We start from the raw sequence: 72,089 nt of genomic DNA, 5'->3' as shown, positions 1-72,089 counted from the left end.
TGAGTTTGCAAATGTTTCTCTGTGATTTGGTCATCATGTGAGGCTCCTGCCTTCTCACAGAGACTGGGAGGTAAGGGTGCTATCTACCTTGATGACTACATTTTAGATTTTATTTATTTATTCATGAGAGACAGAGATAGAGGCAGAGACATAGGCAGAGGGAGAAGCAGGCTCCTCACAGGGAGCCCGATGCAGAACATGATCCCAGAACCCCAGGATCATGCCCTGGGCCAAAGGCAGATGCTTAACCACTGAGCCACCCAGGTGTCTGGATGATTATATTTAAAGCAAAGGCTCCCAGGTCCTTGAGAAAGACATCCCTGGGCTATAAAACTGGCAAGAAGCTTTAAAAAAGATTATATAGACCTCAAAGTGACAGAGAATATACAATTACAAGTATTCTAAACAAAATGCTCTAAGGAAAGGGAGCCTAAGGTCAGGAATAAACCTGTCTAAAGTTTAGTCAAGTTGAGGCAAACATTAAGGCCATCTTGGTTACTCTGAACCAAGTGACCAGATGGTTTCCTCTTGGGAATTTAATGTGATTGTAATGTTTTTTATATTGTTCACTCTACTCCTTCCTGGGGCACTTACGTGGCTCAGTGGTTGAGTGTCTGCCTTTGGCTCAGGTCATGATTCCAGGTCCTGGGATCAAGTCCTGCATTAGGCTCCCCACAAGGACCCTGCTTCTCCCTCTACCTATATCTCTGCTTCTCTATGTGTCTCTCATGAATAAATAAATAAAACTTAAAAAAAATAGTCCTTCCTGAAGTGAAATACAATTTACTGTAGAATAGCAACATGACAATGTAACTACTATTCCTATGTTATTTTTGGGGTCATAATTTGGGAACAGTAATCATAGAAGAACTTGGAGAGTATAGGTCCTGTCTGTGTTTTCCCAATCCTGCTGCCATTACCAGCCATAGATGTGTTGAATCAGACACTTTAAGATAAAATATGCCATATACATGCTGATTTATTTACTGCAAAGGAAAGTCTGTTCTATGGGCTATTTATTCTTGTGTATCCCCCACAACTCCATCTTTCCCCCCTACCATCATGCTTTGCTAATAATTATTAGTAGGACTTCATTGCCATAACTCTCCAACATTAGCAAAATTAAATAGAAAACTTTCATGGGAGTTCAGACACACTGGAAACAGATATAGGCATCTAAAGTAGTATGGATTTGGGGCTTAAAAGAAGAACCCAGTGCTGGAAACAAGGAGAAAATGATAAAGAATGCAAAGATAAATTGGAAATTTGAGCTAATAGTATTGGTTGAGCCAAGAAGACACCAGTACATTTTCACTTAGATGATGTCAAGTGTGGGCAGCTGATAGAAATGTCATGAGCTGCCAGAAAAGGTTGGGTACTCTGAGGTTCAGAAATATCTATTTGTAGGTTTTTGTTTTATCTGTTTGGAGCTGCTGTTTAATATAAGCTAGGGCTGTTTCCAGGACCTTATCCTACCTTTAAATGATCCCATGTTATAAACTGCCCCCTGGCCGTGCTATACGATATGCACAACACATAATCTGTCAGGGCTCAGGGACTTGTAGAGCCATGAATCTTGGGTGAAGAAGAAGAACACATACCAGGGGCCAGTGGTAAATAAGTGCCAGAAGCCCAACTCCCCCATTGAATAGTCACATTTGATGATTTGCATTGATTTTATACATTTTGGATTAAGTGCCTTCTGGGTTGTGCTCACTGTTTATTGAAATAGCAATGGTTATTAAGTTTAACAGTGCCAGTTTCTCAGATCCTAAAGATATTGAGCAAAAAGCCCTCCTCTTTTATTTATTAAAGGCTATATCCACCATGTTTTTCCCCCCACCAGAAGCTAAATACAGATGGTTTCCAAGATCTGTATTTTGGCATACTTCATCATTAGATCTGAAGAGAATGTCTAAGTGTTTCTGGTTGAGTTGAACCCCCTTTTAATCATATTAAAAGGTAGAGATTAGCAACAGGACCAAACCCTTCTCCTAAACCAGTGCTTTTATCCTATAGATAGTTGATTTATTTCAGGAGGATGGTTTAACTCATAGTATTTGTATACTGATGGTGCTATGGGTCAAGTTAAAATAGAGTAATAGCTTTCTTCACCATTCTACAGAGTTTCTATATTTGGTTCTGTTAATGTGTCTGGCATATGCTCTGTTAAGGCCTGAATTGTGTTCCTCCAAATTCGTGTTGGAGCTCTCACCTTCAATGTGACTGTATTTGGAGACAGGCTCTTTGAAGAGTTAACTAGATTTAAATGAGAGTATTGGTGAATTTTATGTGAACTTGACTGGGTTAAAGGATTCCCAGATAGTTGGTAAAACATTATTTCTGTGTTTGAGAGTGTTTTTGGAAGAGATTAACGTTCGAATTAGCGAACTGTCTAAGGCAGGTGGCCCTCTCCATTGTGAGTGGGCATCATCCAATCTGTTGAGGCCCCAAGTAGAACAAAAGGGCAGACGAGGGTGACTTTTCCTTCTGCTGGAGCTGATACATCCATCTCCAGCCCTTGAACATTGATGATGGTCCTGGTTCTCAGGCTTTTAGACTCAGTTTGGTATTTAGATCATCAGCCTCTGTTTCTCAGGCCTTTGACCTTGAACTGTATTTATCACTGGCTTTCCTGGTTCTCTAGCTTGCAGACAGCAAACTGTGGGACTTCCTGCCCTCCAAAACCACATGAACCAATTCCTATGGAAGTTTCCTTCTCTGGAGAATTCTAACTAATACAGTGGAGCCCTGAGGCTGGGGCCCTACTTCAAGAGTACTGGTTTCCTTATAAGAAGAGGTAAAGACACCAGAGATGTGTGCACACAGAAGAAAGGCCATGGGAGGACTCATTGAGAAGATCCATATGCAAGCCAAGGAGAGAGCTCTCTGGAGAAACCAGACCAGCTGACACCTTGATCTTAGAACTCCAGCCTCCAGGATGGTGAGAAGTAATGTCTGCTGTTGATGCTCGTTGGCCTGTGATATGTCGTCCTGGTAGTCCTAGTAGACTAACAGATCCTCTAAGGAAGTAAGTATTGGGCCAGAGTTTAAAATCCAAAGACTCAGGAAATACCCAACAGATCAAAACCACAATGGAAATATTTAATCTCTATCACATTGAAAATATCATTCCCCTTTGGTAAATTGCATCTGAATAATCCAGAAAATGCCAGAAATGGAATTACCAAAGTGACTATATGCAAAAGCTGAGAAGTATAAGGAAGTTTTTCTTCCTTAGGTGGGTGAATGAACCCTGGCACTATCTGCCACCTAGGCTCTCCTGGGGGCCATCCAGTTAATGATGAGTTACACTGATTTGATAGAGCAAAGGTTATATAAATGACTGACAAAGATATTCCTAACATATATGAAGAAAATATGAAAAAGCACAAGGAGATTTTTTTTTTTTGGTTTGTTTTTAAAAGAAGATGAGATACCTGGTTGGCTCAGTTGGTTAAGCATCTGACTCTTGACTTTGGCTCAGGTCATGATCTCAGGGTTGTGAGATGGAGCCTCACGTTGGGCTCTGTGCGGGATGTGGAGTCTGCTTAAGATTCTCTCTCTCTCCCGCTGCCCCTCCTCCACCTTAACAAATAAAAATAAAAAGAGGAAACACAAATGATAAATTATTATGGAGAAATATTGCTAAGTAAATAAAAGGTCTTAACATAGAAAGAGATGAGCATGTCTGTACCTATTGTGATAGAATAGTCAGGACACAGTCATGCGACATGAGCATGTTTTACAGAAACCTGAAGTTGAATGTGCTGAGCCACCTTGCGGATCCTCTGTTCAGTGCTTTAGGAGCACTCACTAATTAGCCTCACAACACTGTGGTGAGGTAGGTGAGCATCTCTGCCCTCATTTTCCTTACTGTACCACTTTCCATTGGTTGGAGCTGAGGAAATTGCCCTGTGTTGAACTCCCATTATAGCTACTCCACAACTGTGGCATCCAGCTAGATTTTTTCCCCCTGAAGCGTCTGTTGGATCCTGCCAATCCCAGAGCCTGTCCATTTACCTGTGGCTCTGTGCAGATCTGTTCCTATTCCCAAAACAACGTCACTTGATATTTAAGAAGCAACCGGAATTCTTAGTTATTTTTACTTGCAATTTCAAGGTTGTTTTTTTTTTTTTCTTTCCTTTCCCCAAATCTCCTTGGGCTATAAATTAATCTTAGTCAAAACATGCTTTTAAGAGAACGGGACTCAAAGTAGGACAACGACTTGTTCTTTTTGAAATTGCATATAATTTAACATAGTATAACCTTTGAAGGGGAAATGTGATCTGTTCAGAGCATCGCAGTGGTATTTAAGGAGGCTCTATGTCTGAAAGCCCCATCTCAGAGAAAGCAGGTATTTGGTTTCAAATGATCAAAACAGCCTTGTACTCTTCTTGGAGTTATTTTGACATCTAAATAATAGTTCTGGCATTTCTTTCAGAGTGTAAATCAATAACATTGACTTAGTGCATTCTTTCCTCTTATTTTCTTTCCTTACTCTTTTATAACCTTAGATCAAGTATTAATAATTATTTTAAGCCTTTGCTTAGGTTTGGTACTTTGCCACTTAGTGATGTAGGAGGTACTCCCCCCTCCTCCCCCTTTACCAGTTGCCTAGTTTTTCCTGAATATTCTTTTTCTGAGACAAAGACAACTTCCTCTAATGTAGATAAGTAGATTCAGTGGTCACCTTTGACACATTTCTTTTTCCTCTTTTCCAGTACACACAATGTTGGAGCACATACATCTCTCTCCTATTGTTTTTTTTTTAAGATTTATTTATTTATTTGTGTGTGTGTGTGTGTGTGTGTGTGTGAGAGAGAGAGAGAGAGAGAGAGAGAGAGAGCATGAGCAGGGGGAGGGGCAGACGGAGAGGGAGAGAGAGAATCCCAAACAGACTCCCTGCTAAGTGGAAGCCTGACATGGGGCTTGATCTCATGACCTGAGTGCATGACCTGGGCCAAAACCAAGAGTTCAATACTTAACTCGCTGAGCCACCCAGGCACCCCTCTCCTACTCTTTTCACATCCTGTTATTATTAATTGCCTTGGTTTCTCCCCAGTGTTTCTGAATGCTTGTCTGTCAGTGGCCTACCTCAGAATCACTGATGCTTGTTGGAGCTGCCATTCTTGGGCTTTACCCCACACCAAAACCCCCCGAATCTCTGTGGATGAGAACTTAGAAGCTGTAATTAAAAAAATTATTTTTAAAAAATTTTTAGTAGACTCCACACCCAGTGTGGGGCTTGAACTCATGACCTTGAGATAAAGAGACACATGCTTCAGAGGCTGAGCCAGCCAGGCACCCCTAGAAGTGTGCTTCTAACAAGCACCCAGAGATGCTTTCAGCATCAATACCCAAGGAGCATGACCTTATACCTCGTTGGTTTTCCAATTCTCTTCTCTCCATTCCAGTTAGACTCTCAGTAGGTATTGAATTCTTATATACTAGATTCTAATTATGGCTCTTATAGTTTCAAAATGCACCAGCTCCGATCCTAATGATTTGGCTTTAAAACTGCGGAACATGGGAGACAGTATGGTGTGGGAGGGGACTGAGTAGGGGTGAGGGAGCAGAGAGACATGGAAGGGGTGGGAGAGGTTTTGAGGTCCTTCAAACCTGGGTTTGATTTCCATTTCTGATGTGGAACTAGATGAATGACTTTGGTTGATTTGATTTTGTGAAACCCAGATTTCTTAGCTCTTACTGGGGGATGATAATTTGTCAAGCAGGGCTGTTGAGGAGGATAAAATGAAACCACAGATGTAGCACTGGGAGGCAAGACTGTATGATAGCTTTTGTTGATCATTACTTTATTCCTTTTATCTTCTGCATTCTTATCCTTCAGTCTTTGGTTGTCTTAGCTCCTTATCATTGTCCTTATTATCCCCTTGGATATGATGGTTACCTTCCTAAATTCTCTTCTGCACCTTCTTTTTCAGATACTCCTCTCTAAAATGATTTCCGCTTATTCACACCTTTATTCTTTTTAATTTTTTTTTTATTTTTTAAATTTTTTTTTAGGTAGGCTCCATACTGGGGCTTGAACTTATGACCCTGAGATCAAGACCTGAGCTGAAATCAAGAGTCAGATACATTTAACCAACTGAGCTACTCAGGTACCCCAAAACCTTTTTATTCTTGATTGTTTTGAGGTAAGAGTTTACAAATTTCTTGGGCTGAGCAAGTGTGGTAGATCCCTGCTCAGGACCCCTCCTTCCAGTATCATCACTTCTCTTCACCTTTAGGGTCCTGCCATTCCTCCCCCATCATGGATGGTTAAGAGAGGCTGGCTGGATAGGTGCCTGACTTGGGTATGCCACTCATGGCACCATAGCCTTCCTACTGTAGTGATTGGTCCCAGGAGTTGTCATGTCACACAAGCAGGGTCATTCAGTGTTATTTTCTGTAGTTTTCTGCATTGGACTTACAGGGAAGGCTTGCTTTGCTTTTGGAGCCCCCAAGTCCCCTGGAGCTTTGAGATTCCTTTAGGCTGCTAACACTTGCTTGAGGATAGGGAGTAGGAATGGGAGAAGAAGGCAGTGTCTGTTGCCTCCTGAGGCTTTACCCCTACTCTTGCTTGTAGGGAAATACTTTTCTAATTTCTTTTGGAAGGGGATCCTCTGTGGAGATGCTGGGTGCTGGCTCCTATAGGGCTTACAACTTTTTAAATTGTCTGTATTCCACACCTCTTCTCTTTCCCAACTTATGTACACACTGCCAATGTGGTCAAGTTTGGGAAAGCATCTAGGTGGAGGCATTTGTCATACCTGGAATCACCGTTTCTCCCATCCCTTAGGTTCCGTTGGTGAGATTGACTCATCAGATCCAACTCTTTTATATCATACAGTACGCTCTTTCCCAGGGACCCCCACAATCTCCCTATTCCTACCTTATATTGATTCCTCTCACTTGGCTCTGTTCTACCTGCCTCCCAGGCTCAACAGATGTTCAAGTAATTCCTGGGAGGCTTCTGGCTACCATGATACTTAGTGGATACCATGTGTGTGTGGCAGGCCTCATCCATACCCTAGCCAGGACTTTTGTTACACATATCCTTAGAACCATGCAGAAATATGTACACATGTCATTGAAGTATGGGAATAGTTAATAATACAGGAGTCAGTAGTGGATGCAAGTTCAATAATTTAATTCTATTTAATTGGTGAAAACTTCAGTGGGGTGTGGTGGAAATAGGAGGCAGGAATCAAGGTATATATATATATACCATATATATATATATGGTATATATATATATGTAAGGTATACACACACACACACACACACACACACACACACACACCTTGAATATATGTGAAGTTTGGACTAGTCAGGAAGACCCTTCCTTCGGGCTCCCCACAGGGAGCCTGCTTCTCCCTCTGCCTGTGTCTCTGCCTTTCTCTATCTCTCATGAATAAATAAATAAAATCTTTAAAAAAAAGGAAGACCCTTCCTCTCACAGTTATCTCATTAGCAAAACAAAGGATTTGGTTTACATAAACCTCCCAACTCTGAATTATGGATGACTCTGACACAGGACTTAAGTGGAAATTGTAGTGTCACATGGCATTAGATTTTGAGTTGTATGCCCAAGGCCCATAGTGTGGAAGAGGAGGGGTCTAGGGTCTATAGGGGTTGACTCAGAGGATAGGAGAAAGTCAAGTGTATGAACCTCTGAATCTCCATCCTCTGGCCATAAGAAGATCAGCTCTGATCTCATCAATTTTATATATTGAAGAACTATATACAATTTTATTCATTTAAATTACTCTACTGCTGAAGAAATGCTGGAACCCTCCATCCCTTCCCATTTATTCAAACAAGTAACACCGTTCTTACCTTGGTCTAGCTTGGTATAACCAAACTTACCTTTCAGTACTCTCCAAATGAACTCTTCACATCAATCAGGCAGATAATCTCATAGTCTTTTCAATATTTCATACCCATCCTTGTTTACTGGGTTCTGTTAGCAATGATCTAGCCTTAGAAAATGTGAAGTTGACAGGTGTAAGAATATTTTAGTTTCTGAAGTTACTAAAATTAGTCTCACTTAGCAAGATAGTATATAGTTGGGCTAACGACTCAAGTGAGGCCACACTGCTGGCTGGAGGGCCATAGGAGTAAAGTAACTGACAGCTTTTGATGTAACACCTTTAGGGACAGGGGCATCAAGTTATGAGCTTCACTTCTAATGACATGATCAGGAGAAAGGCATAAGCCTGTCCTGAGCTGTGGCCATAGGGGTGCTGTGTGATACACCTGGCTGATTCATAAGATTTGGTCACATGAAATAATTTCTTGGAATAGTCACCTGGAGAAGGGGAGCAGCAAGATCATTAGGAGTCACAGACATGCTCACTGTTCACTCTTCTTAGGATTCTCTCCTGGGACACATGGACTAGAGGCTTATCATCTACTCTCTGGGTCTTTGGAGCCAGGACAGTGGGTACAGGACAGGCTTTATTCCTCACATTCATGTACAACACCACCCTGCAAGTGTGTGGATTTATCAGAAATTAATGGAGGGATTGGGATTTAATTAAGATAAATTACAACATAAAAGGGGAAGGATGATAAAAAAAATTTCTTTCTTTTTTTTTTGATAAAAAACTTTCTTTTTTTTTTTTAAATTTTTAATTTATTTATGATAGTCACACAGAGAGAGAGGAAAGGCAGAGACATAGGCAGAGGGAGAAGCAGGCTCCATGCACCGGGAGCCCAACGTGGGATTCGATCCTGGGTCTCCAGGATCACGCCCCGGGCCAAAGGCAGGCGCTAAACCGCTGCGCCACCCAGGGATCCCGATAAAAAACTTTCTATGTAAAATATAGCCTTTTTTTTTTTTTTTTTAAGTTGAAAGGCAAAGTCACCATGAAGTTCAACATGCCCCAGTTCCCAGTATAGCTTTCTCTTGCCTAAGGTTTCTTTTCTCATCTCATTCTGTTTTGACATCAAGATTATATTAGCATAAAAAGTAAGTTGTACTGTTTTCTCTTTTCCTAATTTCTGAAAAAATTTATGAGGTATTAGAATCCTTCTTCCCTGAATGTTTGATAAAACTTACCTGCAAAAACATTTTTACATGAGAAGTTATTATTTTTGCTTTTGCATATACTTAAAATTTTTCATAATAAAAAATGGATAGTATAATAAACTCACATACTTACTCAGCTGAGAAAAATTTTAGAGATTAAATTTTGTAAATGGTGTAGGACCACTCAGGTTTTCTATATCTTCTATAGTCATTTTTGAGAATTAATATTTTTCTAGGTAATTACCTATTTCAATTAAGTTCTCAGATTATTGGCAAGAGTTGTTCATAATTTTCTTTTTAATTTGTGCATCCATATTTCTTTTTTTTTTTTTTAATTTATTATTTATGATAGTCACAAAGAGAGAGAGAGAGAGGCAGAGACACAGGCAGAGGGAGAAGCAGGCTCCATGCACCGGGAGCCTGACGTGGGATTCGATCCCGGGTCTCCAGGATCGCGCCCTGGGCCAAAGGCAGGCGCTAAACTGCTGCGCCACCCAGGGATCCCTGTGCATCCATATTTCTATTTGTTTTTCATTCTCAATCCTTTTTATTTGTGCCTTCTCTCTTTTCTTCATTCAGACTTACAGAGGTTTACCAATATTTGTTTCAGACTCTGAAATAAATTGAGTCTGAAATAAATTGAGTCTGCTTTTGTCTTGCTATTCCTTTGCTTCAGTGTCTAGACTGAACTGCATCCCAGGGCTGGAACTGAGGATGGGAGAGGAGAGATTTTCAAGATCAAGCTAAAGAAGGTCATTTTCAGGAAGATAGTACATATTAAAACCCATGCCACTGAGAGAAAGACAACAACTATAATAATTCTAATACTAACATAGGTATAATTATTGTGTGCTGAGGACTAGGTTAGATATTTCACACACATTGATTTATTTAATCTTCATATCAATCTTCATATCAGATTTCTGTTATTAATCTCTCATTTTCAGATGAGGAACCAGGCTCTGTGTGATTAAATAATTTTCTCAAAATCATATAGCTTATTGATGGTATTTGACTTTAAATATGTTTTTCCTGTTACCTCATTAGCTATGAACAGAGGGAAAACTGGGTGGGTTTCTGGAGATCTTGAAAGCATGGGACATGAGACATAAAGGGCCAAAGGAATAAATACAGGTTGAGCTTGTCATCTACTTCCTTGGCCATTCTGGCTGATATGATGAGTTCCATTTTAAATGACTTGATTTTTATTTTATTCTGGGAACTCCAGGGACAAAAAAATTATCTGATAAAAAGATACAAATGGAAATAAATGCCTTTTTTCAATATAAGGGAAAGGTAGTCCTTCAGAAATGAATTTTTGGTATGAAAAATTTAGGCAAATACTATCAAAAATTAAAGTATAGTGTTAATGTTTGCCAAAAACCTGAGCTGACCTATAAGCTTGCTTTCTTTCTTTCTTTCTTTCTTTCTTTCTTTCTTTCTTTCTTTCTTTCTTTTTTTTTAATTTTTCACAGAGAAAATATAAAGATGACAATTTGACTTTTATTATTGTTTTGCTTCAGTACCTTTCAAAGAATACCAATATTTAGTATCTCTGAGAAAACATGTAGGGAGAAAATTGGTAACAAAAGCAACTTAATAGAATATCTCTAAAATAAAGACTATTATAGAAACATTACATAAACTATAAAAAATGACTATACTTCCTTTCCAAAGAAAGTATATATATTCAGAAATTTAAGCATAAACAATCTCAGCTTTTAAAGTTTACTATATGTTGGCAAATTAAATTTAAATTAAAAAAAGGAAAAAATATATAAAAAAAAGTATATTGGAAACAATTCATCTGCTAACACTTTAATCTCCTTATAAAATATTTGCTTTTTTTTTTTGAGCAATATAACAAGGAAGAAGGTCTAAAGAGAGTGAACAATTATGTAGTTGGATAAAGGGAAGCAGAAATGTGAGGCAGAAAGAATTGGTAGAAGTCCTCAATGAAGCCTCAGTATCCTCAGGCTCCATGAAGTATTCTGGACTCCATCTGACATATTTCCTTTTCTCATTAAGGTAGCACAGATTGATTTCTGTTATTGTTATGCAAAGAGCCTTTACTAAAACAATGTCTATTGCTCCAGAACAAAGTTGGTACGGTCTTGGAACAAAAGCTTCTGCTAAGAAAATTCCTGAAAACAAAGAAACAAAGAAACAAACAAACAAACCCCTAATCTATGATGAGCATTTATGGAAAGAAGGTAGCCAGTAAATATATATGTTTTAAAAGTGGGAAGTGGGATGTTTTTCTGTTCCATTTTAGAAAGATCAAACCTTGTTCCACTAGAAATCAGAAGAATAGATCACCAAAATGAGCATGGGGCCACCAACCAAGCTTTTGTTGAAAGAGTTGCTCTCAGTTTATTTATGAAAGTCACAAAAATAATTACCCATGGTAATAATAATTACCCATGGTGCATATACAATTACTACCTTTTATGGAACAACGTTGGTATATGCAGTCCTAGAATCTCATATCGAGTCATCTACGTGTTCATTGTGTTTGAGTACATCTTCAGGAAGCATTAAGATAGGTACATGGTTGATGCTTAGGTTTCTGATTCTTTTTTTTTTTTTAGATAAGAACTCTTTTATTTCTTTTTAAACTCCCTTTCCTCTTCCTTTGTTAGTGTTTAGTCCTGTTTTGTCTAATAGAACATTCTGCTAAGATGAAGTATTCTGTATCTGTGCTGTTCAATATGGTGGCCACTAACCACATGTGGCAACTGAGCCCTTGAAATGTGTGGTTAGTGTGACTGAAGAGCTGAATTTTAAATTTTATTTCATTTTAATTAGTTGAAAATTAAATTTAAATAGCTACATGTCACTAGTGATACTGAATTGGATAGTGTAGTGTTTAGTCTGTGAATCCATGCTAAAGTTTTTGTTTCTGGTTCTAAGATATCATTTGTGATTTTATAGTGGTTTGAATCACTCCTCTGATTTCCCTAACTTTCACTCCCACTTCAAAATGATCAGTGGCTGAAAAAGGCAGACTCCATCACCTACAATCAAATTTGATTCTGTTCAGATGGGTTCCTCTGCCCCAGTTCTGGTGTATTCTAGATGAGAGTTCTGTGGTTGAGTGTGAGTGAATTGTGGCTTTCTACTGTATTGTTGGCATTCGTGAAACACACTGGATACCAAGGGCAGTCAAATGTAAGCTGGAAGGAAAGGTATTTGCTTATCTTTCAGATTGTTTGAAGACCAAACCACAGTCATGTTGGGAGAAAGTAGCTTGGTGAGATAGAACCAGCAAACTCCAGGGAGACTTCATCTCAGCTCACCACAAAGCCTTGATGCTGATATGCCTTTCTTTTCTTTATGAACCTTAGTGACAGATTTTACTAGTCTCAGTTGCTGTGAAGAGGTTGTTTGAACTGAGGAGTAGTATATTTACTACATTTAATTATTTCCACAGTTGCTCTAGTGTTTTATTTTTTATTTTTTTTATTTATTTATTTTTGAAATCTTTTTTTTTTAATTTTTTTTATTTATTTATGTTAGTCACAGAGAGAGAGAGAGGCAGAGACACAGGCAGAGGGAGACGCAGGCTCCATGCACCGGGAGCCCGACGTGGGATTCGATCCCGGGTCTCCAGGATCACGCCCCGGGCCAAAGGCAGGCGCTAAACCGCTGCACCACCCAGGGATCCCTCTAGTGTTTTAAATAAACTGAGAGTGACCCTTTCTACATGAGATGAGTCAACAACTTTGTGTTCCTTATAGATTATCTCTTGGTTCTTGGTAGGATGGGTTCTAGTCTTCCTTTATCAAGCTCAAGTACACTGGATCCAGAGTGGGGCTCTTTTGAGATATAACTGAATGCACTAGTTCAAATGACAAAAACTGCAGACTGGTTGCAGAAAAGGGTCCATCTACCAGAGACAAATGAGAACACCTTTTTTGCTGTTTCTGACCAGGTTTCTTTTTTTTTTTTTCTTTTTTATATAAATTTATTTTTTATTGGTGTTCAATTTGCCAACATATAGAATAACACCCAGTGCTCATCCCATCAAGTGCCCCCCTCAGTGCCCATCACCCAGTCACCCTTACCCCCCGCCCACCTCCCCTTCCACCACCCCTAGTTCATTTCCCAGAGTTAGGAGTCTCTCATGTTCTGTCTCCCTTTCTAATATTTCCCACTCATTTTTTCTCCTTTCCCCTTTATTCCCTTTCACTATTTTTTATATTCCCCAAATGAATGAGACCATATAATGTTTTTGTCGTTTCTAATGGCTGAGGAATATTCCATTGTATACATAGACCACAGCTTCTCTATCCAGTCATCTTTCGATGGACACCGAGGCTCCTTCCACAGTTTGGCTATTGTGCATTGCTCTTATAAACATCGGGGTGCAGGTGTCCCGACGTTTTACTGCATCTGTATCTTTGAGGTAAATCCCCAGCAGTGCAATTGCTGGGCATAGGTCAGATCTATTTTTAACTCTTTGAGCAACCTCCACACAGTTTTCCAGAGTGGCTGCACCAGTTCACATTCCCACCAACAGTGCAAGAGGGTTCCTCTTTCTCCACATCCTCTCCAACATTTGTTGTTTCCTGTCTTGTTAATTTTCCCCATTCTCACTGGTGTGAGGTGGTATCTCATTGTGGTTTTGATTTGTATTTCCATGATGGCAAGTGATGCAGAGCATTTTCTCATGTGCTTGTTGGCCATGTCTATGTGTTCCTCTGTGAGATTTCTGTTCGTGTCTTTTGTCTGGCCAGGTTTCTTCATCATCAACTTGATTGGTACTTGAGTTCCTCAATGCCCTGATAAGAAGCAGCTCTGATCTCAGAAGCTGGGTCATTTTGTTTTGTGTCCAAATCTTGTCCAAATCTGTGGCTGTACCTATTCATAGGCTTTGTAAAATCAGTCAATACACAGTCAATACATGTATGTTGTCAGTAGAAAATTTTTTTTTCCTTAGTCTTCCTGAAAAGGTATGGGAAAGCATTCTTTTTCCCACTTTGACCATCTGATTCTTGAACTGCCTGAGTAGGAAGTGGTTACCTACTGGCACAGTGAGTGGTGAATTCACCTGGCGGGATGGCTAGAGCTCAGAAACAGGAAAGCAGGAAGGTTGACCTTTGCAGCAACTTTCTGTTATTGATCCAGCAGGTATCCCATTGTCAAGAGAATCCAGAAAGACTGGACTGCCCTTCCTGGTTAATGAGCATCTGTGCAATTCTCATTACTTTTGTCCTTTTAAAGTTGTCCTTACTTTTGGCCACAGCTTAGAGGAATGCTGGGTAAGCTCCGTGAACCAGGCCAGTGCACCCAGAGTCCTCTGCCTGTGAATTTCACTTCAGCCCAACCTCTTATGACGAGCCAGGAGCAAACAGCTACTGGGCTCGATTCCAGGTTTCCCTGAAGCTCCCTCTGCTAAGCAGCCTTTTTATCCTTACTGATTTAAGGTGAAGATGGGTACTAAAGGGGCACCCATTCTCTCTCTTCACTTCCCATTGACTTTAAATTTTCCTTCACTTACTCATTTTATAGTTACTGGTCAGGCACCAACAATATACCTGCAGTCTTTACTGGGGATACAGCCATGAATGAGACTTGCACAGCCTGTTTCCACCTAATCCACAGAACAGTTTCCAAACGCATTTCCTTCCCTAAAAGCTCTTTCCATAGGCTTTCTGTACCATCTATGCCCCAGAGACAGCAGGAAAATCTTAGGATATTTCAAATGTGTTTTTCTACTTTAGTCCTCCTTTTGGATGCAAAGTGAATAATAATGTGATAAAAATAGGACCAAAGAGGCTGGAGTTAGTACGTAAAAACCTTTATTATTTATTTATTTTTTTTAGAGATGGAGAGGGGGAAGGAGCAGAAAGAAATTCCTAAGCAGGCTCTATGCTCAGCCCTCGATCCCACAACCTTGAGATCATAAGCTGAGCTAAAGGCAAGAGTCAGATGCTTAACTGACTGAGCCACTTAGGTGCCCCCACCTTCTTTTATTCCACAAAAACCTTTATACCTTTATAGTGCAGGATGATTTACAGGAATTTTTGTTTTTTCCTGCTTCCATTGTCCAAAGTGAGAGTAGGGCTTTGTGTCCTTGAGAACTGGAGCTGCCCTTGCTCACATGGTAGAGGCAGCAGAGGTGGGAGGCATTTTGCTTTCAAAAGTATATGGCCCATTAAGAGAGGGTGGGAGACAGAAATGGAAATGCTGGGGCTCTCTGAATGATGTCCTGAGGCTGAGAAGTAGCTGCAGTTTTTTTTTTTTTTTTTTTTTTTTTTTTTTTTTTTTTTTTTTTTTTTTTTTTTATTTTTTTGCAGTTTTTGTGTGTATGCTGGAGGCCATTCCATGAAGTCCCTAGAGAAAAGGGGTTTTGACGGGTCTAGGGTATGTGAAGTCTGGGCTGTGTGAGGGCTGGGGTGTGTGATGGTTAAGGTGTATAATGGCTGGGGTGTGAGGATTGGGGTGTGAGCATTAGGGTGTATGAGTTGTGGGGTGTGTGAGGGCTGGGGTATGTGAGGGCTGGGGTGTGTGAAGGCTGGGATGTGTGGAGGTTGGGGTGTATGAGGGTTCGGGTGTGGGGCTGGGGTATGTGAAGGCTGGGGTGTGGGAGGGCTGGTGTGGGAGGGCTGGGAGTGTGTGAGGGTTGGGGTGTGAGGGCTGCGGTGTGTGAGAGTGGGGTTTTGTGATCACTTAGGCCTTATGGTGGGGGTCCAGGATCATGTGTGGGGTGCACTGAACAGGAATGGGAGCAGTGAGAAGCACTTAAGTGATGGAAGCTTGGTGGGATCTCCCTGGGACCTGGCTGGTGGATTGGGTCTTGCTCCAGTCCCTTCTCTTCAGCCTCATGATTTATTTCAGGTCCTAACACTTGGGGAGCACACACTCTGTTCTGCTCAGCGTCTGCCCAGGATGAGATAGATGCTCCTGGATCCTCTAATGGGAGGAAAAATGCAGCCACGCGGGTGCAGCACTGGGGAAGCCTCAACCTGCTTCAGCACAATTGAACGGAGCAGGGTGCCCACCTCTGGAATGGCCTGTAGAGACACCGCATGGCTGCAGGTGGCTCCACCAAATGAAGCAAAGGGTTTCTTCCTCAAAGAATCCCAAATGCAACAGTAGGTTGAGTTTCACCACAAACTCATTTCCCCCAGGGGTCAGGCACTAGGCTTTTACCTTTATATATTCACAGAGTGCTGGTGAGGGTTGGATTGGCACAGCAGCAAGGCCAAGCACTTCTCTTCCCAGCGGCGACGGGAAAGGATGCTCTTGGAGGGCGGAGCGCTGGTCAGCACCATTCACTCCCCTCCTCACTGCTCTGCCTCCAAGGCCACCTGTGGAAATCAGGTGAGTGTGTGTCTGTCTTCAAAATGCAGGGACTCTGTGAAGCCTTTGGGAGAGCCTCTGGCAGCACCAGAGGGGGTGGCTTTGCTTGGCCTGCCTTGTCACAGAGTCAGAAGCAGTCAGGAGTTTGAGTCGTGGACCTGACCTCTTGCTGCCACAGTGGGCCTGGCCTCTCAGATCCAGTGTCTCCATCTGCCGCTGGGGTCATATTGCACAGTGACTTCAAGGTGAGCTGCTCGCCTTTGATATTTGGCTTAAGCTGCTGTCCCGTTTGAGGCACCGACAGATTCAATTAACAGCTGGAGCCCTTTGTTTACAGCTCTCTCATCTCACGTTTCTGAGTGGATTTCTTTTTAGAGATAATGTTCTACGAATCACCTTTGAAATGAGAATTTATTAGCTTACGGACTGTTCTCTTTGAATTGTCAGAATAAGAATAAAAGTTAACTCCCTGAAGTGCAGTTTCCTAGGCCCACCACAAAGATGGACAGGAATCCTCACATCCCTGGGACTGTGCTTTCTTTTTATTTTTTTACTTTTTATTTAAAAAAATTTTCATTTGAGTGTTGACACACAATGTTGCATTAGTTTCAAGTGTAGAATACAGTAATTTGATAAGTTGATATAGACACTACAAGTGTAATTACTGACTGTCACCATGCAACATTGTTAGGATACCATTGCTTATATTCCCTATGCCGTGCCTTTTATCCCTGTGACTTATCATCCTATAACTGGGAGCCTGTACCTCTGACTCCCCTTCACCCACTTCTCCCATCCTCCCATCCCCTTCCCTCTGGCAGCCATCAGTTTGTTTTCAGTATTTGTAGGTCTGATTCTGCCTTTTGCTTGTTTATTCATTTTTTTTAGATTCTACATATGAGTAAAATAATATGCTACTTGTCTTTCTCAGTCTGATTTATTTCATTCAGCATAATACCCTGTAGGACCACCCATGTTGTCACAAATGACAAGATCCCATCCTTTTTTATGGCTGTGCAATATTCCATCAAGTGTGTGTGTTTGTGTATGTGTATACGCACCACATCTTCCTTATTTGTATGTTTATTGTTGGATACCTAGTTGCTTCCATATTTTGGCTATCATAAATAATGCTGCAATAAACACAGGGGTGCATATATCATTTTGAATTTGTGTTTTTGCTTTCTTTGGGTAGATACCTAGTAGTAGATTGTTGGATCATATGATATTTCCATTTTTAATATTTTGAGGAACCTCCATACTGTTTCCCACAATGGTTGTACTAATTTACATTCCCACCAACAGGGCACCAGGATTCCTTTTTCTCCATATCCTGATCAATACTTATTATTTCTTGTCTTTGTTTTTAGCCATTCTGAAATGTATGAAGTGATATCTCATTGTGGCTTTGATTTGCATTTCCCCAATGACTAGTGATTTTGAACATCTCTTTATGTATCTCTTGGCTATCTATGTCTTTCTTTGAAAAATGTCTATTCAGTTTATCTGCCTATTTTATAATCAGATTGTTTGTTTGGTGTTGAATTTTATAAACTCCTTATATATTTTGGAAATTAACTCCTTATTGTACATATAATTTGTAAATATCTTCTCCTATTCAGTAAGTTGCCTTTTTGTTATGTTGTTATGTTTGTTATGGTTTCCTTTGCTATACATCAAAATTAATACTCAGAAATTGGTAGCTTTTCTATGCACTAATAATGAAGTAGCAGAAAGAGAAATTTTAAAAACAATTCCACTTATGATTGTATCAAAAAGAATAAAATACCTAGGAATAAACTTAACCAAGGAGGTAGAAGACCTGTACTCAGAAGACTATGAAACACTGATGAAAGAAACTGAAGATGACACAAACAAATGGAAAAATATTCCTTGCTCACAGATTGGGAGAATCAATATTGTTAAAATGTCCATACTATCCAATGCAATCTACAGATTCAATACAATCCCTATCAAAATGCCAACAGCAATTTTCCAGAACTTAGAACAATTAACACTAAAATTTCTATGTGCCGCAAAAAATCCCAAATAACCAAAATGATCTTGAGAATGAAGAACAAACCTGGAGGTGTCACAATTCCAGATTTCAGGATATACTACAAATATGTAGTAACCAAAACAGTACCATTACTGCACAAAAATAGACACATAGATCAATGGAATCAATCAAAGAGCCCAGAAATAAACCCATGTTGATATGGTCAACTAATCTTTGGCAAAGGAGGGAAGAATATACGATGAGGGAAAGATAGTCTCTTCAAAAAACAATTCAAGAAAAACTAGACAGCAATATGCAAAAGAATGAAAATGGACCACTTTCTTGCACTATACACAAAAATAAAATTCAGAAGGGATTAAAGACATGAAACCACAAAAATCCTAGAAGAGTGCACAAGGCAATATTTTCTCTGACATTGGCTGTGGCAACATTCTTCTAGATATGTCTCCTAAGGCAAGGGAAGCAAAAGCAAAAATAAACTGTGGGGATTATGCTTTGTTCCTTTTCCTCAAAGAACAATATAGCGGTTCTCCCCTGCTTCTTCCATGTGTCTGTTGAGCATGTACTCCTGTCTCTGCCACTTCCAGTTGACTATCTTTCTATGAGTCTTAGTTTTGTCATCTGTGAAGTAGGTATAATCGTTCAGGGTTGCTGTCACTTTGAGTTTCCATATGCAAAAGTACCTTATTGACTCATAAATGCTATACAAAGGGCCATTACTTTTCTGCTAAAAAGTGTGTGGGAGAATGGGCCATTTGGCTCTCTCTGGACTCACTGCCTGGCAGTGGGAAAATAAGTCTTGATCATGTTGCTATATTAAAACATTTTAAATGAAGACCATTTCTCTTTTCTTGGCTCTCTCCCTCCCTGACACTTTTGTCCAGGAGGTAATGAAGATTAGTTTTCATTTCTTTTTCTCTTTCCTGGTAGCCCAGCTTCACTGTTTAGAGAGGCTCTCAGAGTTGTTTCCCTTTGAATTTCTGCTTTTTACCCTCATGTTTACAAAAGAGTACACTGCAGGTAATGCTGGGAGCCAGTGAAAGTATCAGGAAGCCAGACAGCTCTTGTGTTCTGACTTACAGAGACGGATGTCAATGTTAAAGTGGGGATTTTTTTTCCCCTGGAGGAGGTCATCAACTAGAAGGACAAAGAACCATAGGAGTGGGCTGAGTGTGGGGATGGTATGGGCCGCTGGTAAACTCACTTTCTGAGAACACTCTGCAATCCTGATTCCACTCTGCTCCTACTGACTGAATCTTTCTTTATGTCCAGCAGGGCTGGGCTGTATTCCCAGGCCTACAGGGAAGTTAATATCTGTTCAGTGGTTTGTTTAAAAGTTTGAATCTGATTGTGTGATTCAAGCCAGTAGTGTCAAACCTCAGCCAGTGGTGGCTTTTGGGGGGGAGAGGTGGAAGTTATCCAAATATTGTGACATGGGCAGCCTTTCTGTCGATTTTAATGTACTTTGTGCAGTTTTCTGAGGCTCTTGGCAGCCCGGTGCTGGCCTGATTCTTTGTGTAATATGAGGCTGCCACAGATGTGGTTACACAGTACTTTGGAGTGTGGTTCATCGACTGTGAACCTGGAGACGCATATTCTGGATTTTATTGCCAACCAACCATCTTGAGGGAATGATTGGCTCATCAACGTAACATCTATCCCTGACCCTTGGTATTCCAGCTAGTTCTTGCTGAAAATTACTGCCATGTGACAACTCATGGTGGTGTCCCTGTGAAGAAGACAGAGGGATACATTGTATGAAGATTGCCTTCATACTTGGCATTTTAGCTGGCTGTCTCAGGAGGGTCACTGTTGTACAAAGTGATCTGCTCTATCAAGGGTGGAAGGGAAAAAAGGATGAGCTTCTGACCTATGATACAGGAAGTCAGATTGTTAGAAGTAGAGCTGGTAAAAGACAGAGAAGACACTGGGGAAGTCCAGCAAGCCAAGAGCATCATGTGGTGTGTGGACATGAGGGAAAATGGAAGTCTCACTGTTTAGGTGAAATCGAAGACTTTGAATAATCATAGATTCATAGGAAGTTGCAAAAAAAAATATACAGGGAAGTCCCATATATACCTGTCACCTCTGTACCATCTCGATAACTATAGCATGGTGACAAAACTAGGACCTGAAGCCTAGTGTTTTTGAAACAGGTGATACATTGAAATAATGAAATCATGGCACTATTGCAAAGATAGTGTTGACATTTTTTTTGAGCTATGTGCCAGTCAATACACAGGGCAGCTGGAATGCAGACAAATCAGTCTTGGGTCCTTCCCTGAGAGAGTTACAGAATAACCAGGAAGAATGACGTTAAATTAGAAATTATGCAGATGATTCATTAATGACAGCTGTGATAAGTGCTATGAAAAGAAAATAGAGCCAAATGAAAAAAAAAAGTTGATTTCATGAGAGAAATCTTAACAATTTCCATGATGTTTAGAAATCTTATACTAAGATTTGCCTATGATTCTGGAGTAGCTACAGCTTTAAAGTTTGCTCCTATATATATTTATAATTGTGTCCTTTTCTGGGCTTATTTTTGTTAAATTTCTTGCTCCCCCCCCCCCCCTCCGCGGTCTGTGGAAGCCAAGTATGTCCTGGGATGAATGGACACTGACAGCTGTGCCCACAAATGGCAGTTTATGAGGGTGTTTTTAATGGAAGTCAGCAATTTGGCTGCAGAATGGGAATTAGAACTCAGAGACCTGCCCGTTGGTATTGTCAGCAAGTAGGAGTGAGCACGCAGAAACGGACGCCTGCCAAGGGGAAGAATTCTGGAGTGTTGGCTGTGTTTGACAAGACCCAAGAACATCTTGATTGTAAAACTTGCTGCCTCTGACTTCTGAGGGCCACTTTGGCAAGCCACATAGAGAGTTCAAATGTACAAGGTTCATTCATGTGGTTCACAGACAATGACCTACTTTGGGATCCTTATGGTATAAGTGAAGACGGGGACAATTAGATTTATATTCTCTGTTAAATCCAAGAAGTGGTAGCTGGGCAACTCAAGCTGAACTCACACAAGAGAGTGACCCTCCGCACCTACTTGGTAAACTTGGTACAGGTGGCAGAAATAATACCTGGATAAACACCACTGGTCACTTAGGACATTTTCTTTATATCAACATTTGCTGTAGGAGGTTCTCATGTCTCCTGGCTTTTGCCAAGCAAACAGTGTGGCTTAGACAGGAATTGGGAAACAAAGATTTGCCAGAAAGGGCCAGGAGTAATGGGTCTTAGCAGTGGGGTTTACAATGGAGTTTTTCCTCTGATGTCAACTCTGGTTTTTGTTAGATGCAGTCTCGAGTTAGGATATCAAGAGGCACATGATATACAGACTTTCCATCTGGTCAAGTGGAGTGTCCTTTGTAAGTTTTTATCCCTCATTCTATGTTCTGCATCACTGAGCCGTTCAAAATACACTCTAGAGAAGCAAGATCTCCCCTTCAATCTCTGTATTTGGCCACCTGAAAATTCCAGTAACTGGCCTCCATCATTGAATAAGTGGGGGGAGGGTAAGGCCCCATGAAATCTATTGTCCCAACTTAACAATCCTCCAACTCTATGGGGAAGTCACAGGATCTGTTGATGATCCTTGTGATGTTAGTCTTTTTGTTGAATTTCACTTTATAATTTTTAAGTTTGGGGGAATTCGTTATGGTTCACAAATGCTGGTGGGTGGATGGGTGGGTGTGTTCTTGGGCCTGGCAGCATTACAGGTAGATGCTGCTCCAGTTCCTGGAGGCAGGGCCAAGTCTCCCTATACCTCCCAGGGCCTGGCATTGTGCCCCACACATATCAGCTTGTGCTGCATGCTGCCTGCTTTGCTGTTGAAAACTTGTAGCCAGATGGTATGGGGCTTAAGGGCTGGGATTTGGAGAAGATATATGATTTTGAATCCTGCTCCTGCCTCTTTTTCTCTGAGTCTTTGGGTAAATCGCTCCACCTTTCTGAGGCCCGTTTCCTCATGTGTGAGATAGGGATAATAAGACCCACTACACAGAGCTATGAAAATGAAATGAGAAGGTGCCTCACACTTGGTATGGAGCCTGTGGATTGCCTGTTCCCCCATTAGAGTGTAAGCCCCCTGGGGGAAAGGACATAGCTGTTCCCTGTTATATCCCCATGCCTGGCATATAGTAGGTTCTCAATAAAAGATTTATCAGATTAATGAAAATGCATTATAGATTTTCCTGTGATATTACTGCAAAGAGAAAGAGAACAGTTTAAAGATTTGAGAAATGGTGGTATGAGATAATATTGGAAACAAATGAGTTATCAATGTCCCTGTATGTTTATATATATACATATATATTTTTTTAAAGTTTTTTTTTTTTTATTTTAGAGAGAGAGGGAGAGGGAGCATGAGTGGGAGGGAGAGAACATCTCAAGCAGACTCCATGCTGAGTGTAGAGCCTGATGAGGGGCTTGATCCCACGATCCTAAGATTTCAACCCAAGTGAAAACCAAGAATTGGATGCTTAAATGACTGTGTCCCCCAGAACCCCCTCCGTATATATTTTAATAGAATTATGGTTTTTGGTTCCTCTGGAATATAGATAAGATTTCCTCTCTCTTCCATTCTTTCTCTTACCCTCTTTCTTCCTTGCTGTCTCTCTCTGCCTCCAAGATGAAACACAACAGTGCATTTAAAATATTTCTGAGCATTAAGAATGTAGGGAATAATCTTCATGGACCAAATCCATTGGAGTGGACCAAATTTATGTAAAGATGTGAGGTGCTTGAGTTTGTTATCTTCTCAGGGAAACTTAAATCAAGTTGAAACAGTGTTTTTCTTTAGGAGTTACTCAGCTTTGTAATTCCATAGGTATTTAGTAATTTTTATGTTCTCCAAATTTCCAAAATCTGATATTGACCAGCAGTCAGTTTGGCGCATCACTATGTGTCTGACTCAGTTAGGAGTGAGGTGGGCACTCATTCAGAGCATTCATGGCAAGTACTGGGTGACTTTAACAATTCTTTAACTCACCACCAGATGGAGAAGGTACTCCACTGAAGTAGAGTCATGTTGGCCTTGACTTGAAACAAGTTTTGGCACTTTTCTCCTTTCTGGATTGGATGGTTAGCATTTTTTTGGATGCAGAAAAGAGAGCAACATATGAGGGCCTGTATTTTAGCATTTTATGTAGGAATGAAAGTACATGTTATTACAGATTTTGGCACTTATGCGCCCACTTAAAATATCTAAAGAGTTATGTATTTTTAACCCTTAAGAGACTGGTATTGACATGTGAGTTTGATTTTTTTTTTTTCTGAAGATAGATTTTTGATTTCTTATTTCATGACTTCCAGGCATGACAGGCTGACACCTCCTTTCTTTGTGGGATCATAACACAAGGTTAATAATTAGGAGCAAGAGTGTTGGAGATTCATAGCTCTGTATTCAAGTCTAAACTATTCCACTTCGGTGAGCCACTTACTCACTCCGTCCCCCAGTTTCTTATAATGTGAAATGCTTATTTCACCGCATTGCTGGAGGGTATAAATGAGGTGATCTACCTGATGGGCCCTGCATGGCACCTATGCCACAGGTGCTTACAACAGCTATGTTTACTGTTAGCTATGAAAAGACAGTTAAGTACAATATTTCCTCCCCAGTTTTATGAGATATAATAGACTATGCAATATTTTATATCTTTCCCAAATGAGTTAAAATTTCAGACTAATGCTAAATTATCATTTAATTATGGCCCTTTTCCTGGCTCTTCCAACTGTCACCAGCATCCTAGGGATAGGCCACTCCAGTGGTTCTTGGAGGTAGTGATACTGCCTTCCCAGGGAACAGTTGGCAATATCTGGAGATACTGTTGGTTGCCACAATTGGAATGTGGGTGTTAAGTGGCATCAACTGCGTAGGGGCTAGGGATGTTGCTAAACATCCTCTAATGCACAGGACAGTACCCCACAACAAAGAATAATCTAGCCCCAATGTCAGTAGCACCAAGGTTGAGAAACACTGGGCTATAGGATTCTCAGTAGAGGAAAAGTTCCTTGTCTTTGGTTTAGTCAATTCAACTTGATTAAATTCCAAACATCTACTAATCAGGACCTGTGCTATACTCTGGAGTTTCAATGGATGAAAAGACACAGACTCTGTCCGGGAGGGTCTGGGGTTGTGCTCTACTTACAAGCTAGTACTTGCCTGTTACTGTTTTATGGATGCCAGCAAAAGGCACAAGGCTCCTGGGTCAGAGACAAAGGACTTTTTATTTATGGTATAGCAAGTGGAATGAGCATCCTGTTGGCATGGATTTCCTTTATCCCCTAAGCCTTGCCGGGCAACATGAAGGTGCCTAGGTGGATATTAAGCATGCAGTGGGTTTGCATCACAGCTGAAGAACACAGAACTCAGGTATTCCAATGCTCTTAACAATAGTGGTAAGCAAATCTCTTCTTTGGGGGGAAGACATTACCTCATCCCTCAAGGGTATAAAGAATTATGTATAAGACACAGAGGATGTAGAGTAAGGTATTTCAGATTGGTAGTGTTTGAGAAGACTTCATGGAGGAGGAGATATATGAACTGGGTTTTGAAGGGTGAATAGGGCTTCAGCCTGCAGACAATGGGAGAAAAGTTTTCTCTTTTCTTCCTTACAATAAATTAACTTCTCTCCTGTACATATCTCAGCACAGGTTGTGTGAGGACAGGGGACATTCTAGAAAAGTCCTGGCTGAATTTGATCAACTAGTGAGCATATGTGGACTGTTGCCAATTATGTTACAATATTGTAAATTTACATTTAACCTTAATTTGCTGTGAGACAGTGAACTACATTTTTGTTATATTATTTTTTCCCATGCTGCAGCTGTGGGCTTATACTGACCCATAGGAACAAGTCTCTCTACTCCCAGTAGACTCTTCTTCAGCACTAGAAGAGTATGTTAGGCCAAAGTTGATGGACTAGGAAACCCTGCTGGATCATCTCCAGAAGGCACTGCAGAGGTGATAAGAACAAGGAATGACTAGTCTAATGGGTAAGCATGAAAGCCATTTGGGTAAGCACCAGAACAGCGTCTTGTTGCTCATGGTAGTATAATCTGGGTAGACTGGCTGTATTCAAAGCACCAAAGGCTGGGCAGGCAGGGTATAAATGGAGCCTAATTGTGGGGAATCCTATGTTATACTATCCTGGAGTAGAATATTATACCATAGTGAAAATTGTGGGACTGTGCTCCCTGCATGAACATGGATAAATCCCCGTCTTATATTTAGAAAACCAGAAACCATTCTTTATATTTTTAGCAGGAACGGTTGAATGCAGGAAATCAGGTTCTACAAAAATATTGAAATGAATGAGGAAGAGGCAAAACCCAAGAGTGGGGGTGCTTCTTGCAGATCAAGAAGTGGCAGGCAGTCCTATTGCTACTGCAGAGCCCATGTGATTCTGATACCATCACTGTCTGAGGATGATGAACTTTGCCTTTGTCCTTCCATCCACCTCTCATTGATTATAGAATAGAAACCTTGTTGGCAAGGGATTCTGTGAGTTGTTCTCAGGCCTTGACATCCTGTGTCAGAGCTGAGAACAAAGAAGGGGTAGAATGATGCTGGGGGTCAAAGACAAGAATAACAGGATATCTGATAAGACAGCTTCCTGAAGATCCCATATAGCATGATCTCATTTGTATACAATGATGTGTTAGACCTGGCTTGACCTGGCTTGTGAGATCCAATAATTAAATTTTCAGAAACTTTGCAAGCCAGTCGTTAAGCATAGCCAACATTAAAAATTAAATTATATAAATTTACAATGAAATGAATTATACTAAAGACAATGTTAATGAATATGCTAAACTCATCACCTAGTTATTTTACTGAATTTTACTATTATTTATGTTTTTGAGGTTATTTATATCTATTATATCTGTATGGTGAAAATCCTATATACTGTCAATATTACTACTATGATCTCTTTCAAACTCTGTGTTTGGTGGCATCACCTTGGAAGCTTGAAATAGGCCATAATGGGTAAGTTTATAACTTAAATGAAAGAGATTGGCTAATGCTACAAACTAGGGCTTGATCATTTTATATCAACATACACATGTGGGCATAAAAAGATGTTAATAATGATCAACAGATTAAACTTAAAACGTTGGTCATGTCTGTGGCTATTACATTGTGAATAGCGTAGGAATTGAGGAAATAGTCTTCCAGTATTTGAAAACTATTGTCTGATTCAACAAAGAGGTTGCTCACGTGATTGATGAGAAAGTAACTCTTTACCATATACTTTTGTCATTTTACTTTCTTCTTGCATGTTAATGTAAACAAAAGTATTTACCAACATTAATCCTGGAACTTCACTGAAACCATGGGTTGGCTACAATTATGAAAGTGTGACAAAATTCAACAAAAAAGTTCTGTATGAATCAATTAACTGCACAGATTTACAATAAAGGATATTATGTATTTTATCATTGTTTGTAAATTGTGTGCTAGATGTCCTTTGTATCGAAAAATGTCGGGATCCCTGGGTGGCGCAGCGGTTTGGCGCCTGCCTTTGGCCCAGGGCGCGATCCCGGAGACCCGGGATCGAATCCCACGTCGGGCTCCCAGTGCATGGAGCCTGCTTCTCCCTCTGCCTGTGTCTCTGCCTCTCTCTCTCTCTCTCTCTCTCTCTCTCTCTCTGTGTGACTATCATAAATAATTAAAGAAAAAAATTTAAAAAAAAAGAAAAATGTCTAACAAATTTTATATAGGGATATACATGTGGTCCCACACAGATATTTGATTTTGGGAGAGTGGCTGTTAAGCATTTACCATCACATCTCTGCATATATGACAAAGCAAGGGGATGATGAGCAACATTCCAGATAGCAGTTACCTTTGGGGGAAGATCTAACCATGGATACACATCCATGCCCCTTCTGCTTGGTCTTCCTCACCTCATTTGCCATTTACCTGGTCATCCACGCTCATCGCTGGGGAGTCACTGAGGAATCCTTCCCCCAATTCACATCTCATCACCAGCTGTTGTTGACTTGTCGTCCTGGACGTGTCATGGTGTTCATGATTCCATGTGCTTGGAACCCAATGAGAAACACCTCTTGTCAGGGGTTCCTTGCCTGTGACACGCAGGGAGCACCCTGTGGCAGAGAATGTGCTTGCCACAGAGTGTGGAGGACAGAGACTAGAGCCAGGGAGTTCTATGTTTCCCCTGGGTTCTTCAGTAAAGTGGCTGTGAGCATTTATCAATTTAGGAAGAGCCACGCTTTGCAAAACAAAACAAAACAAAACAAAACAAAACAAAACAAAACCATTGACGGAGGTATGTAATCAATATATAGAGGGAACTTGGGGCAGTTCATAAGACGACACCGAGTGAGGTCCCTGAAAAAAAGAAAGTGACATCTTAGTAGGATGTAGGCCCTGCAGAAACAAGAACACAGAAAAGGATGGGCAGAGACCATGGGGAGAGATCCAGTCCAGAGTGCTGGGGCTGCTGTCAGGGTGGAGCAAGTGAAAACTGGCACGCAAGGCTTGCCCTCGCCCCAGGGCAGAGAAAGGCCACCAGCCTGTATCTGGAGATGGGACTCGGGCCCTAGGAGCTACAACACCTCTCCGCAACACAGCTGCCTCTCAGTGGAAGCTCCCAGAGGAAGATAAAGTTGGGAAAGAGGGCAGAGTATGGAGAGGAGCTGGGAAGTGGGTTCTGTGAGGCCGGAGCCCACAGTCCCACCCATGAGAGCAGGAGCTCATTCTGGAGGCTGCCTTCATCATCAGTGTGCATAGGACAGTCATCACCCATGCTCCAGGCAGACACCCTCTCTGCTTGGATGCACTTTTCTGTACCAGTAGCTCAGCTTCCACCTGCCTTCTTTTCTTCCTCCCCATGTCTCTCCAGAACACTGCTCGAGCTTAGGCTGAGCCTTTCCTGTCTTCAAAGGAGAGAGAGGAGGAGCACATAGTTCTATCAGTAGTACCCTGGGCCTTACCCTGTTAACATTAACATCTTGTTGATGACAGTTCTTAGACGTGGACATACTAATGCCCACATCAACTCTGAGGCCAATGAACATACATATAATTTAGTTTTCAGTTCACAGGCAGGGTCTAATAGCTTTTTCACCCAAGTTTGCATTGGAAAGCCTGGACAATGTTCAATGTAGAGACCCAGACCAGGTGGAGCCAACTTTCCTAATGTGGTCCAGTTCCGTAGCCTGCGCTCGGCACAACCTGGGGCAGTGTGCTCTTTCAGGATGTGGCTCAGCCTCCACCGAGTGTTTCTAGGTTGTATGAAGACAGATCGCAAAGAAATGAAAGTGTGTTTGTGTCTGGTAATTTGGAAATTCACAATGTAAGGACGCTATCCAGTCAAGGCAACCACAAAGTCTGAGGATACAAAAGGGCTTGACTCCACTTAATGAGGATACACAGATTGAAGATGTGGCTTCATACTTCTTCCAACAGAGCAAAAGCTGGGTGGTCCTGTGCCCAAGGAGTTCATTCGGCCTACCCTGGAGGATGACTGTGTCTCGGGTCAGTCATTAAAGACCCTCCTCCTGTTTGTCGCTTCCATCAGCTGCCATGTCCCCTGGTGCATTAGCTGGAGATACAGTTCCCAGCTCCAGCCAGCCTCAAGAGACCTCTCTCTTTGCAAGAGGCCCTGACTAGCCCTGTCTTCAAAGGAGAGAGACTTTCCCCTTTCTCCTGTTCCCCTAGAACAGGAGTGGGCTGCTATGCTTCTTACACATGTCCCTACCTCTCCCTGCTAGAACATTCCTTAAGGGGAGATTGCCACCTGTTTTTTTTTTTTAACAGTCTGCAGTCTTATAGAAGTCATTAATTCATGGTTTCGTCATTCATTTTTCCCACCCCATCTCATTCTGCCTCAAACAATTCTGTAGGTGGGGTGTGGGGTCTGTGCCCTGTTAACTTCTGGGAACTGTCCTTTGGAGTAGAGAAGAGCATACTTTCTTGGATGCCAACTTCTGTGTTTCATGTGTTTAGAATTGCTCACTTCCCCAGCAGCCCTTAGACATGGACACGGAAGGCCTTATCCCTCTGTGGAGACAGGCACAAGGAGAAGGGGCAGGGCGGGAAGGGGAGGCTGCAGAGCAATGAGGTCTACAGGGAAGCCTTTCAGTGTGGCTCACTGCCAGGCCACCAGCTGTCTTATTATTTCCTGCTTGCACCGGTGCTGCTCGGGCTCCAGTCTGTTCTAGTCCTGGAAGGGAAACACTGGCCGATGCTCCAGTCCATTAATCATTTTCAGGCTTTGCGACTAACCACAAAGTTGGATGGAAGGTTCTCTTAAGAAATGGAAGCGCCCTACGGTTAGATCAAAAAGAGCCCCTTTGCAGCTCTTTGTAATTTGGCTGCTGTGTTGAGAGGCTTCTTGGCCTTGGCTGTGGGTGTGGTTGTTCTCATCACATTGCACCGAAATTCTCTGCACTGTTTGCCCAGCTGGTGTCTGTTTAGAGAGCTATTTAGATTCTTCTATAGAAAGGAAAGCTGTCCATTCTCCGAGAAACCACGGTGATTAAGTACATAGAAGAGAAAAGCATTATGATGACTAATCAGAGCAAAATCAATGATTCCCTTTTTGCATTATACATGATGAAGTGTATATAGTCCACCGCTTTTAGCAAGAGTGTGGGTGTGACTTTGGGGTCAAGGAGGAGTGGGGGAAAGCCACCCAGGTGCCACTGAGCAGGGGACTTGCTGGTGGAGAGAAGGACTGGAAACATTATTGATGTGATTAGGTGCCCATTCAGAATATGACCCGGGAAATTTTTAACCTTTGTAATAGGAGAAAATATCTGAGGAGCAAGAATTTCTGGTTACCTTATATGCAGTCATTTGAGGCCACCCAACCTAACCTCTGTGTCCTGTGGGACGTTTTCCACAAAACCTGACATAAAGCCCAGAGAACCTCATGTCCCCTCTAAAGTTCTACACAGCCAAGAAAAGTGGAAAGTCACCATTGTGTGAATATATCAGTGACAGGATGCTCTCCACATCATGGGACTGTTCCAGTTTTTGAAAAGCTTTAATCGTTTGAAAGTTCTCCCTCACATTTGGTTAAAAATTCCATCTCCATCACTTTTCTCTATTGGTCTCGGCACTGCTTTTGGGACTATGTGGTAAAATCTAGCTGTCTTTGCGCTGGTTCTTGCAACATTTAAAGATGACACAGTGTTTCTGCTGTTTGATTGTCTCCTGTCTGAATGTCCTCACTGATTCAAAGAATACTGGTTACCACTCTGGCACCTCCTGCAGGCGTCCCCCAGTTCTGATCAAGAGAGGAGACATATGTTCTTCATATTTGGGGATCTGTTGACTCCTTTGTTCATGACACTATACTTCTATTCATCCATCCATCCTAAGATCTTGTTCATTTTTTTGGCAGCTGTGTCACACTATTGGCTCACGTTTACCTTAAAGTCTGAAGAGCAATCAACCACCTATTCATTTACATTTCCATGTACCAGAGGGTTTGGAAAGAAGCAGAAGCAAAAATGTTGACCTAGTTACTATTGACTTGTTTTGCTTTTATCAGGGCCTTTGAATGGACATTTGATATTAGAGTCTTAGGCAAGTGGATATGTTATGTTGATAGGCAACTTTGCATATTTTTTTTTGTATTTAATGTGATAGGATCACATAAAGTTCATGTTCTCCTTTGGGAATGGTGGCTGGAGCTTTGTTAGACTTGAAACAGACTGTGTGTGTAGGCCACAGCCACACGAGCAGTTCAACAGGCTGAAGGCATTAATCTCAGTAAGGAGCTGGCTCTGCCCCAGTTAGAAGTTTCAGAGCATTTGTGGACAATATTTACAGGGCCGTGGGATAATCTTCTGACTTTCTGTAAGTACCCTTGTATGTCTGGTGCTGATGTCTGCTCTCTGGTGTTAGATTCAGGATAAGCAAAGTGGCATCAGATACAACCTCAGCCTTCTGTGTTGAGTACAGCCTTTGTGGTAACTACTCTGTGCCTTATCCAGAGCTCGCCTTCCAAGATGGTTTGTTGGGTGGGCACATTCATTCAGAAGTATATTTGTTTTATTTTCCTGAACCAATAGACAGTATCTAAATATCTACTTTGAGTAGATAGAACCTGTCCAAAAATCTCTCTTCATCTGCCATCATTGGGACAACTGTCAATCTGATGATGATTGTGGACTGGAGACGGTGCCTGAGTGAGCCATGGGAGTCCTGGCTGATGGGAAAGCAGGAGCAGTTTCTGTCTTCTACCTCCTGTGCTAAATCCTTAGCCTGGACAACTTGCTCCTTCTGTGGATTTCTTTAGGGCTTATGCCTGATATTAAACACTGGGTATTTACAAATTTTATTTATAGCCTGTTAAGTTTCCCCCAGGAGTACATCTTGCCTCCCTGCCTAGTTTGTCTGGTCACTGGTGTCCTCCACAGACTTAAGTATGGAATTTTGCCCATCAAAAGGCCTAGATAAATAAATGTGGAATTAAATTGTGAAGATCTGAGAGGAGCCAGTTTCTCCTTCAGAAACAAGGGAAAGAGAAAAAAAGAAACAGACTTTGAAGAAATTCATGCTCTGTGCCAGGGACTGTGCTGAGAACTTTATCTTTGGTATTTCCCATAATCTCCATAAGACTTTCAAGTAAGTAATTAGTATCCTCACTTTGCAGAACAGGAAACTACATCTCAGAGGAGTTAAGGGACTTATCAAAGTTCATATGAGGAAGGAGAGATCAGGCAGGGTTGGAAGCAAGTTTTCTCTGAAGCAAGATCAGCAATGCTATGGAGTGTGTCTATTCCCTGTGAAGGCACAGGGAGGCCGGAAGCAAAGACATTGTGTGTGGCCCTAGCTACCATATGGTCACCTTGGAGTTATCAACCAGAACCATCCTACTGCTGAAGAAAGATAGGAAAAAATCCAGTGCTGAGAGAACAAAGAGGCAAATAATTAAGAAAAGAAAGTGAGAATATGAAGAAAGGGAGAGGAAAACCACAGATTAAAGTTCCCTATGTTGGAAGAAACTCACATCTGTTCACTAGAGCGAAGTGTTCATCAGTGAAGTAATTTGTAAACCCATGAGAAAGCATAGCAATGGCATGAGTTTATATTAGCTCTTTTTTCTCCAAAAGAGGAAGGAGTATGCTTAGCTATGGAAGAGAAGGACTTTTAGTGGTGTTGTGGAGCTTTGAAAAGGTGGATCATGTTTGGAAACTTTACTAGTCAGGTTAGTGCTAGGCTGTACTGTAGCAATAAGTAAGTCTCAAGGTCACAACAGCTTACACATAGAGACTTCGTTCTTGCTTGGGATAATTCCAACATGGGTTGGGTGAGCCTTCAAGGCAGTTGCCCCCCATATAAGGACTTGGCGATCCAGCCTGCTTCCACCTTGGGCAGCCAGCATTTTAGCATGGGGCTTCCAGGTCAAGCACCAGTGTTGAAAGGCTTCAGCATGTTATGTCACAGATCACTTCCACTCCCAACCCATTGGCCAGAACTAATCCTATGGCACTGCCCAACATGACGTGCCCCACTTGGCTAGGAAGTGGGAGGGATGCTTAGGTACTTAAGTATTACTCAACGTCTCTGACACATTCTCTTACTCTCTTCTATTCAAAACCTACTTGACAGAAGCTCAATGGTCTAGAGAAAAAACACAGACTCCTGAAAAAAGTATGTTAGGCCTCTTTCCCTGACGACTATGGTCCAGTCACATTAGACATTTTTGGGGTATTTTGACTCAACATGCCTTCTCTTACCTACTCTCTTGATCTTTTGCCTCCCTAATATACTCTCTTTCTTTTGTTTTTCTCTGGATACTCCTGTGATTATATATGTTGAAGCTTAGGTAGTACCTCCTGTAGAAACCTTTCCTGAAGCTTTAAGTTGGGGTTAGAACTTCTTTGAGCATACACAGCATCCTTTATTTTCCCTATGACATTATACTGTGGAAATTCACTAATTATTAGTTTATAATCTATTAGATCGTGGGTTCTCTGATGCTTGGGACCATTGCAAGAGCCCCTAGCTACCATGGGCAGTATAAAGAAGACGCATATTTTGTGGACTTTGGTTGGAGGAGGGAAAGGATTCTTCTAAGGTAGAATGTATATGATGATACTATTTTAGATTTGATTCTGAAGTTAATCTGGAAAAGCAAATGCACTAGAAGAGCCAAGAAAACTTTTGAAAAAGAGTAAATAGGGAATATTTGTACTTTCCTTGATGTGAAAATGAATTTAAATTTATAGTAATTAAAATAGTGAGATGTGGGTCACCTGGGTGGTGCAGTTGGTTAAGCATCAGACTCTTGGTTTTGGCTCAGGTCATGATCTCATGGATCATGAGATTGAGCCCTGTGTTGGGCTCTGAGCTCAGTGGGGAGTCTGCTTGAGATTCTCTCCTTCCTTCCCCTCACCCATCCCCCCAACTCACACACACATTTTCTCTATCTCAAATAAATAAATCTTAAAAAAATTAAAAGAGTAAGATGCCTACTTGGGATTCAGCCAAGAGATTAACAGAATAAAATAAAAGTTGATGTTGCACACTTGTGTCCAAATTCTGCAGGCGGGCCAGGCAAGCTGGAAACTCAGCCAGGGTTTCTATTTGCAGTCTTGAGGCAGATTTGCTTTTTTTTTTTTAAAACCTCAGTTTTGGCTCTTAAGGCCTTCAACTGTGTGTGGAAAATTGGTATATGATAAAGGAGTCATTTTAAATCAGTTACAAGAGGATGAATTAGTGAATAAATTATGTTTTACAACTGGCTGTTATTGGGTAAAGTTGAAAAAATAAAAGTAAGATTTAAGAAGTTAAAAATTTTTTAAAAAAGTGATATCCCTAACTTGTACCACATACAAAAGTAATTTTGAAATGATTATTGATCTAAACAGAAGAAAATCTTTAAACTACTAGTGAAAACATAGGAAATATTTTTTATTATGTTGGAGTGGGCAAGATATTTTAAATAATGACATGTGACCTAGAAGTCATACTGCTTTAGAATGATACATTTGATATCATTGAAAGAAAAACTCTCCTATGTAGCTAAAAGCAATAAAATCCCAATTTAAAGAAACGTGATCAAGGTGGGAAAATATTCACTATATACAACTAAAAAAATTAAGAAGTACCTAATTGCCTACAAAATCAGTGAAAAGCAATGAACAATCCAATTTAAAATAGCAAAAGATATAAAAAAGCAATTCACAGGAGAATAGGTATAAATAGTTTATAAATAGAAGAGGTGTTTAATCTCACTGATAATCCAATATAAATTAGAATGACTAAAAAGCATTTCCTACAGATCATAAGCATTAAAAGAATTAGCAGTAGTCAGTATTGATGGTTGTGTAATATTTTAGAGACAAATTTGACAATATCTATTAAGAAGAAAGATGTGCCTACGTTATGACCTTATAATTCTACTGCTTCATCTACAGGGAACTGGTTAAGTGAATGTTATTCAGTTTTTAAAGGAGTGAAGTATATTTACTGTGTATTCTGACATAAAAAAACATCTGTAATAGAAAGTTAGATTTAAAAAGTTATCAATAGGACAGCCTGGGTGGCTCAGTGGTTTAGCGCTGCCTTCAGCCCAGGGCCTGATCCTAGAGACCTGGGAAGGAGTCCCACGTTGGGCTCCCTGCATGGAGCCTGCTTCTTCCTCTGCCTGTGTCTCTGCTTCTCTCTCTCTGTCTGTCTGTCTGTCTGTCTCTCATGAATGAATAAATAAAATCTTAAAAGAAAAAGTTATCAATAGAGGCACCTGGGTGGCTTGGTTGGTTCAGCATTCGACTCTTGACATTGGCTTAGGTCATGATCTTGGGGTTTTAAGATAGAGCCCCACATCAGGCTCCGTGCTGGGTGTGGAGCTTGCTTAAGATTTTCTCTCCCCCCCTCACTCTTCTCCTACCCCTAAAAAGATAAAAAAATAAAAAGTAACTTACAGAATAGTTTGCAATATATGATTTCATTTTGTTAAGAACATGCACGCAGTTATGTTTCATGTATGCATGGGAAAGCAGCTTGGAAGAATGCGCAGCAAGCTGTAAGTGGAGGTCATAGCTAAAGTAGAGGATTTGGAGAACTTCATTTCTTATTTTCCATATTTTATTACTACTATTTATTATTTATTTTTAAAAAATATTTTATGTATTTATTCATGAGAGACATACAGAGAGAGGCAGAGACATAGGCAGAGGGAGAAGCAGGCTCCTCGCAGGGAGCCCAATATGGGACATGATCCCCGGACCCAGGATCACGCTCTGAGCTGAAGTCAGAAGCTCAACAGCTGGGCCACCCAGGCATCCCTATTATTTCTTTTTTTAAAATAAGAGTGATAGTTGTTTATGTTACTTTGAAAAAGAGATGAAAAAGACACTGCTTGGTTGATCTTACCAAAGCTCTGAGTAGTTAGATGGCATCTTAGATACAGACATGGAGTGTCCGTCATTGATTCATTCCTTCATTCGTTCATCATGTATTCGGTGCATATCTTTGCTGTGTGAGGTTCTTTTTTTTCTACATGGCTCTCTCTTGTCTGTGTAATATCCTTTTTCATTATAATCCAAAAAATGAATAGTTTGGAAAACAGTTAAGTACCTAAAGCAAAGTATGCTTCTGAGGGACCCTTTTGCATGTCTGTCAGTAGGCGCCATGGCTGACAACCAAGCGTTGATCAGTTGTTTGCTTGGATGTCTAAGAAGGCTCCTTTCTAATCCAGCCTGAAAGATTCGTGTTGGAAGAGAGGATATTTTTATTGGAAAAAAAAGCCCCCACCATATTCGTATTATGGGTTGATACTGTGTTGGCTGTCTTTACTTCAGAGCTGTCAATCTTATTGCTCCACAAACTCTTGGCAGCAGTCAAGTCATGTACTCCAAAGATAGCTGGATACAAGTAAAATGAAGGGTTACTCTTTGAACTCTGTCCCATCATGGCATTCAAATGCCACATGAATGTTGGTTTAGTGTATGCAAAACCAGAATAAAATGACAAGTGCACATTATCTTGGGTTGTAATAGGAGACTTTGTAGGCATGGCAAATGTGCCATTGGATACATTTTTGTTTTTGCTTTTATTTTTGGGCTGTGCTGAATTGTATTGCCTTGTGTTATTTGCTTAATACAAAGGCAAAGCATGTTTTGGCTACTACGTCCTAAATTCAGATGTATGAAATACAAGGATATTCTGAAAGGGTTTTGGATAGACTTAAACATATAAAACGGATAAAATAACTTATAATTATTCATGTCACAAGATCACACAGCAATAAAAACATTCAATGCAGTATCTTTAAAGACTAATTTTCATAATTCAGATAAAATATGATGTAGTCAAATTTTGTACCATTTAAAGAGCAGAATCTGTCATGAAGTCAGACAGTACATTTTACAATGGAAGTATCCCAAGCCTCTCAAATTCAGTTTGGCTCCTAGTAAATGCGAATGGGAGGCACTCTTATTCTTCCTTTACTCTATATCCTTTTATCTGCATTTTACTCAGTTGTAGTCTCAGACAAGTGAATCCCTGCTCCAGGTGCACACGCAGAGCTGCTCTGCAGTCAGAGGTGTCCATCCGCTGGACAGTGTGTGAGGCTGTAAGAAGCTGAAGGAGTTTTGGCTCTAAAGTGCAAATGAAGTGCTGGCATACATTTGGCGTAATTTGGAGTAAAGGGTCAGGCTCAAGCAGTTGGGAATGTTAGAATGGATTTACTACACAAAACCTGAGTACTCTCCACTTAACTGTGTTTCTTGAAAGAGACTGGATGACTCTTCCTTCTGAGGGCTATCCGAATACCCAAGTTATGGGCTCAGTGACATCAGTGGGAGGTCGATGTCTGTCTTCTGTAGGCTGGGGCTAATGGTGATAAACACTGCCATGGAACTGGCTCCTTAATATCAGTGGGGGTAATGAGATTCCAGAGCAGCTTTTAACCACCAGAGGCAAAGGTGGCCATAATTATCATAATTGGAAGCACTGCAAAGTAGCAGTTAGGGTGTCTTAACCTTCAGAGATTTGTAGCAATGGCTAATAGATCATGGTGTTTCCTCAGCAGGAGACAGATGGACAGCTGACTAGGGTGTTGTTAAAATTGAATAGTAATAATAGTAGTAGTAGTAGTAGTAGTAGTAGTAGTAGTAGTAGTAGTAATAATAATAATAATAATTACTATTATTATAAAGCTGGAAAATGCAAGGTCACTGAAGTGGAAAATTATGGCCTCTAACTCAGTCTGTTTTTGCATCTAGAATCCATAGATTCTAGGGGAAGCTGGGGCCTCCTTGAAGAAGGGCACTACTGCTTCCCATGAGTCTACATGAAAATTTACTATTCTAATCCTCCCCTTCAAGGGATCTATAGATATTTCCCCAAGCACTGGCACCAGAGAATGGGGACTAGCCAGACTTTTCCAGGACTGCTACTTTCAAGGCCTGAGCTGATACTGGTAACAAGGAATTTGAAATGACACATATTGGTTCCACAGGTAGATTAGCAGCTTTAGAAGACCAGGTGACAAGTGAAGTTTTACCCCAAGTCCATTTTGCAATGGGTCCATCAGATCCACAAGACTATCCTGTGGTTATTTCTCAGGCCCCACACTGGGATAGATATATTTAGTTGTTGTCAGTACTCTCCAGTAGGTCTCCCGACTTGTGGAGTAGGGAACATCATGGGAGAAAAGCCAGGTAAGACCACCTGACATTGCTCTTCTCCCATTATCCAAGAGGGTAAATCAGAAATAATTTTGCATCCCAGGAGGAACTATAGATATTTTTGCCACCATCAAAGACCTAAAGGTTACAAGGTGGTGGTCCCATAATATCACCATTAAACTTGCCCATTGTGTGATTATCAGATGAATTATGGTAGAGGTAATCAGGCCACCACAAACTGATTCGGGTGATAATCTCCTTTGAAGCTGTTATACTAGACATGCTTTATTTGCTGATGGAGATCGACACACATTCTCAAACTCAGAATGTGACTATTGATCTGGTAAATGTTTCCTTCTCAATCCTTATCAACAGGGAAAATCTATAGTGGGTGCCTTTATATGACAAGAACAGCTATATGTATTTACTGCCGACACATCTGCAGGGGCCTTACCATCTTGACATTGAACATAACATCACTCTGGTCCACCTACTAATGACATCATGCTTCTTGGGCTTGCTGATCAGGAAGTGGAAAGTACCATAAGTGCCCTAAAACATTGGTTCTTAGGAGATTTTAACCCTCAGAGAGCATTTTAGAATATCTGCAGACATTTTTTGATTGTCAGAAATGGAGGATTGTGAGCAACTGGGATTTAGTGGGTAGACTCCAAGGATGCTTCTGCACATTCTAAAATACTTAAGACAGCCTCCCATCCTCCCAATTCTCCAAAAAAAATTACTATATGGCCCCAAATTTCTGTAGTGCCAAGGCTGAGAAACACTGTACTAGTAAGATACTTTTGTACCAGAAGTTGGAGATGAGCCTTGTGAAAATTCAGGGGCCTGACACATCAATGAGGTTTCTAAGGATTCAGTAGTCTAGGGGCATACCAGACATCTTTTTTTTTTTTTTTTTGAGTTAAAGGGTAAATGTCACATATTAGGCACTCAAAATTATTTGCTGAATGGAAAAGTGAAACAAAAGGCAGAGAGGGAACAAGAGTTCCCTGTGCAAAGAGAAGGCAGCTTGAAAGAGATAGCTTCCCAAAGGAAGGCAGGAGTTTCCAATGGCAAGTGGCCAGGAGAGGAGCAGTGAGAGGCTGTGGTTTCTGTGTTTTACATGCTTGTATATAGATATCTGTCCACAGAAGGTAGGGAACAAGCAAATAGCTCTATTCAAGGGAGTGACAAGGTGTGGTTTGTATTCTAGAAAGATCACTTCAGGGCTGGTTTGAGAGGTTGTCTTGGACTTTCTCTGGTTCAGCCATGAGACCAGAATCAGATAAATGAGGCTGGTTCCTTTTTGGAACAGTTCAGTTGGGAAACTATGAACATTTGTGCTAGGAAAGAACAGAAATAGAATAAAGGAAGAAAGATATTCCAGAAAGATTTGTGAGTAAAAATTTTCAGGACTTGGTGACTGAATTGGGAATGGAGGTAGAGGGAGGGAGGAAAGTACAAGGAACTCAGATGTTTTAAGTCTTTGGGTGAGTGGAGAATACAGGAATGTAAGCCAGTTTTGAGTGGTAGATCATGAGTTTTCTTTGTATATTTGCAATTTAAAGCTGTGTGGTATACAAGAAGAGGTGTTCAGTTGGCAAGCGGAAAAATGAGAGAAGTCTCAGATGAGGATGGTTTTCTAAACTGTATTGACATTGTTCATAACTAACATGGATTGACCCTCAGGCATGTCTGGTTCTAAGGCCACCATCTCCTAACTTATTTTTTCCCCAAAATTTAGATTTCCAAAGTAAGACTTTACTTTAAAACACATATGCATAGCAAGTTTTCAAAATTATCAGTGCATTTCCACTTTGACCCAGCTATCCCACTTCTGCAGGAATTGACCTTACAATCAGACCTGGACATGTGCAAAATGACATGTGCACAATGTTATTCACTGCATCTTGTTTCAAAGAACAAAAGACTAGAGGGGGAAGGGTTAAACAAACTATATTGTATCCATATAATGCCCTATGATGGAGTCATATAGTACAGTAAGGAAATGCTCAGTGAATTGATTCAGAGAGATCTTTGGAGTACTTGCTAAGTTAAGCAATAGCAACAGCACAAAACCAAGGTGCCAGTGTGTATGGCTTGCTCTCTTTTGTGTAATGTGGGGTGAAAATAAGCATATATATATTTGTATTTGCTTGTTTTTGTGTAAAGAAACACATAGAATATAAGATACTGATCAAAGTAGGGTGACTTATAAGGGCAGTGAAGAATAGAATAGAAGGATTCAGAGTAGAAATGAATCTTCTCAGTGGGTATTTATTAGATTTGAAGCATGTGAATGTATTACCTCTTCAAAATAATTAAAACATTGGAAATGTGATGTACTTACCCATTAGCGTCTATTTTTTTTAGAGATTTTTAAATTTAAATTTTAATTTTTTATTTATGATAGTCACAGAGAGAGAGAGAGGCAGAGACATAGGCAGAGGGAGAAGCAGGCTCCATGCACCGGGAGCCCGATGTGGGATTCGATCCTGGGTCTCCAGGATCGCACCCTGGGCCAAAGGCAGGCGCCAAACCGCTGCGCCACCCAGGGATCCCTAGCATCTATTTTGATTTGAAACTTATTTCTTCCCCAGAAAGATGTATTCAATTTATGGATTTACAGTATTCCTGTACTTAGGAATGTATCCACCCATCCATCCATCCATCCATCCATCCATCCATCATAATTATTCATCTGTGTGTCAGGTATTGGGTTAGCCATGAGGGAAATAATTGAGATAACAAACATCGTTTTTGCTCTCACTCTAGATGTAAAGACAGAGATAAGTCAAATCACCTCACAATACACTAAAACAGCAATCATGCTACAAAAAATATTAAAAAAGGATGTAAGTAGTCCTGGGATCAGGTGGTTGAGCACATGTCATGGAAAGCTTTCCTGAGGAAGTGGCTTCTCAACTTTAGAAAATGTAAGAGATAGGTGGCCAGAGGGAGCAAAGGCAGAAGGAAGAGTATTTACAAAATCTCAGAGGCAAGAAAGAGTACAGTATTTGAAGAACTCAAAGAAGGCAGTGCTGCTGCTGTGTCAGGGCTTAGGACATGGATGGACATGTTAGAGAGGGAGGGGGTACAAACACGCAGGATCTTGTGGGGCATAATGAGTCTGAGGGTCTTTGTAATTAAAGCAGAACTGGAAGCCACTAGACAGGTTGACACTACAGTGGAGCAACATGATCCCATTTATGTCTTGAGAAGATCAGTGGCTGCTCTTTGGAGAGTGATGGGGGTGTGCAGCAAGAGTCGAATCGAACAGTTGGAGTGCTGTTGCTGCAGAGTAGACAAAGAGTGACTTTCATTTGGACTAAGGTGGAAGTTAGGGTTAAGTAGATGGATTCAAGAGAAAGTAAAGCCAAGCGGATTGTATAAGAATGAAGGAGAGAAGTTATCTAAATGGATAGGTTTCCAGTGATTACAACTGGACAGAGGCTGCCATTTCCTGAAAGAAAACATTAGGGCAGGGTGTTCATTGGGGGACACATTGAAAGTGAGAATTCTTGGACTTCCTGGTAGGTGACTAATGATCTGGAAAGGCCGTACACAGAGTATGTCACAATTGCATTTTCAGAGAACTACAGACTTGGTTAACGATACCAGTAAAATGTTGCTCACTTATGAGTCTGACATTCTTTATTTTTCACATGCCACGTTAGTTCTTGACAAAGTATCTCTCCACACATCTTCTTCCAAAAGACACATATCATGTATTTTTGGGGCATGATTTTATTAGATCCTTTCTAGGCCTATTCTTGAAGAGGAAGACTGTCATTTCCCTCTGATGAGCCCATTGTAGTCTGCTTTCTCAGGTGGTATTTTGGACAGTCAACCACAAAGTTGTCTTTTTTCTTCTGGTTTCCCCTGTGAGGGCTTAGCTGTTAATTTTCCCTTGTGTTTCATTTTCCATTTGTGTTTTTAAAAGGATCTGTCTACCTACCATTGCTGTTCTCTTTACTGGTTCCGTATTTACAGGGACCCTTTTTCTTTATTTTCTTACAGCCTTCAACAGAATGATTTTATAACTTGAGACTACCTTGGGAAATACAGCCATTGTACATTTGGTCCTGCTGTGTGGCAACACTGCTGCTGATGTTTTCACAGGCCCTGGGTGTGGTGGTGCCAGGGGTTTTTGTCTTCCCAACTTTTAAAATATAACACTGAGGCTGTTTCTGGTATCCATGGAAGGAGCAGTAGGATCACTGGGACTTTCCCAAGGGTAACGCTTTTCCGTATAAAAAGGAGAAGATGAGAAATTCCTTTATGTTTCTGAAACTGGTATAAAATTGATTGGTTAAAAAAGTGCTATTTGTTTCTGCATAACTTATATGACCATGGAACCATATTCAGCAAGGCCGACAGTGACCTCCTTGGGGAAATGGAACAAACTGAAAACCTGATCCAAATTTTGTGGCCTGAAGGCAACACCAGTGACTGACATCTGACAGATCTATTATGACAGCTTGTTTTGAAAATGTGTTTGTTCTAGCAATGGAAGGCCCACTTTTCAACTAGTAAGCCTTTTCAATGTCTCTGAATGGAGGAGTGGAGGACCAAATTCCTGTTATTGGTGGAGAAAGATGACAGAGGATCATCAAGGGAGCAATGTCAAGATGAAGAATGCAACTTTGGAGAGGCTCAGACAGAGTCTCTAACTGTCGACCTTCAGGTATATCTTGTAGGCACTATGGCAGCCATGGGTATGGCCTCAGGTCTCCAATGGTGAGGTTGGAAATTCTATAGACCCAGCTGTTGTGCTGAAATCCATTGCTGGATGGCATTGAGGCCATCCTTCCCATGACTGAGCAAGGTGGGATACAGAGGGAACTCTATTACTGGGAAAGATGGGACACCTCTGACTGTGGCTGGAGCCCTCCCCAGTAGCATTGCCCAACCTTCTGTAGAGCTGCTCTATAGTTCAGGAGCCATCCCCTCGAACTTCCTTCCTCCTCTTGGGTCAGACCTACATCATGGTCCAGCATCTCTGGTAGCCTCCTTTGGCTTCTCCCCTTGTCCTCTCATAGGCAGTTCTCTTAATAAATGACTTATACATGTCATCCTCTCTTGGTTTTTGTTTTTCAGAAGACCCAGACTAACACACACACACAAAATCCTCCTTAGAAGAGAGACATGCAACTCCCACTTGCTCATCTCTCCTCCTGTCTTGTGTCCAGCCTGATTCACACATAGGTGTTATGTGTCTGGCCCCTGGAGGTATATGATTTTACTTCTCAGGTCTTGTATCCTCTTACATAAAATAGCAGACTTAGAAAAATAGGGGAGTTCTGACCAATTAGGAAAATATTACACCATTGGGATTATGGGGTTAAACTATGATTTCTTGAAAGTTACCAAATTTGTATGTCATGGTAACTTAATTTATGAATGATCCACCTAACTTGTTTTTCAGCAGCTGATTTAAATTTTCTCTATTTTAACTTAATGGGGTTCATAGATTTTCCTCAAAATTAGAAAGTTGTGTAATTAAAGATACACTTTGCCTTTCATTAATTTGCATAATTATTGAATGGCCAAATTCTCTCCAGTATTTAAGAAGCCTTGGGTTATTTTTACTAGTCCCCACTCTTCACCTGGGGAAGAGGTGGATTAAATAGTTCTCTTTTAGTACCTGGTGCACTTGCAGTAGATATTGTCATGTGACTTCAATAAATAACTTTTTGAAGAGTTTTCAAACAATAAATAGTTTCTAAGCTGGTATTATTAACATTTCCAATAATTATTTTTATAAAATATTTTTCTCTACTTTTTCTTTCCTTTCAAAAGTAATTCATTGCCTCAATTTCTCTCCTTACTTTCTGATTTAATTGAATCTGAGCTTTGTGGTGGTGATGACTGTTAGCTAAAAGGATGACCATATTTCCTTCAAGTTGTGAGAATGCACGGTAAGATAGAATGTATTTTTGCCACCATAGAAAGTTTTTGTTGCCCTCCAGAAATAACAGACACAATTGGGGCCAACTATATAATTTTTGGGGCCCCATGCACTGCTTGTTGGAAAAGGTAGACAAAAAGAGCTGTTAAAGGCACTAAAATATCAAGCTTTTCCCTTCTCTTCATGAATCTTCTCTGCTCACGTGTATCCTTCATTGTCCCACTGGATTTCACTTACAAAACACAGGTTCAAAGGTGAAATTATTAAGAATTTCAAGACATTGACAGCAGAACATTAAACCAAACGTAGGAACCCCTCTGAGTACACTCTTGTGAAACTGGACCTGGGAACAAATGACCAGTACCTCAGTAAGCCAGCTGGAAACCAGAGGGAACATTTCCTCTCTTCTCTCTAGAGTCTTCCTCTATCTCGAGGTGGAGATATACACAGAGATCATGGCTGTTGCTGGACTCACAGCTCCAAAGTGGAATAGAAGGCATGAGCCTTGGTGTCTAGTGTGCAAGTGCATGAACAAGGTTTCTCCTCCTATTTTTGTCCTTGGTTCACCAGCACAATGGCTTCATCATACTGTTTACCTTAGTAGAGAGAAGGGTGATTACTTGTTCATGGTGAGGGATATTATTTTGATTTTCCATTTTTCCATTTGTTTGACTTTCCATCACTATATTTACTGAGTGATTGCTCTATGCTGGTTTTTGGTTAGGTATTGTTACTATCTCCCTGTCCTCATGGAAGTTCCATTCTCATAGAGGGAAATATGCATGCAATAAGCAAAATAAAAGATGAGACACAGTGTAAAGACTGTCCAGTATAGAAATGCTCTGAAGGAAAGTTAATTAGAGAAAGTGGATGGATGTGGTGGGGCAGGGGCTCTATATTTTTCAGGGTGGTGAGGGAAGTCCTTACTCAGGAGGAGGCATTTGAATGAAGACTTGCAGGAAAGAAAGGAGGCTGCCCTCTTGGAAGTGTCTGGGAGGGTCATAGTCAGGGAAAGGAATCTGCAGTGGGAGCAGAAAATGTTGTCCTTCATTGACCTTGCATGAGTTTTGGTGCAATTTTAGCTTGTGCAGATCCACATGAAAGTATCCTTTCCTTTTTTTTAGGTAGAAAAATAGCTTCTTTGTCAACTCAATTGCAAATGAATGAAAAAGAATTTCTGTGCCTTGACTGGATGTGGCCGTATCTCTCTCAGAAGAGGCACAGCTGGACTCTGATGTGGACTAACTTCTACAGGGAGACTTTTCTTCGTAAAGGACATTGCTTATTAATGGCTGAGTTCAAAGCAAACTTTAAAAATTCCAATCGATTTCTCATTTATTACATTTTGTTTTGTAAAAGATTTTCTGCCAGTGATTTCAGAATGAAGGTGCCAATAGTAAAATAATTGGTTTATAAATGGAAAGTTAATCAGGCATTCCCCTTTACACCATCCCCTCCAAGGTCAGGGATATGACTGAAATGCAAAGAAAACGCAGTGTACCATTGGGAGATGAGAGGTCTATGTGAAAGGTCATCAGCCTTAAGACTCCTTACAGAGATAAGTGTTGAAGCAAATGGCTTCATGAGCTTTGGAGGAACAGGACATAGTTGTACCTGGGAACAGAAGGATGGTATCTGCAGTTATATTAATTGGGATAACAATTATGAAAGTACCAGAGGCCTCAAGTTTCAGAGCCCATACTAATCCCCAGGAATACTTTTCCCCTGGTGGATATAATATTGCTGTTTTCCAGGTGCATTCCTAAGATGAATTACATTTCTCAGGCTCACTTAGTATAGGCCACTATCAGGAACAGGATTTGGGGGTTGCCAGAAGTTTCTTTGGTTTCATCCAGACAACTCTCTGCTTTCCTGGAGTGTCAGTGAACTTGATGGAAAGGGTCAAAGCTGACTGGACTTTTATCTGTTAGTATGAGCTCTGTGTCATGGTTTCAGTGAAACACAAGGCAGTTTGTTATGGCTCAACATGGTCTTTGAGATTCTTCTCTACTTCTTCATCTGCCACTCCTGACTGGCTCCACACTTGTTCTTTAGAAGACTGACTCAGAGGTCTACCATGGTAAGCATGGAAACAGAGTAGAAGGATCTGGAATAACTACTGGCCTCCTGCTTCCTGAAAGGATTCCTGTTTGCATGATGATAATGTGTTTCTTTAAGATGTTGACTCACATGTAGCTGCGTCCTGCCTAGAGACAGGGTCTGCTGTGTTGAATGGCTGCTTTAGATTTTCATGGCCTTCTATTGAACATAGATTATGTTTTCTTGGAAAATAGAACATGAAAATAGTTGGTAATTCTTCCAAAAGCTGAGCTGAATTCCAAGAACAGCATGTAGGTAATCCTACCTGATTCGCCTTCAGAGCTCTACTTTGAATTTCTGTTGGTGGCAACAGAGCCCGTCATGAAAAACAGCATACTTCACCTTTGAAAATGAAGAGTTCCCTTAAAAAAAGGGCAGACAGGTTTTAAAAAGTTGTTGTTTAAGGCTTTTGTCTGATCCTTACCTGAATGAGAAACCCTTCAACGTAACAAAAGTATCTAGTCTCAAGCCACTGGTGGTTTATATGACATATTCCAAAATCCTAGTAGGAAACTTCGATGGCATTTGAAAGGGTCAGTGTGACAGAAGTATATTTCATAAACACATTCATCTCAACCAGTGACGTTTCTGTATTCCCATTGGGGTTGACTTTTGAAGCCTTAGATAAGTAAGACTTGGCACGTATGAGACACTGCAGGTTTTGCAAGCTCAATGTGTCATTTCTCTCTTTCTCTACCCCTCTCTACAGGAAATACTAAGTTATTAAGTTCACTGCTATTTCCTGAAATGGCATTGCTATTTCCTGTCTGAAGAGCTGTAGGGGCAGGTTTCTAGGACACTGTGCCTAAGAGTTAATGATTCCACTGCTCATGTTTCCCAGAATATTTCATTCTCTCTTTTCTGTTAGGCAAAGATCCAGGGGGGTTAGGTCTGAGAAGCAACACAAAACATATACCACTCCCTACTTGGACTCTCCCTGAGAGTAAGTCACTTTTTTTCCCTCTGAAAAATGCTGCCACTTTTGGACAATGTCTCATGGATGTCTGGTGACACAGAGGATGAGGAGGAGACTGGGCAGGAATGTACGGGAGTTCTTTGCCATTGCATTCCTGCTTACTTGGCCAGAATTGGTTAGGAACAGGGAAGAGAGCATTTAGGTTGAGTTTGGTATAGAAGATGAAGGGAAGCCAGGCAGGACACTCATTATAGACACATATGTTTCATATTTAAAGAAAAATGTATTTTTAGGTTAAATTAACTTCAGAAGCATAAACCAGGATGATTTCTGTTAGAGCACTGTTGAGTTCCCTGCCCCTAGCTCAGGTTCCACAAACCTGCCCTTACAACCATCCTTTCACATTGAGTCCTTACCTGTTTCAGGGTCCGTGGGCTGGTAATGAGCACATACCCAGGCTGAGAATATCTGCAGTTGCCAGAAGCTCACAGAGAAGAGCATCTGAATGTGTTTTATCTTTCAGCTGAAATGACTTCCTAAGGACACACACACAGTGTCATTGTGACATTTATGATCTTAATTTCAAATCCTTTTCCTATCACAGAGAATAGTTCAAATCACTAACCACCCCCATTTGTCCAAGAAGCCAGATCCTTTGGAAATCATGCAAAAACATCCAAGAGCAATAATAAAACCAGCAACACAAAATAGATTAGAAAGTCTGTGAAGATCTATTCCTATTGGTTTCTTTGGACAGTAGCCAGGAGACAGCTTTGACAATATGATCTCAGTTCAGTGGCATATGGCATAGCATATTTTTTTAAATTTTTTTTTTATTTATTTATGATAGTCACAGAGAGAGAGAGAGAGGCAGAGACACAGGCAGAGGGAGAAGCAGGCTCCATGCACCGGGAGCCCGACGTGGGATTCGATCCCGGGTCTCCAGGATCGCGCCCTGGGCCAAAGGCAGGCGCCAAACCGCTGCGCCACCCAGGGATCCCATATGGCATAGCATATTAAAGGAGGAAAGGGTGCATGTCAAAGCCCAGTGCATGAGATCTATGCTTCCCAGGCAGTGACTACCCAACCAAAAATCACACTGGTGTTTGCAGTGGGCATTTCTCAGAAAAGGAGAAAGGAAAGGAGAAGACAGAAAAGATGGCTTTGTGAAGATGACACAGAGATTAGAATTATGAAATTTCAAGTCAAGAAATACCAATCCCATAGTGTTGGGCAGCTTCTGTGGCTCACCAGTCTCCTCTATAAGGAACACATTTTTGTTTTTAGATATTAATCTATTCATGAGGGTCTTGCTGGTCTGGGAGCTATTCTATCTCTTGAACCTCCTTTGTGTTCATTATCTGATGGTTTTACAGATTAATTCATAGAATCACCACTTTATTCCTCAAAAATTCTTGGGGACAGTGATGTAAGGGGGAGATCCACTTCCATAGAAAGTGTACTCTGCAAGGGCAGAGATTATCAAAGTATATATTTTTGTTTCTGTATGCATTTTCCTGTGAGACCTTGCCAGCTCTGACTGGTTCCATGTCTATTTTCTGAGGCCATGATGGTAAAATCAACATCACTGCCATCCTACTATACCAAGTCATCTTCCAAAGGAGTTGTGGACACTAGATAGAAGATAAAGCAGAGACACAAATTACCTGAACTTTGGTGTAACTTTCTCTCCAGGGTCAAGACCATCCTTTCCTGTCTCCTCCAAAGAAGACATGGATTCAAATGTCTCTCCTAATTAAAAACCTAGTTTTTCTAAGACACACATTTTATGGAAGGTAGAATGCTTGTGCCAAGTCTTGTAGGGTAAGTAGGAGTTACTCTTCTGGTGACTAGGTGGGGTAAGGATGGTCTAGGTGGGGGCAATGCACATGAGGAGGCTTTGGTGGGGCTGGAACGCTGGCTTGGTATACATACTGAGCAGTGTCAGTGATATGGATCCACTGGGAAGGATTAGGCAGGGGAGTATCATGATCAGATTGAATTTTTGAAAGAGCCTTTTGATGCCCTGATGGAGCATGGGCAGTAGTGGGATGAGTTCTCCCTACTTTCTGGCAGGGAGAACAGCCAGCAGACAATGGAAGGAAGTAGTAAGTGCCAAGTGGGATTTGATCTTGATCTGCATGGTTTTAGAACATTTTATGTCTCAACTCATATCACATTTCTTCTCCATCCATCTTTCAGAGGTGTTGTGAAGCACAAATGAGATAAAAAGTAGCAAAGTATGTGCAAGAGCAGCATAAATTATTAGAAACAGCTCATAAGAATGACATTCTGTTATGCTGAATAGACCAGAAAAACAGACCTCACACAAGGCCGCATAGAATAGGAGAAAGAGGGATGGGTAATGATGTGGGGTGTATTTCTCACAGTCTAACTTTTCAATTTTTGTGGGAATTCATAATTTAGATGCCTTTTTTTTGAAGCAAAAATAAACATAATATGCAATTAAGCCACTGTCCGTGACACGTATTTCTGGAAGACGAATCATGCCTCCATAACTTGTACTAAATAGAACATAGAGAACATGATCCATACATCAGAAAGAAGTTGCCAGCCTCTTCCTAGGGTGTAGGATCAGTTACATCAATGTTCCTAGCTCTGTACCTGGTATGTTGTAGGTGACCATTACATTAAAAAACATAATGTACGGAGCCTACACGTTTCTTTGCCACCTGCTGGCATGCAATTTTGTTTTCTCTCTATAATGCAACTGGAATTATTCAAACTAATCAAACATTTGCCTTTACAAATATAAGAGGCTTCTAATACACATTTTGGTTATGTCTGCTTACACTTTTCTTTTTCTTGGTCGTATGCAAACATAGGGTGAACCCTGAGCTTGGGAACCTTTCTGTTCTTTTCTCCTTGTTTTTGTTAGCTGAGGTTGGAGGTTGAATGCTGAATAAACTCATCTCTGGGTCTCAGAACTCTTGATGAAGGCAATTCTGACCTCTGATATTATGTGTAATATAATATTGGTAATTTGACCTGTTTGATTTCCACATAAGCTGTCATTTTACACACCTACAGAAAGCAAGGGAGGACATGAATGAAGAGGATATGTTTCTAGTAGCAAACAGAAACAGTCAGTTACCAAAAGCTATCCTTGCTCAAGTAATTACTTAAGTATTTTATTTAAGAATTTTTGATTTCAGCTGTGTATTTTGTGCTTCTGGGTGTTCTGGTACATGGTCAGTAATGACTTTTGAGTTTGGTTATAAAATGTTACCTAATAGTTTAATATCACTTGTATGCAGAAAGTAATCAATATTTTTATAAAGTATGTGTATTATTGATAAATGGTTGGGATAAACTATAACATTTTTATCTGATGAAAAAAGTAATACAAACTCATTTTATAGCAAATATGGGAAATACATGAAGGTGCAGAAATTACCTGGGGTCCATTACTCAGCTATAAATGCCATTATTTGAAGTATTTCCTTTTTTTGTTTATGAATATGTAAAATAACTGTGTGTGAATATATATATATTACATTATAAAATCCTGAATCCCACTTTTTCCCCTTTAACATTAATGTACAAATATGTCTCTCACACTATTAAATATCCTTTGATGATACTAGGAATGGTGAAGGTTTTAAGTGGTTAATTTAGGATTATTTGGTCCTTGGCATGGCTAGGTATTTGGTGCTTCCAAGCCAGCTTTGCCTAAAGAATCCTTTCCTCCTGTGTTAATTAAAAATAAGGGTATCTTTATTTCATCTAGGGGGTGAGAGCTGTTTGAAGGGAATCAGGATCTATACATTTTATATTAAGAAAACTGTAGTCATATATATGACACTGCCTCTTTTGTTTCTTACTTATATCTATTTTCTCTGTAAGTCATAGAAGTGATTAAACTTTATTTAGTAAGGGAGGTGATTCCTCCAAATCTGGAGGGCTCAACTCAAGCGGATGTTGAATGTAAATGCAATATTTTCCGGAGTTCAAATCAGCCCCAGCACCCTTGTATGTATATTCTCTCTCATAGCATCAGACCCAGAGCAGATATCAAGGATGCAAAGGGATTAGGATTTAAGAATGTAGGGTGGTGAGTTTGTCAGACAGGTGATTGGAGGCATCACAGAGGCTTTGGGGGCACACAGGCCACTATGTAACTTATTAGGCAAGGCTTAAGGTTGAGGACAAAGGTAGATTGGACTTTTGGAGAAGGAATATGGAGAATGACTTCTGCTTTTACAGGGTAATACCCTCAAGTTCAACTGGTTCCTTGCTATATCTCTGCCATTTAGGTGAAGTGTTAATCTAAGTGGAGGAGAACCCACATTGACATATGCTTGTCCCTTCTAGGAGCCGAGGCTGACCCAGATCATAATCAAATAGGCATCAAGAGACCCACAGGCCAGTTCACATAAGGAGACAGGGTTCTACATGCAGGGGCTGGAGCAAGGGGCTTGCCTGCCCTGGGCTGGGATGGCCAGGGGCTGCTGAGCAGGATGGGGATGGTAGGGGGACTGCTCCTGGCTCCATAGGACAGATGATCCTCAGTGTTCAGATCTTGTGAACACCTCTGATGCCCCACCATGGCCATACCTGGGAATCTGCTGGTCTCCTCTGATGCCCCACCATGGCCATACCTGGGAATCTGCTGGTTTCCCTTGGGGACACCAGTGCCTGTCTCTGCCTATCGCTTAACTAAACACCTGCTTATCTGCATGTCTCTTGGGTGCCCCTCTGTTCTTTGTCTGTGTTCAGAAAGCTGCTACCAAATCTAGTTCTGCTATAACAAAGTGCCACATGCCACATGGCTTAAAGAATAGAATTCTATTTTCTCCTAGTTCTGGAGGCTAGAAGTCTGACATCAAGGTACCAGCAGGTTTGGTTCCCTCTGAGAGTCATGAGGAAAGCTACTGTTTCAGGCCTCTTTCTGTGGCATGGAGATGGCTATCTTCTTGTCTTGTCACATCGTCTTCCCTGGTGTGAGTGCCTGTGTCCAAATTTCCCCTTTTCATGAGGACACTGGTCATATCGTACCAGGGCCCATCCTAATGAATTCATTTTAACTTGACTACCTCTGTAAAGACCCTATCTTTAAATCAAGCCACACTCTGATGAATTGGAGGTTAGGACTCCACCATATCTTTTTTGGGGGGGCACAACTTAACTGTCACTGTCCTGAATGAGCTCAGGGTGAGGGGTCAGCAAACTGTGCTCTTCAACTGAATGTATTTCTGAAATGCAGCTTGAATTACATGTCCTTTCTAAAAATGAAAGCAGCAGAATCCTTTAAAATGCTTCCCTTTTGAAGGAATAACTTGGCATTGGTTCTTTACCTGGAGAACCCTATGTAGTTGGATTCATCTTCTGTCCCAGTGGATTCAGATCAGTGCAAAGGAGAAAACAAAGAGTAGGTATCTTTCTCTAAAGTAATAGAAGATGATGCAGGATCCATCTGGGTTTAAGCTAGAATTACCTGGCTATGGACTATCTCAGTGGGTCACCATCCTGGTGACAGCGACTGTCATCGTGTCTAATTGTACATGCCAAATACTCCCCACACATAGGGCTTCCACCTCTGCCCCATTGAGGCTCATGGGCTCTAATAGTTCCATTGGTGGGCCCAACCAGTGTAGCCAAATAGAATAGCAGCCTAGCACAGTGGCAGAGAGGATTGACCAGGGTCAAAATGGATTGGGTGGTAACCAATGCCACCCTGGGTGTGCAACCTAAACTCTGTCTGGAAAGAGGTGTTATAGGGTTACTGGCCTAGAAAAGCAAGGCTGTATGCCTTGCTTATGCCTTGCTATGCTGTGAGCTAGAGGATTGTGGGAAGCTGCATGGAGGAGACTCTGATGATTTGGGAAGGAAATGAGGGGGGACAAAAGAGTATCAATAGTAACAGTTTATTATATATATATATATATATATACATATACACACATATATATATACCACACACACACACATATATATATATATACATATATATAATCTAAATATATATTAGAGAGAGCACACATGCAAGCTAGGGTGTGGGGAGGGGGAGAGGGAGAGAGACTCTCAAGCAGGGCTCCATCTCATGATCCTGAGATCATGACCTGAGCTGAAGTCAAGAGACAGATGCTCAACTAACTGTGCCATGCCAGTGCTCCAGTTTATCATATTTTTTAACTAAAATCTTTTGGAAATACTAACTTGTTCTTTTAACCTCAAAAGTTGAGATCTTCCCAGAGAAAGGCATGCTGTCTTCAGGGCATGTGGCACCATGTTAATTTCATATCTTCTCTTCCTAACATCCCATCACTTCTTTCCCTGAAATGTGCATAATGTATAAATGAAGCCTATTTTCACCTACTATATTTGCAGAATAATTTCATGTTTCTTTGTCTTTGCTTTTAAAATAAATGGCATATCCTATATTTCTCATTCACCAAAAATCCTAAAGATAAACCCTCAGTTGAGTTGCTTTTCCCCGTTGGGTCTTACAAGATCTGGTGATGTGCGTTGTCATCAGCCCTCCCTGGAAAAAGGCATTGACTCTTTTCCGTAAGAGTGCTCACAAACCTTTCTAGTGCCCAGTGTACAGAAATTAGAGTGTTTTCTTTCACTTATAACAGAAAAGGAACATATATGATGGTGTGATTTTCAATGTTCCATTTACATATGCAATGCATTATAATATAATTGAAAATAAGATGCAGCCTAGGATTTCCACATATTGATATTTCTAAGTGGTTATAAGTAGTCAAGAATTAAACACACACACACACACACACACACCTTTCTATTTTTTTTTTTTTTTGGAGGAAGTAGGGGAGGGGCAAAGGGAGAAGGAGAGAGAGAATCCCAACCAGGCTCCACACTCAGTGGAGAGCCCTACATGGAACTTATTCACACGCACAGAGATCATGACGTGAGTGGAAACTGAGTTGACTCAACCAACTGAGCCAATCAGATGCCCCTCCTTTTCTAATCTTAGTATAGAAAAGTTTCTGTACACAAATTATTGATAGTATTTTAGGGACTGCAATTTAGAATTTTGTAGTTTATATTTGCTTTTAGTTAGTTTGTGAGCCTGATAGTTGGCCAATTAGCCTAAAGAATGTTATGAAATTAATTTCTAAAATTACATGAGCAAAACTCATTTAAAAATCACCTTGAAAAAAAATAAAAAAAAATAAAAAAATAAAAATCACCTTAAAAGCAGTATTTCTTCTTTCTTTCTTTCTTCCTTCCTTCCTTCCTTCCTTCCTTCCTTCCTTCCTTCCTTCCTTCCTTCTTCCTTCCTTCCTTCCTTCCTTCCTTTCTTCTTTCTTTCTTTCTTTCTTTCTTTCTTTCTTTCTTTCTTTCTTTCTTTCTTTCTTCTTTCTTCTTTCTTCTTTCTTTCTTTTTCTTTTTTTTTTTTTTTATGATAGGCACACAGTGAGAGAGAGAGGCAGAGACACACACAGGCAGACGGAGAAGCAGGCTCCATGCACTGGGCGCCCGACGTGGGATTTGATCCCGGTCTCCAGGATCGCGCCCTGGGCCAAAGGCAGGCGCTAAACCGCTGTGCCACCCAAGGATCCAAAGCAGTATTTCTATATTCCTCAGTCCTCTGGGTTGGGAGAGGTAATATGGGGGAATTGTTACAAAAATCAAAGAAAAAGCCTGTTGCCTGTATTGCAAATTTGGAATTACTGACATGGAATATTATTCAATATCTAGAGCTTTTTAAAAACAATTGCCTTGAAATAGGAAATCAAATAATCTAGTTTTCCTCTAAGAGATGATCTGATTCAAATGTGGGATTTTGTTTTGTTTTTCATAAACAGAGACAACAGAAGAAGACATTTTCCAATGAGATATATTTACAAATAATGAAAAATTCTTCCTTTTTTTTTTTTGACCTGGATCTTTGCATTCCCCCAAACTTAGCTTGGTGCCTAGGACTTACTAGATGCTTAATAGTTACTTATCAAATAAAAGACAAAATACAGTCTTAGGTACATGACCTGTTGCTTCCTCCCTGCACGCTGTTGCCCTGTTTTTCACTCAACTGGCCATTAGATGGCTCTCGATATCCATGCCAAATCTCCACTAATCTGTGCCGGTTAATGCATGCAGATAACTATGCGTGCAGTTCAGGCTAGGAAATCCCGTTGAAAGAATAACTCAATGCTCCCTTTTCACAGGCACCAGTTTCAAGTGCTCTAGACTACTTGTGTGTACAGAGGCCTAAGACAAAGCTGGTGATGTTCATGCTGAGTGGTTAGAAGAAGAAACAGAGGGGCTATTCTCCTTTAGCCAGAGTTAAGAGATGTGTTCTTCCCTATTCTGGAAATGCTAAATAAGTTTATGGTTTGTGACTTTTTAGATTAGCCAGGCACAGACTTTAGTCGTTTGTGTGAACATTCTTTTTCTTCCATCCCCCCCTCCCCTCCCCACTCTTCTCTCCCTCTCCTGTCTCACCCACATGTTGCACACACACTTGGACAACACACCATGTGTCATCACACAGAGTGCCGGAACCCTACAAGTGTTGTTTGGGTGGATGGTGCATTTGTTGAGCTGCTTATCTGTGGATATTGGGAGTGGAGAGCAGGATTGTCTGCTGTTGGATGGACGGAACTCACTCTGCTGACACTGCTTTGTGGTCAGACTTTGAACCATCAGTGTAACCGTAAAGTTATAGTTAGGCTGGTTCTCTAGAGTGGCTGCAGTAGTGTTTCCCCTGGGGTGTAGACACAATTTTAACCATGTAGGAGCCTTGCCGGTGTGTAGGTAGAAACAGTTTGGAGGGTGTGGCCACCGGAGCCTTCCTCGTAGTCACTTCTCCATCCATGCTCTGGGCTACTGTAAAAATAGTAGCACTTGGAAAAGGGCGGTTTTCTTTGGGATAAGTCCATTTATTTGAATAATATATTTTTCCCCCTGGTTATGGAAGTGATACTTTTCCATTGTAGAAAATTTGGGGAAAAAAAGCAAAGTATCATAAAAATAATAATTCTCACCATTTTAGAGACAAAATTGAAATCAGATAGTAGTTATAATTTTATATCCTTCTATCCATATTACATCATGAACATACTCCCATTCTGCCATATCAATAAATATTCTTCAAAAACCCAGTTTTTAAAGGCAATAAGTTATTCCATGTTTTGCCTGTTCTTCATCTTATTTGATACTTTTCCTGCTGATGGAAACTTTGATCATTTCAAATTTTTTACTTGCAGAGTCGATGCTGAAATAAATATTGTTATATGTGCATTTACCTCACATCTCTGATTAATTCCTTAGAATAAATATCTGTAATTGGAATTAAAGGGAGAACACATCTATTCTTGATATTGGGGAACAAAATGCAGCCTTTCTCAGGAAGAATTCTTTATTCTTTTGGTTATGAATTCAGGGTCAGATTAGAAAACTCTGAAACTAGGATTGTATCTGAGTTTTGCAAAGTATTTCTCACATAGCATCTCTTCACATAAGACAATGTCAGTGGCAGGAAACCTACATTGTTCCATTTTGGAGATAGCTATTTTTCCCCTTGCCTTATACTTGTGTCATTTGTTTCCTGAAAGCTTAACTATGAAGGTTTCTATCAGAAAAGGCTTCTTTTTATAACCCTGGAGTATGAAGCTCAGTAACTGAGCTTCATAAGGTTTATAGGGCCTTCTGTCACTTGGAGAGACTAGTAAGCTGTCACTTATGCATTATTAATGATGCCCATTGCTAAAAGAAACATTTGATTATAATCTCTGTTGTGGGCTCAATGTAGATAACACACCCACGTGTGTAAGGCTTATCCTGATTTAGAACTTGGAGTCTAAACAGAAGTGTTTTTGGCATGGTCCTTGTAAACTCTGCATGCTCTTTCACCAGGAGGACACATTTTATCCCATTTTATTATTTATTTACTTAAAAAATTATTTATTTATTGAGAGAAACAGAGAGAGAGGCAGAGACATAGGCAGAGGAAGAAGTAGGCTCCTTGTGGGAAGCCTGATGCAGGACTCGATCCCCAGACACAGGATCACGCCCTGAGCCAAAGGCAGATCTCAACCAGTAAGACACCCAGGTGTTCCTTTATCCCATTTTAGTAAGAAACCAAAAATATAGGGGTTTGAAAGCATTCCAGTGACAATTACTATTGGCAAAAGCTCTTTTTTAACTTTAAAAGACTGACATTGAATGAAAAGGATATTAATTTTACTTTTTAAATGCTTTATGAAGTAAAAATTTATTTCTAGAGCTCAGCATTTGGTATACAAGAGCACCTCTCAATGTTTTTCAAATAGTGTTCTTTTTAAAAAATCAATCACGTATTTCCATTTTGAAATCTGGAATATTTCTGTTTTTGGTATTTGGAAAAAGGCAGAAAGTTTTTTTAAACCTATGTATGCACAAGTCTTTTAACATTCTTTTTCTGCTTTGGATTCCACCAATTATGAAAGTCAAAGCTCAGAGACAACGCTAAATGGGAAACAGGAGTTCTGTTCACTGTTCTTTTCCTTACCCTCCTGTTCATGTCCTGGCTGTCAGATTTCCCACATTATTCTAAGTTCAGTGGTGTGTCTAGCTTCCTCAAAGTAAGTTGACACAATGCTCCTGGAATCTGGCCTGCCATGATCCTCGCCTCCAGCACTGTGTAAGCAGAGCTGATCTGGGCAACATGCTAAGGGGAAGTTGGCCTGCAGAGTCCTTCTTGATGGTGGACGCTCTGTCCCCTCCCTCCCCCACACAATCTTCTGATGCTGAGACCTTTATGGGACTGTGGGTTGCTCATTGCTGGGTTCTACCCAAGACTACGGTCTCTAAGCTCAAGCCCTCACATCCTGGACCATACCCTCCTCAATCAGATTTCATCATATTCTCTTGACTAAAAAATCTGCTTCTGTACGAAAGCTGATGGCTTGTGGAAAATGACCTTGATGTATTGATAGCCTCTAACACCCCACCAGGCAAACTATCCCAGCTGTCGTGGAACAGAAAGGATGACAGACCAAATTGAGATGCTCAAATCACATGGCTTATTTAAAAAATTCAAAACTTACTGCAAAAAGCAACAAGAAACTGATAAGGTAATAAATACACCCGAGGTCTGGTGCCTGTGAGATAAAAGGACTGTCCTTCCAGGATTCTAGAATCCTGGGCTGAGTTTTGACTATCTGCTGCATTAGCCTTCCCTGCCAATGATGTGTTTACATGGACTAGAGCTGAGGTTAAACAGAGGCTCAGTAGGTGGAAGGTGCTGGACCCAATACAAACTTGGTTTATTGGGAAGACATCTAGCCAATTGCTATAGGTCACTGATTAATGTGCCGAGTGGCTGTTTTAGATGGAATACTGGCCCCCAAAGATGCTGTCATCTTAGTCCTTAGAACTGTGGATTTGTAACCTCATGCAGCAAAGGGAACTTTGCAGATGTGATAAAGGAACTTGTGATGGGGAGATTATCTTGGATTATCTGGTAGGCCCAATGTAATGCCAAGGGACCTTCTAGGGAAGTGGGAGGCAGAGAAGTCAGAGTTAAGATGTGATAATGGAAGCAGAGTCAAGGAGATAGATGTCTGTTTGAGGACGTTGCGCTGCTGGATCTGAAGACAGAAAAAGGGGCCGTGAGCCAAAGAATGCAGGTGGCCTCTAGAATTTGGAAAATCCAAGTGTTAATGGACTGAATTGTGTCCCTCACCCCTGTTGAATTCATATGCTGAAGTCATCACCCCTCAGAATATGAGATAGGGTCTTTGCAGAGGAAATTAAGTTAAAATAAGGCCACTAGGGTGGCCTATGATCCCACAGGACTGATGCCCTTAAAAGAAGAAGAAGATTTGGTCATAAACAAAGACAAAGGGAAGACAATACGTAAGTACAAGAAGGAGATGGCCATCTACAAACCAGGGAGAGAAGTCTGGAATAGATCCTTTCCTCAAGGCCCTCACAAGGAATCTACATGGTTGACATCTTGATCTAGGGCATCCAGCCTCCAGAACTGTGAGACAATACATTTCTGTTGTTTAAGTCCCCAGTTGGTGGTATTTTGTTATGCAGCCCTAACACACTAATACATCAAGGGAACAAATTCTTCCCTGGAGCCACCATAAGGTAATAAAGGCATGTTGATACCTTTCTTTTAGTCTATTGGAACTTACAATACATAATAGAAAACTAATATGGCGGCTGTGGGTTTAAATGTGTGTTTTTTTTTTTTAGGGCAGAGCACATATGGGGCCAGAATGGAACCATAATAGGTATCATCAGTGAGTGGCCAGTTTAGGGATGAAAAAGCTATTGGCCTGGAGGTTTCATGACTGGATCTTATAACTTGATCTTTGTCTCCATTTTGTCTACTGGTAGCACTTGTTTGTTCTATCACCTATTTAACCTATTCTATATTTTGCATGTTCTATATGGCTAATCTATTTTTTCTGTGTAGCACAGCATGTCTTCTAGATTATGCCATATGCCTGTGGTTAACACATTAGTTTACTTAACACATCAATGTATTTCACCTGTTTTGCACGAGCCACTAGCTTCCTATCTATGTAAATAATAATGTCCTTTGAGTTCCATCCATCCCATCTATTTCCATCTTGTAATTGTACTGAATATTTTAAAATAGTATAGCAAACACATGTTATAGCTACTGTATTCCCAGGGTGCTAATACATTAACCATATTTATTTACAGTTAGAAATAGAGGGCTCTGGGGGCACCTGGGTGGCTCAGTCAGTTAAATGTCTACTTTTGGCTCAGGTCATGATCCCAAAGTCCTGGGATCAAGCCCCACATCAGGCTCCTTGTTCAGTGGGGACCCTAGTTCTCCCTCTGGCTACAGAGGCCCCTGCTTATGCTCACTCTCTCTGTCAAATAAATAAATAAAATCTTAAAAAATAAGAAATAGAGGGCTCTATACACAATGCTACTCCTGACTTCATTCTGGTATTGATTTGGGGGAATTCTATGGCACATGAAAGTTATCAATCTCCTTTTCCTTTTCTTTCTTCCTCCCCAGTTATGATCTTCTTTAATACTTTGGCCACTCTGTATTGTCTATGCCTATTTCCAAGTTACCTTGGCAGGGTTGAACAACTGCAACACAGATCATCTGACCCAAAACATAAAATATTTCTTATCTTATGGAAAAAGTTTGCTGACCCTTACACTAGAGGCCCATGAAAGAAATATTACTATTCCAATTTCAAATTTGAAGAAGCCAAGACTCTGGAAGGTTATTTACTTTTCTAAGGTCCCCAACCAACCAGAAATGGGCAGTGCCAGGGTTCAACTTCAGAACCGTGCTTTTCCAGTACACCATGATTCTTTGGGGAAACTTGTCTTTAGCTTCTCTGATCTACTTTTCCTGCCTTAGAAAGGTGATTTTGACCTGTCTTAATGACCTAATTATGTTTCTGATCTCTCTTCCAACTTGGCAGACTCACATCCAATACATCATACTTGTTTGTGTCTTAGCTATCTTCTGATTTATTATAGAGCCAGTAAACAGTTCTTTTATTCTGTCATTTGAAGTTGTTGATGAAAGAGCTAAGGTTGTGTTGGGTAAAAATGTGGTTTTCTGACACTAGTTATGTATCCAGCCAGAGTGAATCATTTAAAGAAAAAAAAAAACATTTTATGTAGAAATAACTAGATTTACAGAAGAGTTGGAAAGGTAGCACAGACAGTTCCTATATACTCTTCATGTCAGCATCTTATCTAACCATGGCATACTTACCAAAACTATGAAATTGACATTTGTACAGTAGTATTACAGACTTTATTCTGATTTTACTAGGTTTTCCATTAATGTCCTTTTTCTATAAAAAATCTAATCTAGGATACCATGTTACATTTAGTCATTATGTCTCCTTAGTTTTCTATAATCTCTAATCTTTCCTTATCTTTCATGACTTGATATTGCTGAAGAGTACTGTTCAAGTATTTCATAGAATGTCCCTCATTGTCTCATATTTTCCCATTTTTGTCTCATATTTTCTCATGATTAGACTGCAGTTGTGGAGTTTTGGGAAGAATACCATAGAGATGAAGTGCCTTTCTCATTGTATCATGTCAGGAATACACACAATAGTATTATGACTTGTCACTGGTGATGTTAACCTCAGTCACTTGGTAGGGTGAATAATTTTAGATGATTAATCAACAATGTTATGTCACACACTTTTTGTACTCAGCACAATGTTAGGCAGTTACTGAGTGAGATAATTAAGAAATAGAATAGAAAAAAATTCACAGAAAGAGCTAAGGATTTGTAACATGTATAAGAAAATTATTAAGACCTCAAAGAGATGACTAGAGAAAGACAATTCACAAGGGAGAAAAAAGTATGCATTTAAAAAATACATGAAAAAGTGTTTATCTTCATGGGTAAACACAGTAATTATCACATCATTATAATATTACAAATATGGCACACAAAAATATTAATTAAAAAGCTAGTATAACCAGTTCTCACCCAGTATGATTATAATTATTAAAAAATATGTAGAGTAAAAAAGACAAAATCATAGAATAGATGTTAAAAGTGATTGCTTTGGATGGTGAGTTTGTACATGACTGTTTTTTTTTCTCTTGGCTTTTCTATATTTTTGGGAAAATTTAACTTAGCCGTATTAATCAAAAGTTGAGTAGGGTAGCAGAAAGAATGCCTACATTAGAGTCAAACCTGGTTTGAGTCCTTGCTCTGCTTTTCGAAGATTTTATTTTATTTATCTCAAAAAGAGAGAGAGAGCATGAGCACAGGAGTGGCTGGGAGCTTCAGAGGCAGAGGGAGAAGCAGACTCCCTGCTGAGCAGAGAGCTCAACACAGGGCTCAATCCTAGGATCCTGAGATCATGACCTGAGCTGAAGGCAAATGGTTAACTGGCTCACCCACCCATGTGCCCCTTGCTTTGCTATATAAAGGTCTTGTGAACTTGGGTAAGTTAGCACCAGGGTCACTTTAGGTTCTTAGATGTCAAATTGGAATCATGAAGTAATTTTGCAACGTGTTTGGGAGAAAAATAAGTGAAGCAATAAGTTTGGAAGCACCTAGCACTGGGTATATTTAATATTATCTTTCTTAAAAGACATGGCACCTGCTTTTGGGATTTTTATCTATCATCTATCTATCTATCATCTATCTATCTATCTATCTATCTATCTATCTATCTATCTATCTATCATCTATTTAGAGATTTTTATAGTCTCTATAGAGACAAAATTGAAATACATTCATGGATGAAGGGCTGGAAGGTGAGAGCCTCACTATTGTAGGAGCTCAGGGGAGATGGAGAAAAGGGTGGAAGAAAGTCCAAGAATGTTCTTGGGATAGGTGAGACTTCAGCATTCATTTAGTAACTAACACATTGAATATGCCAGACCCCGTTCTGATCATTTTGTATGCACATTCATTAAGATATTTATTAAGTGCTCACCACAGGCCAGGCATTGTTCTGGAAACTGGTGGTAGAGGGGAGAATGGAATAGATGAAAGTACCTGCTTTCATGGAGGTCATATTCTAGTGAAGGGAGACAGATAATAGACAAACAGTCTGAGTATGTGTTAGTGCTGTGGAGGAAAACAAAGCAGGATGTGTGTATGCATATGTTGTAATTTTAGGCAATGTGACTAAGGTGCTTAGGGCCACAAAGATTCGTAGGTTATTTCCTTGCTCTCTGGATGCTCACTGGGGAAGAGAGTCTTTTTTGGGGGGCGGGGGGAGAGAGTCTTAAAAACAGAGTGATTGCCAGTTAGCAGGGTAAGTGCTATTCTACAAATGGAATGATAAGAAACTCCTCTTTGCCTGGGGAGTTAGGGAGGTCTTCACAGAAGACATGATGCTCTAGCAGGGCCTTGAAATGGGGTAGCGGTTCTCTAGCAAAGAAGAGTAGGAGGGTGTTCCTCAAAGGGGATATGTCCTGGCCACTGGAGTGTGATTGGCTGTGGAGGCTTGCAGGGCTCTCTGGCATGTCAAGAGCATGGGGTAAGGAAGAGAAATGGCTAGGTGGGGTTCTGAACATGAAGGGCTTTCCTCTACCATGCTGGAGAGCTTTCTATTTCATCCTATACATGAGGGAAGTTACAAAGTTCTTTTAAGCAGAGGTGTGCTAAAATATTCTAGCAAGGACTATGAATATTCTAGGTAAAGACTATGACTTCACTAACTGGGGTCTAGCAGAGAGTGGACAAGAAGTTTGGGAGGAGAAGGGGAGGGGAAGGGGAGAGAGGCAGAGAATGAAGGATGGGGTGGCCCCAAGCTCAGTTGGGCTGTGCAAAGGCTGAGGGTCTGTGGGACCTCCCCGGTGAGTGTCCAGTGCAGCTGGTGGCACAAGGCTGAGCTGAAGGCAAGTCAAGAGCAGATGTCTAGGTGTACGGACCCCCCAAGACGGTAGGTGTATCTGTCTTCCTAGGGTAGTTGTCTCCTTCCCCCCTTATCTTGATTAGATTCAGTCAAAATCTTGAAAAACTTAAAATGAATGACACCTCTTTTACTCTTCTGTAATGTGGAGCCAGAGGCTTCTCTCACAAGGTCGTTAGGCGAATACAAGAGTATATGTTCTCCAGAAGCTCTTGTTGATTATTGCTCAGCTAGGCTTTTCTGATTATGGGGTTCAAATGTATGATTGCACATCCCCCCACTCTCCTCCCCTGTAGAAACCCTCAGTTTGTTTCCTGCAGTTAAGAGTCTCTGATGGTTGGTCTCTCTCTTGATTTTGTCTTGTTCTATTTTTCCCTCTCTTCCTCTATGTTCATCTGTTTTGTTTCTTAAATTCCACATATGCATTAAATCATGTAGTATTTGTCTTTTTCTGACTTATTTTGCTTAGAATAATATCCTCTGGTTCCATCCACATCATTGCAAATGGCAAGATTTCATTCTTTTTGATGACTGAGTAATATTCCACTGTATATATAGACCACATTTTCTTTTTCCATTCATCTGTCGATGGACATCTGGGCTCTTTCCATATTTTGGCTATTGTGGGGTAATTGGGTGATGGGCATTAAGGAGGGCACTTTAAGGAATGAGCACCAGTGTTAAATGCAACTAACAAATCATTAAATCCTACCTCTGAAACTAATAATACAGCATATGTTAATTAAATTGAATTTCAATAAAATTAAAAAATAAATATATCATTACACGAAAATATTTTTCTGGTTAAGGAAATTAAAGTAGGAGCATAGCCTCAGAGAAATCAAAGCCATCCCTTTCTCCTGATTCCACGACTCTCCCCTTTTATTTATTTATTTTTTCTCCCCTTTTAGAAGCATGTGTTTTCTGTACATTTTCTGAGCCTTCAGAAATAACTTTTGGCCATGTTCTTCAGGTTGCAAATCCCCAAGGTGTGCACATTTGACCGTGTGCTGTGTATTATTTCTACGAGGCCTCATCCCCTTTCCTTCCAAGTCTGCTCCAGCTTCCTTACTCAAAGTGCCTATTGACATGTAGGCTCTTTGTCTCTTAGGACCTCTGAATCCAGAAACTGGTCAACCCTTTTCTAACAACATTTTGATCTAAGTAAGCCATAAGTTTTTTCCTTGATTCCCTTCCTTCTTGAAGGATGTCTTTTGGCTGCCCTTGTTCTTGAGGGGTTGGTGTAGCCCTCTCTCTTTCACACTCTCTAGCCTCTATTGCTGTGCGTGCGTGCATGTGCATATGGTGTGTAGGCGTGCATGCACAAGCGTGGTGCAATGATTTTCTGCAGAGGCTGTTGGCTAGAGTGAGTAGGTCCAGCTCTTTCAGGGAGAAGGACAGTTTCCTCCCCATGGGGCAGAGTTGCTCTCACATAGCAGTTTAACTGCCTCCTTAGATGCTCATGTTTTTACTTCCCTTCCTGTTTCAGTTGGAATGAATCACATTTGAAAACATTTCCATCCTTTTAGTGACTACATTGAATAACACACAATTTTTATTACTATTTACCATAATCAAACTTAACCTTTTTCTTTTTAAAATTAGCACAATTATTTCTATCATTATCTGGCTTTCTTCAGTCTGCATACTTAGCTTCATGAAATGGATTCCTGCCTAGATCGATGGAGAAAGTCTTTTTTAATTTCCAGAGACTCAGAATTCATAAATGGGATAATGAAAACTATGGTAGAAGAGTATAGATGATTGGTTAATAGATGGTTCCAAACTATTTTCAACTGACTTTCTCCTCAGCTCTCCTCCCCCGAATGATACTACTTAATATTAAATGATACTACTTAATATTAAAAGCTCCAATATTGAGCTTTTAATTAATATTTTAGAACACTTCCCTAAAATGGGACAAATGCCCCGGTCTCTCTGTTAAATATGAGTTCTGAAATTCCAAGAGAATATTGTCACCCGAAACTTCCTACCCTCTTGCCCTCACTCACACATCCTTTGGATGGATGAAGGGAAGATCGTTACAAAACAGTGGAATTTTGAGGCTGCTATAACATTCATGTTCCTGCTTTCTGAGAGGTTGGCGGCCACATGCTGCTGAGAAGCTGTTTCAAAGGGGAACTGGACTAACTTCCCTTTTAAGTGAGAGTTGCAGCATGAATGTAGATCAATCACAGTTTCTAGTACAGTCGTATCCTCTTTATGAGTACACTTCCTCAAAGACCTCTGGGCATACACTGAATGTGTTAGGCAGAGCCCTTTCAAAATCCAGACGTGTTTTCCGAACAAATGCCAGATTTCCTGGGACTGCTGGTTGCAATCCTTTACTCCACAAATATAGTGCATCTAAGATTGCTTGTCTGGATAATCTTCCCTTCTTAGTGTTTACTTAAAGTAGAAATGATGTTATCCAGGCTCTGGGTACGAATGAGATCATGTCATGAGGTCTCGTTCTGATGTTGTTTTCTCTCAGTAGTGTAGTGACATCAGGATCTGAAGGCAGATGGGAGGCTTTGATGACATTTTGAGGTCCCTGCCATTTCTAACTGCCCATGATGGTTGGGAAATCACAGGGGAAATGAGGATGTCATGTAAGGTGGTAGGTCAACCTGTGTAGTTACTCACAACCATGGGAAGATACTATGGAACTATTATTAGTGTGCTCTGAAAAGGCTAATTTATTTTAAAATAGATTTATTTTTTAGAAAAGTTTTAATGCACAGAAACACTGAGTAGAATGTACAGAGATTTCCCATATGTCTCTTGCCCCCATGCATGCATGGCCTCTCCCATTATCACCATTCTCCACCCCTCCACCCTGGAGTGGGACATTTGTTATGACATCGACACATCATAATCATCCAAAGTCCTGAGTTTACATTAGGGTTTACTTTTGATATTGTATATTCTATGGGTCTTGACAAATGTATAATTACATGCATTCATCATTGTAGTATCCTACAGAGTAGCTTCACTGTTTTTTTAAAAAATGTATTTTACCTATGTACAGATTGAGAAAGTCCTATCTGAAAAGATGAATAGTTGAATTCTACTTTTCTGCTAAGATTTTAGGCAGGAGAATGTTTTTCATGAAAGTCTCATGAATATGGATGTTCTCTGACAAAAGGGTTCCATGACCATATAGGTTGGGAGAATGCTGAGGAAAAATATGATGGAGTCATCAGTAGGGTGTTTACACCACTATTCTGGTTCTGACATTCAAATATATGTTGTCCCAATCAACCCAATTATCTAACTAAAACTAAATTTCACTTCTGAGAAATTGATGGAAAAAAACCAACCATGACCATCCTAACAATGTGTCCTCATATCTGTTTTTAAACAAGCATCCCCTTAAGAATTGTATATATTCATTTGTTTATTTGTTCATTTAATAGATACCTATTTTGTGCCTTGTCTGTGCACTTAGGGACACATAGCACCTTAACATGAGGAAGAATACAGCAGAGGTGGCTAATAACCAGTGCTGTCTGTTCTTTAGTGATGGTGAGTGCATGGCAGGACAAAGACTGTTTCCCAGCTTCCCTGGTAGTGAGAAGTGCCATGTGACTATGTTCTGGTCAGTGGGATGTGACTTTGAGGTTCTGCATGCGGGGCTGTTACTTGGCCTTTATGCATTGGCCTAGGTATAACACAAGTCAACAGATGGCAAAATGGAAGCCAGGTATTTGGAATGGCATAACAACAAGACAGGTAGAACCTGGGGCTTTGAGGCTACGGAGTGCTACACAGCCTTTAAATAGGTATGATAAAGCCATTATGTGAAAGAAATGAACTTCTATCAGCTAAAGTCACTGTTACTATGGCCTTCGTGATGGCAGCCAAACCAGTAACCTAACACCCAGAAAGGATTCCTGGTGATTGGGCATTTGAGATATTTAGGAGCCCTGTACGTCAAATGGTATACAATAACCAACTCATTTTATACAAAAGGCATGAATATATGAAGGGAATATTTAATAATTTCTTTAAATTTTTCATTTCCACATGTCAAAGGAAGAAAAGTCCCAGGGAACTGAAGTTCCTTTAAGTGGTAGTGAAGAGAGGTACAGATTCTTTTTACGATTTTAGCTAGCAAACCTAGAGAAATGAGGCCAACATTTCATATTACAGTTGAATTTTTCCAGTTAGCTCAGGGTGCACAGGCACTTGACATGGATCCAGAGTTTTAAAATATACAAAATCTGTTTTCCCAATTCCCTCTATATATCTTTGTAAAACAAATCCTGGCACTGTAAACTTCCTTTTACCAACATACTACCTCTATCCACGTAGTGGGCTTAGGTAAACACACAAGCATATATTTAGATGTGGGTTAGGCATGAAATAGCTTTTACTTCCTAAATAAGGAAAAGGAAAACCTCGATTCATTACTAACTGTGACATGTTAGATCTGAGTAGACAAAAAGGACCATGTGAAAATGTGCTAAGCTTCCACATAGTTAACAAGATGTCACTTTGTGAGAGAATTTTCATAATTAATGAACCAGTTCAATTTGCTCTGCCATTTGACTTTGATTAATATGTCGTCGGGTATTCCCACTGGGACTCTCTCCAGTTGGTTTGGGAAGCTCTTATGTCTATATCCTGTGCATGTGCATGGATCAAAGTGCTGGCATCCAATACTTGCCTCATTAGGTCAGAGGACAGCCACGCAAACTCAGCGACAATGCCTGAGATCCTGCAGCAAGCCACCACATGGCCCAGATGGACAAACCCACAACCAACAAACATAAAATTCAAGCCAAAACTATTTGGAGAAGGGATGGGACCATTTGCCTATTTTAGGGGATCTTAGAAAGTAAATTTACATAATTAAACTTCTACTCCTAATTCTGCTATGGATTTGGCACAGCAAATGAAACAACTTTACCATCATCTTTAAACCATCTGATTAAAATTTGCTTCATTGCAAATTCATTTCATGGGAATAAATTATTTGTATGAGAAGCTGTAGCAATCCATGTCTGGACAGGGCATTTGTCTGCTTAGAAACCACTATAGATATTTCAAAAAAGGAATTTAATACAGAGAATTTGTAGTACATATGAGAGGGATGAAGGTGTAAAAATGGGGAGACGAGTAACTGCAGGAAGCCATGTGGCATCCTCTTATGGTTGGAGAAGCCAAGGGGAACATGCTGGACTCTCCTCTTAGGCTGGCTGAACCACAATAATTATTGCTGAGACTGAGCTGTCTGAGCAGAAGCCCAGAAGCCACACTTGTCAGCCTGCTCCTGGGGCCACCATTGCCAGAGTCACCCTTGAAGGTGAAAAAATAGCACCTTCTTTACTCCTACCTTTTAGTGTGCTACTGAAAGGGCAGTAAAACCACTGGGGGAACCCAACAGGAGGCTGGCTGGCAAGGGAATCTGGGAAATATAATTTCCAGGCTTGCTGCTCCAGGGTCAGAGAGCCCAATAAAGAAGGGAGGCTGTGGAGTTGAGAAGCAAGAAGTTCTAGTCAGCACCCAGTTTCCAAGGACATTTTCTATATAGATTTTAAAATCATTTCGTATTTTAAAATCATGGTAAGTAAACTCTTTAATCACCATCCTCTATCCCCTCCTCCCTCTGGTAACCATCAGTTCTTTATAGTTAAGAGTTTATCTCTTGGTTTCTCTGTCTCTCTGTCTCGCTCTCTGTCTTTTTCCCTTGCTCATTTGTTATGTTTCTTAAATTTCATGTCTGAGTGAAATCATATGATATTTGTCTTTCCCTGACTGACTTATTTCACTTAACATTATACTCTCTAGTTCTATCCACATCATTGCAAATGGCAAAGTTTCATTCTTTTTTATGGCTGAATAATATTCCATTATATAATATATATAATATCCATATATGTTCATATATATATATATATATATATATATATATCACCTCTTCTTTATCAATTCATCTATGAATGGACACTTGGGCTATTTCCATAATTTGGCTATTATAGATAATGCTGCTGTAAACATAGCAGTGTGTGTATCCCTTTGAATTAGTGTTTTTGTATTGTTTGGGTAAATACTCAGTAGTGTGATTCCTAGATCACAAGGTAGTTAAATTTTAAATTTTTTTTAGCAATCTCTATACTGTTTTCCATATCCTATATAGATTTAAAGTTGCTGCACATTACTTGATTACATTAATAAATGAGATAACACTTTATTATTAGTCAAGATATCACATTTTTAAATCCATCTCTATGAAATCATATAAAATTACAATCTAGCATATACATACAGTTCTGAACTTGTATGAATGCTGCTGGATATTATGTTTAAAATGTTCATGTTGATATTTATTCACACTAGTTATCCAACTGGCTTTATTGGTAAGAAGTAAGACAAACTATCATTTACATCTATGCCTTGATCACACCAATCCTGTCTTTCTACAATGATCAAAAAGGATCAAATTTAAACAGACGAGGTAGTGAAGAAATTAGATAAAACTTGGTTTCATCTATGTATGTATGTCTCATGTATGTCTCATTGCAGATAAGAACCCAGGTAGCCCCTTCCCTGGGCAGATATAACCCCAAAGGCAATCCCAGCCCCACAATATCTTGGAGAGATGTGAAATGCTATAAGGACCTATTGCCTCCTGGTGGGCTTCTGGTGGTCAAAGCATGTCAAGGATATTTGAGGGAACAGAAAAGCCTTTGCCCACTTTGTGGCCCAGTGGTGTCATACGGGAGGGCCATTAACAAAAAGAAAAAAAAAGCCTATTGGTTTTGGTGGCACTGTACCAACAGGACTGGATAATTTTCTGTTATGAATTCATTCCTATCTCTTCATGTGGGCCTGGGAAATGTGTCCGGAGGGCATTTTCCTCCCTGGTTGGAGGTAGTTTAACAGACTGGCAATTACTGTCATTACAAGCCCAATCACATAGCTGGAAGACCTAGGCGATTGCTCACCCCTAAGCAGCATGGGACAAGCGGGAACAGTTGGGACCACACTGAGAGGCCAGGGAACTGCAGACGAGTAATCTGCTGGGGGAAAAGGCCCCTTTGATCTTCATACCAGACAGCAATTTCAGCAGAAGCAGAGTCGACTTGGTATTTTTTTATTGCAGTGGGATGGGCATGACCGATTTGCATGAATGGGGGTTGCCAAGAGGAAGTAAAGCTGATCTTTAGGTTACCTGCATCGTAAGCAGTGCAACAAAAAAAGCTTCATTATTTTCTTAAATAGAAATGGTCTGAATATTTAATAAAGGCAAATAATTTGTTATTCATTTTTTTTAAATCGTGTGGCCAGTATCAGCTCATGTGATATTGGATGCTTGCCTGGCAACTGAAGTCTGGTAATGACTGCTTTCTTTTTGGTCCTTGTGGTAGACTGCAAAAATTCAATCATTTTCATTAAATCCAGTGCAGTATTTGCCTTCAGATTTCTCTGCAAGCATCCATTGTTAGCCTCGGTGGAGAGAACAGATCTGTATGTGTGCTCGCAGAAATGCTTCTGGGTTATTGTTATGCCAATCTGAAATGCCAGAAAGGTGGTTTATATAGAGTGGTCCAAGGAAGAAAGTGGGTTTGAGGGAAGGGCATCTGCTCATGTCTTTTGTCCTGGTTAGAAGACAAGCATCTCATCACTTGGATGGTCAGAATCTGAGGATGACTCAGTTCCTTTGGAAAAGTTTAACAGAAGCTGCAAGAGGACCTGTCTGTGAATCTTCCTGGTTAAGCACTAATTCAGTTCATCATAATTTTCTAGTTTTGGATCATGGTCTTCTTTTGAATGAAATAAGTTATAGTTTCTCTAACCGGACAGGATGTAGGGTGTTTGTGATAGCCACTGTTATTTTGACCTTCAGCGTGCACCTTTCGGCTCTCACTAAACCAATACTGAGTGAACGAACAAAATGAATTTTTGCTTATGGCTATAGATTTCCTGGTAGAGCTCCCTTTCTCCTACTGTCTACAGGCAATGTCTTCCTCACTCGTGTGTGTGTGTCTTGCCAGTTCTAAGTCGGCCACGGGAGGGGTTGTGTTCATAGGAACACACCATGTGACATGTCAGGCAGATCAAAGCAGGGATTTCAGGGCTGACTACAAGGGGAAATGGTTAGTAATTAATAAAAGGATGTGGAATTGGTCATGTTGACTGAAAGAGCCCAGAACCTTGGCGAAATGCTTCCAGAGGCTGCCAAGATAAAAAGAGTGGCTGGGCTGAGTTATGTACGGGTGAAGCTTGCAGGTGTTAATGCCACTGGGTGAGGGGAACAGAGTAAGAAGTATACTTTCACCGAGGCCATGGCTCACAGATTATAAGATCCTCTTCAGCTTTGGCCTAGTTTTAGTTTGTTTTTAAATGGAGCTTTTAGGGGCCAGAGGGGACATACAAAAACGTGATAATGATGTTTAATTCCGAGAGTCGAGCTGTGGTTTCTCATTGGCCGTATCTGGTTTTTCATTGCTTTATGTCAGTATGTTTTGTTTCCAGATTTAGGATCAAAGCAACCTTTCCCTTGCACTTGTTCATTTTCCCCCGTGTGCGGTCTAATGCATCAATGAAACCAAATAAATCCCCTAGGAATGTGTGAGTCTGCTGGCTTTCCACCATAACCATAGCCACTGTATACTTTTTTGGTGGCTTGATGATGAGGAGTAGAATGTGGGAAGGGGAGGTGACCCAAGATAATGGATGTTGGGAAAGAATGTATTAGAGGGGGGTCCCATCTCAGCAAGGGACTGGTGAATATGCCGTGGCAAGTCTCAGCTGACAAGGCTGAGAGCTATGAAAGCTCTGGATGCAGCTCTCTCTCTCTCTCTCTCTCTCTCTTTCTCTCTGTTCTTGGGAGTTGG

The sequence above is a fragment of the Canis lupus genome, chromosome 31, assembly GCF_011100685.1.
Source record: "Canis lupus familiaris isolate Mischka breed German Shepherd chromosome 31, alternate assembly UU_Cfam_GSD_1.0, whole genome shotgun sequence".
Taxonomy (NCBI): domain Eukaryota; kingdom Metazoa; phylum Chordata; class Mammalia; order Carnivora; family Canidae; genus Canis; species Canis lupus.
This window is presented reverse-complemented; position numbering follows the sequence as displayed.